The 65,113-nt window shown below is 42.6% G+C and overlaps 1 protein-coding gene across 1 annotated transcript; it reads right to left on the bottom strand.

The window, feature by feature from the left end:
* Positions 1-15,352: 15,352 nt before the first annotated feature.
* LOC134345063 (extracellular calcium-sensing receptor-like) lies at positions 15,353-47,283 on the bottom strand. Its single transcript, XM_063045197.1, has 6 exons — positions 47,141-47,283; positions 39,870-40,161; positions 35,516-36,352; positions 29,545-29,754; positions 19,737-19,860; positions 15,353-16,269 (listed from the first exon to the last, which is right to left on the bottom strand). Exons 1-6 carry the CDS (start codon positions 47,242-47,244, stop codon positions 15,353-15,355), a joined length of 2,484 nt encoding a protein of 827 aa, XP_062901267.1. The 5' UTR covers positions 47,245-47,283.
* Positions 47,284-65,113: the final 17,830 nt, after the last annotated feature.

Here is a 65,113-nt window from a genome sequence, read left to right as displayed (position 1 = left end):
TGTGGGGTTGAAATCGACTGCCAACATTTCAGATTGAAACCCTCTATCAGGATGGAGAGTGGAGAATGGCGATGGATGGCAGCAAGGGGAGGAGGAAGGGTGAGAAAGAATTCTGAGGTGATTGGTGGACTGCGGATGCGTAGAAAATTATAGACAGTTGGTTCCAGGTAGGAATGTTGAGCGAGGATTGAGCTGGGAGACAGTGACAGGTGGATGATAGATGGAGGCAGACAGAGAGAGAAAGAGTTAAAATAAATAAGAGGCAGATGGAGCGAGGTGGGGGAAGGGAGCATGATGATTGGAGGCAGCTGATGGGGAGAGTTAAGCAGTAACACAAAGGGCTGCCAGTGCTGGACTCTGATAAGCAGAGGAGAGAATGTGAAACATTAGGGGAGAGGAGAATGGCAAACGGAACCAGAAACCAATAGGTGAGTGGGGAAGAATATGCAGGTAACATTGTGCACTTTGGATGATTGGAACCAGAATGGGAAGGGGAGGAAGGTGGGTCATGCCAGAAGAACTCAGCAGGTCAGGCAGCATCTATGGACGTTTCCAGATGAGACCCTTCAGCAAGTCTGGAGAAAAAAAAAGATGAGGAGTACAGTTAAAAGGTGCGGGTGGTGGGAGAACACGAGGTGATAAGTGAAACAGAGAGGAGGAGGGGTGAAGTAAAGAGCTGGAATGTTGTTTGGTGAAAGAGATTCAAGACTGGAGAAGGGGGAATCTAATTGGAGAGGACAGAAGGCCATGGAAGAAAGAAAAAAGGGGGAGGAACACCAAAGGAAGGCGATGGACAGGCAAGGAGATAAGGTGATAGAGGGAAATGGTAATGGGGAATAGGGAAGTGGGGGGGTGCATTACCAGAAGTTCGAGAAAGTTATGTTCATGCCATTAGGTTGGAGGTTACCTAGACAGAATATCAGGTGTTGTTCCTCCAACCTGAGTGTGCCCTCATCACAATGGAGGAACAGCACCTTATATTCATCTGGGTAACCTCCAGCCTGATGGCATGAACGTCGATTTCTGGGACTTCTCGTGATGCCCCTCCCACTCCCCATCCCATTTTCCATAGATACTGCCTGGCCTGCTGAGCTCCTCCATTTTGTGTCTGTTGCTTGGATTTCCAGTATCTGCTGATTTTCTCTTGTTTGTGGTGGGTAATGGGGGAATGGGAATTCGGGGAAAGGAAGCAACTCAAGCTATTCTGCAGCTGCTGGGAATCTTGAGAACTATTTACAAAAGTGCTGGAGGAATTCGACAGGCCAATCTGCATCTGTGGATGGAAATGAGCAGTTGCAGTTTCAGGTCCAGTCCCTGATGAAGGGACACCCCGCACCACCTCCCGTAGATACTCTCTGACGTGCTGAGTTCCCCCGACATTTTATGTGCAAAAGGACAAGAGTGGCGGACCTGAGGGAGATAGCAGGGCGGGATTTATTTGTTATGTGCCGGAGGATCAGTTCCTGTTTCTACTCTGCGGCCACTTTATTAGATACACATGTGCACCTGCTCGTTAATGTAAATATCTAATCAGACAATCATGTGGCAGCAACTCAATTCATAAAATCATGCAGACATAGTCAAGAGGTTGAGTTGTGATTCCGACCAAACATCAGAATGGAGAAAAAAATGTGATCTAAGTGAATTTGACGGTGGAACGATTGTTGATGCCAGACGGAATGGTTTGAGTATCTCAGAAACTGCTGATCTCCTGGGATTTTCACACACAACAGTCTCTAGAGCTCACAAAGAGTGGTGCAAAAAAAAAGAAAAAAAATCTACTGAACGGCAGTTCTGTGGGCAGAAATATCTCGTTAATGAAAGAGATCGGATGAGAATGGTCAGACTGGTTCTAGCTGATAGGAAGGCGACAGTAACTCAAGTAAACACGGGTGACAGCAGTGGTGTGCAGAAAATCATCTCTCAATGCACAATACCTCGACCATGAAGTGGATGAACTACAGCAGCAGAGGGTCACAAGCATACACTCGGTGGCCACTGTACGAGATACAGGAGGCACCTGATATGTTGTTCTACCGTTGAACCAGAAATGCGCTTACTTTAATCGGTAAGAGTTCCCATGAAGCGATGCGTTGTTTATTTCCCGTCTTGGTATCCCAAGTGGAAGGTTTGCTTGAGACACGAGATCGTGAATGATATTTTTCTGCACACCTCACTTCAAGTTAGAAGACGATGGCATTTCTTTTGGGATTTCCAGAGATGGGTCTAATTCAATTAACTCTGTCATTTTTGACCACGTAGATATCATCAATCTCTCTAAAGCGGTGCGTCTCTCTCGGTGTACATAACGCGCAGTACCGTTATGTATCTCCTGTTTCCTTGGGCAGTTTACTTTGCTCTCCCGGTTCTGGGAGCAGGAAGCTCGACCTGTAAACTTTTCGGGGAGTTTCACTTGCCTGGGCTGCACGAAGATGGAGATATCATAATTGGAGGTGTATTCCCTGTGTACAACAAGGCTGTGGAGGAAGAACCGTCTTTTAAAACTAGACCTACACCTTCCCGTTGTGTCAGGTGAGGTGTAACGGAATCTGGGGAGTTTATGCTGTTGCTGACTCTTCTGGTTATTTGCAATTCCGAATATGCAATTATCTTCCTGCCATCAAAAATATATTTTGTTTTATAAGCACAAGACACTCTGTGGATGCTGGATATCCAGAACAACACACGCAAAATGTTAGAGGAACTCAGCAGGTCAAGCAGCATCGATCGAAATGAATAAAGGGACTGAGAACCTTCCTCTAGACTGTTCACCCATTTTCTCAAAGCCAGTCTCTTTGATCTAGAATTTACATTAGGATTCATACGCTAGATTTTAAATTATAAACCTTATTATTTAAAGTTATTAATCTTATTCCTAAAACAAATACTTAATCTTATTAAGAAGAAGATGCTAAATTCTCTAGGACCTTAAATTCTAAATGTTACATCATTATGTTTCAATTGGAGAATAAAAATAATTATAATAATTATAAGGATTTTGTAGATACAGTACAGTGAAAATCAGTTTCCGTGATCTGTAAAAAGAGTGTGAATATGAAACAAAGAAAATATGTTGCATACACCCACCAAGTCAGGCATCCACGGAGAGAGGAAAACAAGTTCGATCCTGAAATGATGGCAAAACATTAACCCTCAGACTTCTTTATAGATGCTGCTTGATTTATTTCCATTAACCTTCCTTTTGCCATTCACTCAGCAAAAAAACAATCATTTTTCGACCACATCATAAATCGATTGATTTTTTTCTTTGATTCTCTGCAGATTAGTTATTTTTCTACTCGTGCATGCCTAAGCAACAAGAAAGAATTCCCTACGTTTTTCAGAACTGTGCCAAGCGATTTATTTCAAGCCAAGGCTTTAGCTCAGCTTGTAAAGCATTTCGGCTGGACCTGGATTGGAACCATCACAGGAGACAATGAATACGGGCGATACGGGGTTCAGTCATTTTCTGAGCAAGTAAAGCACGCTGGAGTCTGCATCTCTTTTGCGGAAACGATCCTCAGAACCGACCCCAAGGAAAGGATACTCAAGATTGTTGACACTATAAAAACGTCAGCTGTGAAGGTTATTCTAGCTTTTGCCTCCAAGGGTGATTTCTACCCTTTGCTGAGAGAAATTGTGCATCAGGGGATGACGGGGATCCAATGGATAGCAAGTGAAGCTTGGATTACAGCCGCAAGACCATCCACCAAGGAAAATTTCAAATCTCTCGGGGGCGCTATAGGATTTGCAAGTCACAAAATGAAAATCCCCAAATTTCAAAAGTTTCTTTTTAGCCTACGCCCTCCAAATTCAACTGATAGCTTTATAACCGCTTTTTGGGAAACGTTATTTGGTTGCACTTTTAAGGCAAATACACATGACTCTAAGAGATGCTCAGGGAAAGAGAACTTACAGCAGGTGAATAATACCTTCTTTGACACCAGTGACCTGAGAGTGTCCTATAACGTCTACAAGGCAGTTTATGCTATAGCTCATACACCCCACAGCTTGCTACCTTGTCGGAATAAATTGCTGGGATCCAACCTTTGTACTAATATTTCAAACGTCCAGCCATGGCAGGTAAGAAAATAAACTGATGAATATCTTGATGACAAAAATTGGAAATACCCCTAAAAAAAGTTCTCTGAAACTGCATGAGTGTTTCAATTTTTTTTAAATATGTCCTCAACTTCAAAGCACCGAATGGAGATTCTTGGACCTCACCTGACAGAGAACTAATAGCAGCCCACTTCTTCCTGTACCTAATAAACTGGTCACTGAGTGTATATTCATGGTCTTGTAATGGTGCAGCCCATCCACTTCAAAGTTCAAAATATTGTGTGGTCAGGAATGCTTCTCTGCATACCACTGTTGTAATGCGATTGAATTACTATCACATTCCTATCAGCTTTAACCAGTCTGGCCATTCTCCTCTGACCTCTTTCATTAGCAAGACGTTTTCACCCTCAGAGCTGCCATTCACTGGATGTTTTATTTATTTGTTTGCTTGTTGAATGCACAATTCTTTGTAAACTCTGGAGACTGTTGGCATGAAAATGTCAGGAGATCAGCAGTTTCTGACATACTCAAACCACCCCGTCTGGCACTAGCTATCATTCCCCAGTCAAAGTCATTTAGATCCCATTTCTTCCCTATTCTGATATTTGGTCTGAACCTCTTAACCATCTCTGCATGTTTTTATGCATTGATTGGCTATTACATATTTCATTAATGACCAGGTGTACAGGTGTACTTAATAAAGTGGCCACAGAGTGTATACAGTATTGCATATATCCCTCACTATTATATTTTATCCAAGTCCTCCTTAAATGGATCAATGCCTTCTCCATAAGCCCCACATTCTAACCATTATTGGTTGCCCATCATGAATAACTATATATTTGGCTGTGGAAAATATTGGCAATTAGTGAATTGTGCTAGCAGAAGCTTTTGATCCTGTGAAGCATGTGGAGATGTTCTATATTTAAAGCAGTGTGCCTTTCATTTAAGTATGTCCTCACTTCAACAAGAATGCTCCTTTTAAATTTCTCCAGTAAAATCAACTCTTTAATTACAGGAAACCTATCTAATTCCGCTTCATCAAAAACACCCAAATGTATATAATGTTCCGCGATTTTTCTCTGAATTACGGGCTTTGTTGTAACCTTCATAATTCCTTTTAAGGTCCAGCCTTCTAGCACTCTTGGATACATCACCCTTATTCGCCTTCGCTAAAAACTCCGGGTTTGGCGGTTCCATAAAGTCGTCAATATTCATTGCTGCTGAATACCACCCACAGACCAATCAAACAAAAGAATTGGGTATTTCCCTTTTCCAAATCAGTTTGATAAATAAACAAGCACTTAAGCTCAAAATCGGAACAAATCTAGATGAACCCCCAAATTATGTCACGTGTCCTGCAACAATGAATATAGAATTGAGTCAGGTTTCATAAAAACAAACAAACATTTATTAAACTTTGCTCAAAAATAGCGAATTGTATTTAAACGACTAACTTAACCGGAAGTTAACTGCTATACGGCAACTCTGGAACAGTTCTTAAAAGGTAAAAGCGAAAACAGCTCTTAAAGTGGTAAATTCGAACACAGTTCTTAGAATGGTAAATTCGAAAGTCCAAGAGATTTGTGCAGTCAATTAGGATAGATTTTCCTGAAGTAAAGAATTCCTCAAAGACGTGTCGTTACTGCTGGTCCCAGCCGGAACCTGCCTTGTCTGCAGGATTCACGACGATGGAAATGAATGGCTTAAAAGGAACTGACCTTTTTCCTAACGAGCGAACCTTGCACAAACCTCCTTGCTCTTTTGGCAGGAGTTATCTCAGTTATTTTGGTCACTATCTCTATCTCTTGACCGAAGAATCAATAAGGTCGATCCTTTCCGAAACTGCCGAACGACACCAACTTTACTCGACTCGGCGAATTCCTGAATTTTGGTAAGGTCTTCACTCTGCAGTACTACTTATAATAGAAAGTAGAACTCCACTTTAAAACAAAACTGCGTTATCTGCTGAATACGCAGCAAAAACGGAGTATCTAACACAAAACTAAACTGAAAACCTAACTACCTCACATCAGGAGTCTCTTTTATGTACCGGTTGAGAACAGGTCATCATGTGACCTCACTGGCGGGAAAATTGCGTCATGTGACCTCTGCAAGACCATTACATCATCCTCATAAGACAGTCACAAGACATCCATGAAGTATGATACAATTAAAAATGGAGGCTGATTAGTAAGGGGTGTCAATATTTATGGGAAGAGGGCAGGAGAACAGAGTTGTAAGGGATGATGAATCAGTCATGATTGAATAGCGGACCAAACTTGATGGTCTGGATTGCCTAATTGTTCTGTGTTTTCTGGTCTTATGGACATGCTCTTTTCTTAATACAACCATCAGAGAGGAGGTACAAGAGCCTGAAGACACACACTCAACACCTTAGGAACAGCCTCTTCCTCTCCGCCATCAGATTTATGAGCAGAAAATTAATTAACCTATCAACACTACCTCACTATTTTTGCTCTCTTTTTGCATTATTCATTTAATTTAATGTTTTATATATTTCTTATTGTAAGTTATAGCTTTTTACGTATTGCAGTGCACTGCTGCTGCTATATAACAAATTTCATGAGATATATCAGTGATATTAAACCTGATTCTGATTCTAATTCTGAATTCTGAATTCTGATTCTATATAAAAGCACTCGAATTCTACTCTGGCAATCCCACCACCTCCATTTTTTAGTCAAGCGTCTAAACTTCCATGTAATCCAAAGAAAGGGCTACAACATATAAAATAGCAGAGCATTCACAGCCCTATGGTTTGGGAACTATGAAGATTTACAACTGAGTGAAATGAATTTTGCTCAGATCAGTCCTAAGAGGAGACTCCCCTCATTATGCTTCTTCTTGTTTTAAGTCCTGATAAAATTCTCAAGAACTTTATATTTGGAGTGCTACAGCTTGGAAACAAGCGTCTCACTCTATCTAGTCCATGCCAAACTGTTATTCTGCCTAGTCCCTTTGACTCACACCTGGATCAAACCTTTACATACGTCTCCCATCTATGTACGTACTCAATTTTTTTCTTAAATATTGCAATCAAACCTGCATCCCCCACTTCCACTGGCAGCTCATTCCACATTTCACCACCCCCTGAGTGACGAAGTTCCTGCTCAGGTTCCTTTTAAATATTTCACCTTTCACACTTAACCTATGACTTCTACTCCTTGATGTACGCAACCTCAGTGGAAAAAGCTGGCTTTCGTTTACCCTATCTATACCCCACACAATTATTGTATACCATGCTATGTTGGCACGATTCATGGTATCACTTGCAGGCTGCCCCAGCACATCCTCCGATTGTGTTGGTAATTGACATGAACATAACTCTTTGTAATTTCCGCCATCTCAAATGGGATCCCACCACCAAGCACATCTTTCCTACCCCCATACCCTCACTTCCTGCATTCCTGCACATCGCTGCCTATGCAACTCCCTTGTCTATTCATCCCTCCCCACTGATCTCCCTACTTGGCACTTATCCTTGCAAGCGGACCAAGTGCTACACCTTCTCCCTCACTACCATTAGCCGGTGAAATCGCTTCACCTGGAAAGATTGTTAACAGTCCTAAACAATCCCTCCAGGTGAGGTGACTTCACCTGTGAGTCTGTTGGGGTCATCTATTACATAGAACATAGAACAGTACAGAACATTGCAGGCCCTTCAGCCCACAATGTTGTGCCGACCCTCAAACCCCACCTCCCATATAACCACCCACCTTAAATTCCTCCATATACCTTTCTAGTAGTCTCTTAAACTTCACTAGTGCATCATCCTCCACCACTGACTCAGGCAGTGCATTCCACGCACCAACCACTCTCTGAGTAAAAAACCTTCCTCTAATATCCCCCTTGAACTTCCCACCCCTTACCTTAAAGCCATGTCCTCTTGTATTGAGCAGTGGTGCCCTGGGGAAGAGGCGCTGGCTATCCACTCTATCTATTCCTCTTAATATCTTGTACACCTCTATCATGTCTCCTCTCATCCTCCTTCTCTCCAAAGAGTAAAGCCCTAGCTCCCTTAATCTCTGATCATAATCCATACTCTCTAAACCAGGCAGCATCCTGGTAAATCTCCTCTGTACCCTTTCCAATGCTTCCACATCCTTCCTATAGTGAGGCGACTAGAACTGGACACAGTACTCCAAGTGTGGCCTAACCAGAGTTTTATACAGCTGCATCATTACATCGCGACTCTTAAACTCTATCCCTCGACTTATGAAAGCCAACACCCCATAAGCTTTCTTAACTAGCCTATCTACCTGTGAGGCAATTTTCAGGGATCTGTGGACATGTACTCCCAGATCCCTCTGCTCCTCCACACTACCAAGTATCCTGCCATTTACTCTGTACTCTGCCTTGGAGTTTGTCCTTCCAAAGTGTACCACCTCACAATTCTCTGGGTTGAACTCCATCTGCCACTTCTCAGCCCACTTCTGCATCCTATCAATGTCTCTCTGCAATCTTCGACAATCCTCTACACTATCTACAACACCACCAACCTTTGTGTCATCTGCAAACTTGCCAACCCACCCTTCTACCCCCACATCCAGGTCGTTAATAAAAATCACGGAAAGAAGAGGTCCCAGAACAGATCCTTGTGGGACACCACTAGTCACAACCCTCCAATCTGAATGTACTCCCTCCACAACGACCCTCTGCTTTCTTCGACAGTTTAGTGGAAGTTCACTTCTCTGTTTCAGAATTTCCACTGGACATATGAAGTCAAAAGGTGCCTAGCCACTTAACTTAACATCCATTTCAGTCCTGATGCAAGATCTTAATCTGAAATAAGATCAGTGTTATTGTCACTTCAGATGCTGCCTGACACGCTGAGTTCCTCCAGCAGTTTGCTTTCCGTCACCAGGTTCCAACATCTGAAGTCTGTTGTGTCTGCTTGAATTGTAGGAGATGCTCTGAACTGTTGGGACAGGGAGCTGGATGCTTGAAAGCAGCGGTCCCAACCAGAACATTACCGCATAGTACAGGTCCTTTGTCGCACAATGTTGTGCCTAACTTTAAAGCTAGTCTAAGAATCATCTCACACTTCCCTCTCACTTGCACCCCCCCCCCCCATATTTCCACCATCCATGTGCCTATCTAAAAGGTTCTAAATGCCCCTAATGTATCTGCTTTTACCACAGCCCCTAGTAGGGCATTTCATATACTCACCACTCTCTGTGTAAAATAAACTACCTCTGACATCTCCCCCTATACTCTCCTTCCATCACCTTAAAATTATGCCCCTCATGTTAGCTATTTCTGTACTGGGAAAATGTCTCTGGCTAGTCACTCGACCTATGCCTCATTATCATCTTGTACACCTCTATAAAGTCGCATCTCATCCTCCTTCACTCCAAAGAGAAAAGACTTAGCTCACTCAGCCTATCCTCATAAGACATGTCTTTCCTTCAGATGGAAAGGTGACATTGTAGGAAAATCTTTGTCAAGGTGGTTGTAGGGCAACACGACTTAATGCATTGATAATGAACGTAAGAATGAAAAGGCATTGCACAGTCTATTCTTGTAATTACTTTTATTATGAATAAAATTTATTTTGATACACAAAAATTAGAAGTATTTAAGATGGAGATAGTAACACTAAATCCTAAGAGCATTCTAACTGTATGCATCGCAGTCTGGGATGCAGAGGCCACTGCACAGGATCAACAAAGCTGCAGAAGGTTGCAAACTCAGTCAGTTCTATTATGGGCCCTAGCCTCCCCAACATCAAGGACAGCTTCAAAAGGTGATTCCTCAATCACTAAGGGATCACGTCACCCAGGACATGCCCTCTTCTCATTGCTATCATCAGGCAGGAGCTGCAGGAGTCTGTAGACAAACATTCGTTTTAAGAACATGTCTCCTCTCCACCGTCTGATTTCTGAATGAACAATGAACAAACACATGAACACCACCTCAGTATTTTTGCCCTCTTTTTGCACTATTTATTTCATTTAATTGTTAAATATATATTTCTTATTATAATTTATAGCTTTATGTTTGCTCTGTACTGCTGCCACAAAACAACAAATACCACAGCACATGCCAATGATATTAAAACTGATTCTTATTCTGATTTTCAGTTTTTAGTTAAGCTCAGAGAACAGAGGGTTATGGGGAAATGGAACAGAAAGAAGATCTGAGGCTGGCGGAGATCAGCCATGATCATATTGCATGTGGGTCAGGCCCGAAGGCTTTGTATGCCCTTGTATGAGTTTGTGATGTGCATTTTGTAATTTGTATTGATCTAACTTAGACAACTCACCAGGGAATGAGTGATTTAATTAACCAGTGCTGCCACACAGTCGTGTTTAGATGAGAACTGAGCAAGTATTGCATCTGGGAGACGTGCCCCAGAGGCTTAAGCAAAATCATTATACGGCTGAGATCACCAAGAAAACATTATAATGTCATAACTTACATTTGTACAGTTGTTTACTTTGTTAGTGGTGTTGGGGAGGGATGAGGGATTTGCAAAGCGCAACCAGATCCTGACAGTCGCTCTGTCTGAACCAGTGACCAGACCAAATATATTTTCTGTTGAATTTCTTTAGCCAGAGGGTAGTGAACTTGTAGAATTCATTGCCACAGAGGGCTGTAGAGGTCCAAGTTATTAGTTATGTTTAAAGCGGGGGTTGATAGGTTCTGAATTACTGAGTGTCAAAGGTTACATGGGGAAAGGCAGCAGAATGGGGGTGAGAGGAATAAAAAATCAGCCGTGATAGAACGGTGCAAACTCAGCTGGCTGAATGGCCTATATATGACCCTTTGTCTTTTCATTTATGGTCTTGTTTCAGAACCTGCCTGACATCTGAAGCCTTGTTATTTATGATGATAAATATACAAATGTTTGTGATGAAGTGGAAACTTTGATCAACAGCCAAAGGAATAGACAGGAAGAATGTGGTCTCCTTCTCCAAGCTGAATTAAACACAGCAGAGCAACCACAATAGATAATGAATTGAATTGTCACACAGCAGCTGTGTGACTAGGAGTAGAATTCAGTCATTTGGCTCTTCGAGTCTGTGCTTTCATTCCATCATGTCTGAGTTTTATCCCTCTCAACCCCACTCTCCTGCCTTCTTCCTGTAACCTTTGACACCCTTACTAACCAAGAACATATCAACCTCCACTTTAAATATAGTATATCCAATCACTTGTCCTTCATAGCCATCTGTGGCAAACAAGTGCACAGATTCACCAACCTCTGGCTAAAGAAATTCCTCCTAGTATCTGTTCTCAATGGAAGTCCCTGTATTCTGAGGCTGTGCCCTCTGATCCCGGACTCCTCTTGCTCTTAGAAATATCCTCTGCGCATCCATTCTATCTAGATCATTCAACATTTGATAGGTTTCAATGAGACACCTCCTCATTCTTCAAAACTCCAGTGCATGCAGGCCCACAGCCATCAAACGAAGCTCAAACATTAACCCTTTCATTCCCTGGATCATTTTCATGAGCCTCCTGTGGACCTTGCACATACAGTATTCCCGTAGATAAGGGGCCCAAAATAGTGCCCAATACTCCAAGTACAATCTGACCAATGCCTCATAAAGTCTAAGCAATACACTCTTGCTTTTATATTCTAGTCCCCTCAGAACGTCTTCCTGATCTATTCTGTATGAAGAGCTAAAGAGTGTTGGTGATTTTACGGTGTTCTTCATTTCCAACTTTTTCAGGGTTTGCCAGCAAAAATTGTTCCTTTGTTTCCTTCTTATCAATTCTCTAAATGGTTTTGCCAATCAAAACTGTAAGTGTGAGGGAAAATATCAGAAAAACTTGCAAGTTTATGGTGTCAATTTTCAAAATGCCTTCTGGCCTTCGGGGTGGTTTATCCCTGCAATTTACACTGCACCAACTCCATATGTATTTACCGAATATTGAAAGACCCAGATAGAACGTATGCGGAGAAGATCAAAGGTTCAAACGTTCAAAGGTCCAATTTAACGTCAGAGAAATGTATACAATATACATCCTGAAATGCCTTTTCTTTGCAAACATCCACAAAAACAGAGGAGTGCCCCAAAGAAAGAACGACAGTTAAATGTGAGAACCCCAAATTCCACCCCCCCCAGCTCCCCCCTCCCGCACGTAAGCGGCAGCAAGCAACGGTCCTCCCCCTCCCCCCACCAGCAAAAAAAGGACATCGATGGTTCCAATAGTGGGGGAGACTAAGACCCGTGAACACAGGAGGACATGAGGAGGATTGACTTTAGCCAGAGGGTGGTGAACCTGTGGAATTCATCGCTACAGACAGCTGTGGAAGCCAAGTCACTGGGTATATTTGGAGCAGAGGCGGATAGGGAAGACACTGTCTTTTGCCCAGAGTTGGGGTATTAAGTAGTAGAGGGCATAGGCTTAAAGTGAGGTGGGAAATTTTCATGTGGATCTGAGGGGCAAAAGTGTGGTACATCCTGTATATGGAAGCAGCTGTCAGAGGAAGTGGTTGCCTCAGGCATTAACATTAAAAAGGCACTTGAATAGATACATAGACAGGAAAAGTTCAGAGGGATATGACAAAATCTGTGAAAATGGGACTAGCTTAAATGGGAATCTTGGTCATAATGGATGAGTTGGGCTGAAGGGCCTGTTCCCATGCTGTATGACTCTGTATCTGTGAATAAGACAAAAACACATTTGCAATTGTTATAAATTTAGTAAGTTTCCATCTAGTCTCATGTTCTGGCACTCGTCACACAAACTAAGTGGACCACGCCAACATTCTCACACTACCAAGCAGACACTTGGAAAACAGTGTAGGGATGTGTCTGGTCACGCACTTTGCTAGAAAGAGTAAAGGTGTAGAGTATTTTCTAAACGGGAAGCAAATTCAGAAACCAGGGGTACAAAGAGACTTGGGAGTCCTCATGCAGGTTTTTCTAAAGGTTAACTTGAAGGTTCAGTAGGTGTAAAGGAAAGCAAGTGCAAAGTTAACATTCATTTCAAGAGGGCTAGACTACAAAGCAGGGATGAGGCCATAAAATCTGAGGCTTTATAAGGTTTAGGAGAATGGGGTGGGGGGAATCTCATTGAAACCTACAGGATATTGAAATGCCGAGATACGTTGGAGGTGGAGAGGATGTTTCCTACAGTAGAGAGTCTAGGACCAGGGGCCACAGCCTCAGAATAGAAAGATATCCCTTTAGAACAGAGATAAGTAGGAATTTCTGTAGCCAGATGGTGATGAATCTGATGGTGATGGTGATGATGAAATAGTAGAGCAGACTAGATGGGTTGAATAGCCTAATTCTGCTTCTATGTCTTAAGGTCTAAAATCTGATCCACCCTGTGTCCCAGTGTCCGTTTAGAATATATGTAAACCTCCTGCCATCCTCTTCCTGCCCTTTCTGTCAAGGGGCGAACTCTCACAGAGGAGAGCATACTCTGCTAAAACCCAATTCTGGCCCTCTTGGTTATTCTGTTACCGACTCATCTTTTTGAAACTATTGGCAAATTTGAGAGGGGAGGGAGTTGCAAACCTTCAGAAAGTGCAACATCAGAATTAGAATCAGAATCTGGTTTAATATCGCTGGCATACATTGTGAAATTTTTTGTTATGCTGCAGTGCATCAGGGGTGTATGGGGTGCCCAGGAAGGGATAGCACCTCTGCTGAAGGGGCTTGTTGTGTCCATTCAGGGTCAACTCCCTCACCTTTGGTCCCTGACATTCAGCTCTCTCCTGCGTCTCCAAGTAGCCGTTTGCATGCAGCACCCCAGTACACCGCCTCAGCAGGCAAGCTGAACCAGGTCAGGGTCATCGGCGGCTTCATAACCCTGTGTGATAGGGACATGCCTGTCCTAACATGCAAAGTCAGCTCTGGCACCCTTGGCTGCTGAGATCTACAAAGAGATCCAAGGGCTATGAAGGCAGTACTGCAACGATCTATGGAGAACAAAGGCACAGAAGACATCATGGTCATCCACTGCAACCAAGTAAGACACCATTTTGTGACGCTTGTTCATACCAATAGACCTGGACTTCTGAGGTTGAGAGAGTGGAACAGTTTTTCCACTTTAAAACTCTCCCACACTGGTTTCCTGTCATCATCAGATATGATGGGCTGCCAGCACAGTGAAACAAATAAAATCCCTATAAATTACAATAAGAAATATTGAATTACATAAATAGTGCAAAAGGAGAGCAGAGGAGTAGTGGGTAGTAGTAGTAGTTCATGGGTTAGTACGTTGTCAGTTCAGAAATCAGACGGTGGAGGGGAAGAAGCTGTCCCTAAAACATTGAGTGCATATCTGCAAGTTTCTGTACTTCCTCCCTGATGGTAGCAATGAGAAGAGGGCATGTCCTTCCTGAGGCATCGCCATATTCTTCTGCAGCCCAATTCTACCTCCCATAGTTATACTGTTATCAACAATTTAGCAATTCTTCTTGAAGTCTTTCAGATTGCACCACTGTCTTTACAGCATTCGTCCATTTTGCACTCGTCGCTCTACTTATTGTTGTGGTTATTATTGACATGTGTACTGTTTACTCTGTGACCTTCATACTATTTCATGGTATCACTGCCCATCATCTGAATTTAAACACTCCATTAACAGAAAGGAAATCTCCAGGGAAAGGGAATACAAAAATTATTTTAATATATGATATAAGAATAATCTAATAAATCATCAAATGCACATATCAGATAAAGTCCAGATTAGACAGAATAAATCCTTGGAGATTAGGCTTTTGCTTTCCATTTCACAGGAGCAAAGTACATATTGGGAAAAGATTGGGAAAGTATGAATGTATCGATAGGGTGTCAAAGGATATGGGGGTAGGCAGGACAATGGGATGGAGAGCTGTTTTTTCCTGTGATACAGCTTGGTAGCAGGCTCTTACGGCTCTTAAGTCTGCGCCTCCCAATTACACAAGTGACCAATGAACCCACAAACCAGCACGTCTTTAGAACGTGGGAGGAAACTGGACCACCCAGAGGAAACCTATGCAGTCACAGGGAGAACGTACAGTCTCCTTACAGACAGTGGCCGGTATTGAACCCAGGTCCACGTGCTGTGATAGTGTTCTGCAAACTGCCAAGATATCTGTGCCGCCTGTAGGGAGGAATCTATATCAGCCATAATCAAATGACAGAGCGGACTTGATGGGCAATGTGGCCTAATTCTGTTCCGAGGTCTAATGGTTTTAAGTATCATGGAATCACCTACTGATTCAATACAAGACATTCTACGTCATCCTTGGTTTCAACGTGCAATACGTCAGTTAGTGCAAGACACCTGATTTTAATCAGACAGGGGAAACTTCAAACTAAGTTGATTTTTTGGGAAAGGTTCTGCCTGTAAGATATTGTTTGGTGTTCTGCTCTGGTTTTAGTAGGATGATGTAACATTTGGGAACAAATATGCAGATGAGCAGGCCAAAGCTTGAGGCCAAAATGGCAAATATCTCAACGGCCACGGCATACTTCCCGGGAGAGCTGGTATAGGCCGGTATGAAGGCCAGCCACACTGCACAGAAGATCAGCATGCTGAAGGTGATGAACTTGGCTTCGTTGAAATTATCGGGGAGTTTCCGAGCCAAGAACGCGAGGACAAAGCTGAGACATGACAGAAAGCCAATGTAACCCAGAACACAGCAGAAGGCAGCCACCGAGCCTAAATCACACTCAAAGATAATCTTCTCCTTATAGTACTTGGTCTGCTTCACTGGGAATGGGGCGGCGAAGAGCAGCCACACCAGGCAGGTCACCAGCTGGACTGCTGTACAGAGCAAGACCCCCAGGATTTGCTGCAGGGTCCCGAACCATTTCATCACGTTGCTGCCGGGGAGAGTTGCCTTAAATGCTATCAGCACTACCAGGGTCTTGGCCAGTACGCAGGAGATGCAGAGAACGAAGCTGATGCCGAACAACGTGTGCCTGAGTGTGCAAGACCAGACTGAGGGCTGCCCAATAAAGGTCAACGAGCAGAGGAAACACAGAGCCAGCGAGAAGAGGAGCAAGAAGCTGAGCTCAGAGTTGTTGGCTCGGACGATGGGGGTTTTCCTGTAGTACCAGATCACTCCCACCATGCCCAACGTGCTGGCCTCTCCCAACAGGGACACAGTTGTCAAGGTGATCCCCATGGTACCATCAAATGACAGGAACTCCAGATGTTTTGGGATGCACTCATTCCTCATTGGGTTGGGCCAATCTTCTGGTGCGCACGGAATACAGTTGAGAGAATCTGAGATAATATTTAAAAACATTGTTGAACAGTTTGCAAGTCACAATTAAACAGTACATTAGTTGAATACAATTGGCATTTCATGCAAAATGGAAGGCTATGTGGAAGGGAAGGATTAGATTGACCTTCGAGTAGGTTAAAAGTTTGGCACAAAACCGTGGGCCAAAAGTTCTTACTGTGCTCCACAGTTCTAAGTTCTGTTATTATTTTACCTTATTCTACCCCAGTGCACTGTGTAATGATGTGATTTGTACGAACAGTGTGCAAGACAAGTTTTTCACTGTATCTCAGTAACTGTGACAACAATAATAATAAACCAGCCCAATATGGTAAAGTGTTCAGAGACACAGGGACTGCCGGTCCTTGAACCTAAAGTAACTGACAATCTCAGTGGGTCAGGCAACAGCTGTAGAGGGTCAATGTTTTGTGACAAGACCCTTCATCTGGACTGAAAGTTAGCAGGGAGATAACCAGGTGAGGGGGATAGGCAAGGCAAGAGCTAGCAAGATCTCACCTGGACCCACCAGTTCTTGTTCCACCCCTTCCCCTCACCTCCCTATATTGGCTATCACCCCTCTATCTTTCAGTCCATAAATGAGGGGTCTCAACATGAAAGATTAACTGTCCATTTCCCTCCACAGTTGCTGCCTGACCACTGAGTTTCTGTGACATCTTGTTTGTTTCAGAGCCTATTTCTGATGAGTTATGAACTTGGATAAACAGGTGGCTTAATTCTTGGAAAACACTTAGTATCATCACCATCTTCAGACAGGATAGATATAGCACAACATGAAGCTCCCTCATCCTGAACCAATCTAAGTTGTTTACTCTACATTATTGCAAAGGAATTTGTTCTTTCTGTATTGTGATATTCCTGAGTATTACTCATCTCTCAAACCCACTATTGAGAAAGACCAGGGCATCAGATGAATGGGATTACCACAATCCCCAATGTTGAGGTGCCTAATGCATCAATACAATGTGTACGCAGTACATCTCCCAACACCATTGGTGCCATCTACAGAAGACACTGCTAACCAAAGGCAACATCCATCAACAATGACCTCCATCGTCTACAGCATGCTACCTTCCTGCAGCTGCCAATGGGCATGACCTACAGAAGCCCCACACCAAGTTCAAGAACAGCTACTTCCCTTCAACCATTTGGTTCTTGAACCAACTGGCAAGACACCAATCACTACAGCACTACAGTTTAGCAACACTGATCATTTTACACTAAATGAACTTTTATTTGTCTGAATTATGTTCTTTCTAGTAAAATGTGTATAATTTGTTAGTCTTGTGAATGCTGCTTATATGATGCTATGTCTCTGTGATGCTCCTTCAATTAAATTTTTTCATTGCACCTGTGCACACATGTATTTGTGACAGTAAATTCAATCTTGATTTTGTTTTACTTTTGTTTACCTGATCTGGAAAAATATCTCTGGTCCTTCATCTTCACTGGGTCTAAATCAGTACCCGATGATACTGTGAGAGTCCCTTCACCAGAAGACTGCAGTTATCTGGTGACCAACCAGAAGACCAGAAGACTGATGTTGGTCACCATCTCGTTTGACAGTAATTCAGGATGGGTTCTTGCCAATGAAGCTCTCAATCCACAAACGAACAAAACTAATAACCAGAGGAAACTTCACAGTTGCAGTAGTAGTATCACAAACAGAAGAAAACATGCAGGTGTTGGAAATCCAAAGCAACACACACAAAATGCTGGGGGAACTCAGCAGTCCAGGCAGCATCTATGGAAAAAAATAGTCAGCGTTTCGGGCCAAAACTCCTCATCAGCCCGAAAGCTCAACTGTTTATTCTTGTCCATAGAGGTTGCCTGGACTGCTGAGTTCCTCCAGAATTTTGCATGTTGCTAAGAATCACAAACTCAGAATAGAGGGATGTCCATCTAGAACAGAGATGAGAAGAAAGTTCTTTAGTCAGAGAGTGATGAATATGTGGAATTCGTTGACACAGACAGCTGTTCGGGCCATGTCACTGGGTGCATTTAAGGCAGAGGTTGATAGGGGTTCTTCATTAGTCGGGGGTAAAAGGTTATGGGGAAAAGGCAGGAGAATGAGTTTGAGAGGGAAATGGGTCAGCCATGATGAAATGGCAGAACAGACTCAATTGGCCCAGTGGCCTGATTCTGCTCCTGTATCTTTTGGTCTTATAGTCTAAATGTCACATTGTTTGAAATAAATTAAATTAGGGAGATGTTAAAATAGTAAGCGCAAGAACCAGGATGAATATACAATCAGTAGCCACTTTACTTGGTACACCTGTACACCTGCTCATGGTTACAAACACCTAATCACCCAATCATGTGGCAGCAACTCAATGCATAAAAGCATGCAGACATGGTCAAAAGGTTCAGTTGTTGTTCAGACCAAACAGCAAAATGGGGAAGGAATGTGATCTAAGTGACTTTGACCATGGAATGATTGTTGATACCAGATGGACTGGGATTTTCACGCACAACAGTCCTTACAGTTTTCTGAGAATGGTACAATAAACAAAATAATCTAGTGAGTGGCACTTCTGTGGATGAAAATGCCTTGTTAGTGAGAAGGGTCGGAGGAGAATGGCCAGACTGGTTCAAGCTAACAGGGTGACAATAACTCAGATAATGGCACGTTACAACAGTGGTGTGCAGAAGGGCATCTCTGAACTCACAACACAGCAAACCTTGCAGTGGAAGAGCTACAGCAGAAGACCGCAGACACACACTCAGTGACCACTTTATTAAGTACAAGAGGTACTAAGAGTGTTCAAGCTAATAACTAAGAAAACAGAATTAATCCTTGATCCTGACTTAATTTCCATTTGCACGTTCCACAGTATGCGTGACCCTGTGGGATCAATGGGTCCTTCTATGTTGTAAGATAATCACAAAAGAACAGAACATTATAGCACAGCACAGACCCTTCACCCATGATATTGTGCCAACTTTTTAAACTACTCTAAGATCAATCTATCCCTTCCCTTCTGCATAACCATCCATTTTTCTATCTTCCATATTCCTATCAAGGAGTTTCTTAAATGCCCTTAATGTATCTGCCTCTACCACCAATCCTGACGGGACATTCCATTGTATCCTGCACTCTGTGTAAAGAACTTATCTCTGGCATCCCCCATATATTTTCTTCGAATCACCTTAAAATGATCCCCCCCTTTTTTTCTGCCCTGAGAAAAAAAAAAGTTTCTGGCTATCCATTCAATCTATACCTCTTATCATGAAGGAAAACTGTAAACTTATAGAAATAGAGGCCAACAAAATATTCCTCGTCAGGAGATTGTCCAACTCCCTTTCGAACATCCTTGAATCTGACTTCTATGCAGCATGTTTCAGGTATTAACTTGATGCATAAAAATTGCTTTCCATCTGTCGTCAGCCAATGAATTGGCACCAGGGAGTTATTACTGGGAGAAGCACACCACCAGGAGGCAAATCATACCTGTTTCATTGCTAATTTCACCATCAGCACATGCCAGGCAGTCAAAGCAGCAGACCTGTTCTCCAGTCCGACTTGCTTTCCTTGTTCCCGAGGGACAGCTTCTACTGCAGAATGACTCTGGAACCTGATATATTAACAAAAAGGCAAAAAGTAGAAACTGTCCTGATGAAGGGTCTCAGCCCGAAACGCCGACCCTTTATCCCTCTCCATCGATTCTGCCTGACTTGCTGAGTTCTTCCAACATTACTCTGGATTTCCAGTATCTCCAGAATCTTTTGTCCTTGTAGTAGAAATTGTGTGTGATCTCAGCACAGTTTGCAGTACAAAGCACTGGTTAACTTCCATCAGTCCTAAGGAATGTTACCCTCTTAACTCTACCTCCCTCAGTTATTCCATTATTGACACTACAGTCTTTCTTTTCGTACAACCTCAGTTTGCATTACTAGCTTTTGCACCATTCTGTTCTGTGCTCCGTGCTGTATATATTGATGTATTCATTATGACTCTTCACTCTGTGAGCTTCACATATGAAATCTCACTGCACCCTAGGGCATAAGACAATCTGGATCTGAAGATTTGGGGTATATAGTGCAGTTATTTGGAGTATTGTATGCAACTTGGATCACCTACCTACGGGAAAGATTGAAAGAGTACAGATAAAATTTTACAAAGATGTTCCCAGGTCTTAAGGACCTGAGTCATAGGGAAAGGTTGAATGTGTTTAAAATTTATTTCCTGGAGTGTAGCAGGATGAAGAGAGATTTGCTAGAGGTACTCAAAATTTGAGGAGCATAGAGAGGGTAAATGCAAGCAGGCTTTTTTTTCACTGAGGCTGGGTGAGTCTCAAACTAGAGGTCATGGGTTTTAGGGTGAAAGATGAAATGTTTAAAGGGATCACCTTCACTCAAAGGGTGGTGCAACTGTGGAACGAGCTGACAGTGGAAGTGGTGGGTGCAGGATCGTTTGGATAGGTACATGGATGGTAGGGGTATGGGAGGCTGTGGTCCAGGTGCAGGTTGATAAAACTAGGCTGCATAATAGTTCGGCACAGACTGGATGGAGTGAAGGGCCTGTTTCTGTTCTGGAGTGTTCTATGACTCTATGATTCTATCTCCTCCATTTGTGATGTGCTACAAAAACTGTTAAAATGCTGCCTTATTTTTATTTCTATATTGGAAAGGGTGTGTAGAGGTTCACCATAATGTTACCTGGATTAGAGAAGATTAGCCATAAAGAAAGGTTGGACAAACTTTTCTCTAGAGCTTCGGAGGCTGAGGGGCAACCCAACAGAAGTTTCTAAAGTAATGAAAGGCATAAATAGAGTAGCTAGTTAGAGTTTTTTTCCCCAGGTTCAAAGTATCTAGTACTAGAAGGCATAACTTTAAGGCAAGAGAGAGGAGAATTAAAGGTGGTTTATGGGATACAATTTTTATTGCACTGAGAGTAAGAGATGCCTCGACGTGTTGTCAAGGAAAGTCGTGGAAGCACATACATTTAAGAGGCGTTTAGACAGGCACATGAAGAGGCAGGGAATGGAGGGATACAGACCATGTGTAGGCAGATGGGGCTAGGAACTATGAACAATCTGCTGGGAGAACTCAGAATCAGAGTCAGGCTTATTGGCACCGACATATGCTGATAAAATGTGTTGTTTGCGGCAGCAGTGCAATGCAACACAAAATATATTATAAATTACAATAAGAAATGTATATAATAATTTAAATAAGTAGTGCAAAAATAGTGAGGTAGTGTTTATGGATTTATTGTCCATTCAGAACTAGGATGGCGGAGGGGAAGAAACTTCCCTAAAATATTGAGTGTGTGTCTTTAGGCTCCTGTACACCCTCTCTGATGGTGTATGAGGACAAGATGAGGGCATATACTGGGTGGTGATTGTCCTTAATCATAGATGTTGCCTTCTGTGAGACTAAATGAGAAGCATCAGAGGGAAGAAAGGAATTGCTGCTGTTTTGAAACATTGACAATACCTTTGCTCCTCAAATTCTGATCACCCCACTGAGTTCTTCTAGCAGAAAGTTTGTTGCTCTGGATTCCAGCATCTGTACTCTATAAAGTCTACAAACAGGATGAGTTGAATTGGTATCATTGTCATTCCAGATATCACGAGCCAAAGGGCCTGTGTCTGTCCTGCAATATTCCACGTTCTACATTCTATTTCCTTTTTATGTAACTCTTTCTGAAAAACATGCACACCACTATTTCATGAGCAATACAAGTCTAATTTCAGCATGGTCAGTGCTGGATATATCTTTAGACAAGATATTTGATCTCCACATGCCAACGTTAGAGCCAAAAATGATTGGCTGATACCCTTGTGTAACTGAAATTGTATTATTCACATAATTTGTAAATAACAAGCCTTCACGCTGCATGTCAATTGAAAATTTTTCCGACCATTCTTGTTGTAGATTCTGTTTCCCCTTTATGGTTCCTGTTGTGATTTCTGCTTTCTGGAGGCAGATACACTAGTGAAGTTTAAGAGACTACTAGACAGGTATATGGAGGAATCTAAGGTAGGGGCTTATATGGGAGGTAGGGTTTGAGGGTCGGCACAACATTGTGGGCCGAAGGGCCTGTACTGTGCTGTACTATTCTATGTTCTATGTTCTATGCTTTCAAAGTTCAAGTGAAATTTATTATCAAATTATATATATGTCACCCTACACTACAAAGAAACACAATATATTCAGTAAAAGGTAGCACCCAACAGGGTGGGCAATAACCAATGTGCAATAAAAAAGCAATAAAATGTACAAATACAAAAAGAAAGAGAGAAAAAAGAAATAATAATAATAAATAAATAAGCAATACATACCAAGAACATGAGATGAAGAGTCCTTGAAAGTGAGTCCAGTTCAGTGGAAACAGTTCAGTGATAGGGGAGTGAAGTTAAGCAAAATTATCATTTCTTGTTACAGAGTCTGATGATAGTAACTGTTCCTAAACCTGGTAGTGTGATTCCTAAGGCTCCTGTACCTTCTTCTTGACGGCAGCAGCGAAAAGAGAGCATGTCCTGGGTGGTGGAGGTCCCCGATGATGGATGCTATTTTCCTGTGACAAAGCTCCATGCAGATGTACTCAATAGTTGGGAAGACATTACCCATGATTGGCTGGGCCATATCCACTACTGTTTCTAGACTTTCCATAGAAGGGTATTGGTGTTTCCAGAACAGGCTGCGATGCAACCAGCCAGTATACTCTCCACCACACATCTGTAGAAGTTTGTCCAAGTTTTAGGTGACATGGTAAATTTTTGCAAACTTCTCAGGAAGTAGAGGCATTGCCATGCTTCCTTCGTAATGCCACTTGTGTGCTTAATCCAGGACAGATCCTCTGACATGACAACACTGAGGAATTTAAAGTTGCACATCTTCACCACAACCACAACCAATTCCCCAGTGAGGAATGGCTCATAGATCTCATCAATAATCATCTCCTTGGTATTGCTGACATTAAATGAGAAGTTGTTGTTACTGCACCACTCAGACAGATTTTCAATCTCCCTCCATCACTACCCTTGAGTCGACAGTGTTGTCATCAGCAAATTTAAATCTGGTATTGGAGCTGTGCTTAGCCACAGAGTCATAAATATAGTGGAGGGAGGAGAAGGTGGTGTCACAACGCAGTGCGCACAGCCGTTCCGAATGATATCGATTATATGTAACTAGGGGGGCTGTGCACAATCCAGATTTGATGGAGACAGCCGTGAGAAGCGCCGAAGAACACCTGGAGTAACTTCTGAAATGTCTGTTTCGCTGCCGCTGCTACTGTGCGATCAAGAACCTCCGGAGGGGCAAGACCCAAATCCTCGACTTTGCCTATTGCCTGTTGCCAGGGCTGGGGTCGGAACGCTCGGCAGAGATGGTGCTCGGTGCTTGGTGCCAGAGAGGTGGTCGGAGGCTCGGAGTTTTTCAGACGGACTCGGAGACGAACTGTGGTCGGATGCTTCCAGGATGCTGCATCAGCAAGTTGGCGGCGCTGGAGGTTTACCGTCTGCGTGAGATGACGGGACTTTCAAGAGACTTTGAGACTATTACTGTGTCATGGTCTGTTTTTATCAAATTTCGGTATTGTTTGCACTGTTGTAACTATATGTTATAATTACGTAGTTCTTGTTAGTTCTTGAGTCAGTTTGTCATGTGTTTCCGTGGTATCATTCTGGAAAAACATTGTATCATTTTTTAATGCATGCATTACTAAATGACAATAAAAGGGGACTGCGTGTCCTCATAATCTAATCTAATCTAATATAAAGCAAGTAGAGCAGGGAGCTATGTCTTGTGGTGCACCTGTGCCGATGGAGATTGTGGGGGAGATGGTGTTGCCAATCCAAACTCACTGGGATCTGCAAGTGAAGAAATCGAGGATCCAGTTGCACAAGGAGGTATGAAAGCCAAGGTCTTGAAGTTTATTGATTAGTTTTGAGGGGATGATAGTATTGAATGTGAACTGTAGTCAGTAGAGCGCATTCTGACGTATGCATTTTCACTGTGCAGATGTTCCGGGAGTGAAGAGCCAATGAGATAGCATCTGCTGTTGACCTGTTGTGACGGTAGCAAATGGGATTGGATCTAAGTCACTTCTCAGGCAGGAGTTAATATGCTTCAACAGCAAGCTGTCAAAGCATTTCATTACAGTAGATGTAAGTGCCACTGGAAAATTGTCATTGAAGCAGGTTACCACGTTCTTCTTCGGCACCAGCAAAATTGAAGCCTGCTTGAAGCAGTTGGGTACCCCAGACTATCAAAGTGAGAGGTTAAAGATATTAATGAATTCTCTAGCCAGCTGACCAGCACAACGTTCAGAAGTTCAAAGTGCAAAGTAAACTTATTATCAATGTCAGTATATACAACAATGAGATTTATTTTCTTGCGGGCATACTCAATAAATGTATAGAATAATAACCATAATAGAATCAATGAAAGACCGCCCAACTGAGGCGTTCAGCTGGAGTGCAGAAGACAGCAAACCGAAGAAATACAAAAAAGAAAGAAAGAATAATAATAAATGAATAAGCAATAAATATCAAGACAGGAGATGAAGAGTCCTTGAAAGTGAGTCTATTGGTTGTGGGAACATTTCAAAGATGGGGCAAATGGGACATACAGGACATGCATGGTAAATGGTAGGGCATTGAAGAATGCTGTAGAACAGAGGGATCTAGGAATAATGGTGCATAGTTCCCTGAAGGTGGAATCTCATGTGGATAGGGTAGTGAAGAAAGCTTTTGGTATGCTGGCCTTTATTAATCAGAGCATTGAGTATAGGAGTTGGGATGTAATGTTGAAATTGTATAAGGCATTGGTAAGGCCAAATTTGGAGTATTGTGTACAGTTCTGGTCACTGAATTATAGGAAAGATGTCAATAAAATTGAGAGAGTACAGAGGAGGTTTACTAAAATGTTGCTTGGGTTTCATCTCCTAAATTACAGAGAGAGGTTGAACAAGTTAGGTCTTTATTCTTTGGAGCGTAGAAGGTTGAGGGGAGACTTGATAGAGGTGTTTAAAATTATGAGGGGGATTGATAGAGTTGATGTGGATAGGCTTTTTCCATTGAGAGTGGGGGAGATTCAAGCAAGAGGACATGAGTTGAGAGTTAAAGGGCAAAAGTTTAGGGGTAACATGAGGGGGAACTTCTTTACTCAGAGAGTGGTAGCTGTGTGGAACGAGCTTCCAGCAGAAGTGGTTGAGGCAGGTTCGATGTTGTCTTTTTAAAGTTAAATTGGATAGATATATGGACAGGAAAGGAATGGAGGGTTATGGGCTGAGGGCAGGTCGGTGGGACTAGGTGAGAGTAAGAGTTCGGCATGGACTAGAAGGGCCGAGATGGCCTGTTTCCTTGCTGCAATTGTTATATGGTTGTATGGTTAAATGAAATAAGTGAAGGCATCCCCTTTGGTTTAAGAGCCTGATGGTTACGGGATAGTAACTGTTCCTAAACCTGGTGGATTGAGTCCCGAAGTTCCTAAACCTTCTTCCTGGTGGCAGCAGTGAGAAGAGAGCATGTCCTGGGTGGTGGGGATTCCTGATGATGGATGCTGCTTTCCTGCAACAACACTCCATGTAGATGTGCCCAGTGCCAGGGAGGCTTTGCCCATGATAGACTGAGCCATATCCATTATTTTTGTAGGATTTTCCTTTTTTTTGTCGGTGTTTAATACATGGCCAGGTATCCCGTCGGGCCCAGAAGCTTTCCGTGGGTTTACCCTCATTAAGGATGCTCACATCTTGGCCTGAGAGACAGGGTCATCGCGGCTGTGGGAGTTTGTGACGGTGCCTCCGTGGTCTGATGGTCAAAGCGAGCCTAAAAGGCAGTGAACTGATCTAGGAGTGAAGCCTTGTTGTCACATACAGTATATCACTTGGTTTCACTTTGTAGGGGCTGATGGCATTCGAGTTCTGCCGCAGCCGTTGAGCATCCTTCACTGATCCTGAAGTTTGGTCTTCAAGTTTGGTCCAGTTAATTGCCACTTCTACGGAAATTTCTCTAACTTTCCTCTCTTTATCTGCTGCTCAATAAATAGTATGTCATGTGTCCCAATCTTTTTCCCATTTACTGTTTCCACATAGTTACTTCTGAAATTAATTTGCATAATTACATATATGTGGATCTTGTCGATGAAGAAAATGAATAGAATATAGTCAATTCATTTAATTTCTTTCAGTTAAAATATATTCCCTAACGTCTGAACAAATACCTTGTGCAAATTTATTAGTAGTACTGAGATTAATATATTAATATAACACATCGGACCAGAACATTTTGGCCCAATTAAGCAGCTGCCCCAATCAGCCAAAGTTTGATGGAAATAGTTAAAAAGATATAATAAAGACAATATAGTATAAGACAATATAATAAAGACTATTTAACTGAGAAACAAATTATGTGTACAGAACAAATTAGAACACTACCAATACTACTGCTGGTTGTCCATCATATCCGACAATGACAGGAAACCTGCGTGGGAGAATTTTTAAAGTGGAAAAGCTATTCTACTGGGGCGGTTCTACTCTGTCAGCCTCGGAGGTCCAGGTCCAGGGGTATGAGTATTTGTCACAGCTGGGGTCTTCCCTGGTTGCAATGGATGACAATGACTTCTTCTGTACCTTGTTATGCCCTGCGCTCTTCACACAGCATTGCAGAGCTACCTTCCTGGCTGCTGGATCTCACCTTAGATCTCATTTGCCCAAACTGCTGGGGCTGACTTCACAGACCAAGACCGGGGATGTGACCCGCCAGCTACTCTCACCTGGTTTAGCCTGCCAGACAAAGCAGTGAATCAGGGTGTGGCTGCTGTCGCATACAAGCAGTTACTTGGAGCCACAAGAGAGAGCCGAGTCTCTAACAGGGACCAACAGTGACATTCAAGATAACTACCAATTCTTTGTAGTTGAATTAGGAAAATAGTTTCTTTTTCACTCCCGGCCATTTCTAGTATATCCAAGCCTCAATGCTTGAAACTGCAGATCAGTTCTTAATTGTTGTTCTGCTTATTTCTTACCAACCATCAGTGACAATAACTGCTTTTTGAACACAAGTACACGGATATGACGATATTTAAAATCAGTTTGCTCTTAGCATGGTGTACTGCCTAACAGCCACACAACTGCACGCAACTGACACAAGTAGAAACTTTTCGGCAACAGTCTCCTTTCCCAATTAAGCCACATACTGTCCCAAATAAACAAAGGGAATCCCAGCTATTTTCTCAATTAGTTTTTATTCTTTAAAAGGTTTCCCAAATAAGTGGCTACCTTGATTAACTGACAGCCCAATTAACTGGAATCCACTGTATTAATTTTTTAAGTATTTTAAATATACAGATCAGCACCATGGATAATTTCATTAAATCTGCTCGCAATTATTTCAGTGAAACAATACTGAACAATTCATGTTTAATTAGTGCAATTATAAGATTCCAGGCTGATTTCTTTTACAATGAGAAATTGGTGTGTTTCAAAAACTGTCTAAACATAGAAACATAGAAAACCTACAGAACAATACAGGCCCTTCGGTTCACAAAGCTGTGCCAAACATGTCCCTACCTTAGAAATTACTATGCTTACCCATAGCCCTCTATTTTTCTAAGCTCCATGTAGCCATCCAGGAGTCTCTTAAAAGACCCTGTTGTATCCGCCTCCACCGCTGCCGGCAGCCCATTCCACGCACTCACCACTCTCTGCGTAAAAAACTTACCCCAACATCTCCTCTGTACCTACTTTCAAGCACCTTAAAACTATGCCCTCTCGTGCTAGCTGGGAAAACGCTTCTGACTATCCACACGATCAATGCCTCTCATTATCTCATACACCTCTATCTGCTCACCTCTCATCCTCCGTCGCTCCAAGGAGAAAAGGCCGAGTTCACTCAACCTATTCTCATAAGGCATGCTCCCCAATCCAGGCAACATCCTAGTAAATCTCCTCTGCACCCTTTCTAAGGTTTCCATGTCCTTCCTAACTTGAATAACTCCTCAGAATTTGTATAACCATGGAAGGGGAATTAAAAACTAACAGGCATAAGCTTAAAGTGAGAGCGGAAAGATTGAAATCTACCTGAAGAGGAACGTTTGCACAAGAGGCCAGTGGGTATATGAAACTATCTTCCGGAGGAAGTGCTTGAGACAGGCGCAATAACCAACTTTTACAAGACATTTGGAAAGGGACGTAGATTGGACATAGTTTAGAGAACGAATATGGGCCAATCATATGTAAATGAGACTATTTTAGATGAGCAGTTTTGTCAGCACAGGCCAGTTGGGTCAAAAGGCCTGTTTCCATTCTGTATAGATCAATCTTCCTCTCTATACCAGCAGAACTTAAGTTCTTGTTCAGACCAACCACACAAATTTTTTCAATACAGTTTACATAATAATGTAGTCTAAGTGACTTTGACCGTGGAATGATTATTGGTGCCAAACATGGGTTTGAGTATCTCAAAAACTGTTTATCTCTTGGGATTTTCACTCACAACAGTCCCTAGAGTTTACAGAAACAAAAAAAAATCCAGTGAACAGCAGTTCTGTGGGCAAAACTGATGAGAGAGGTCAGAGGAGGATGGCCAGACCAACTCAAGCTGACAAAAAAGTGACAGTAACTCTGATAAGCAATCCTTACAACAATGGTGTGCAGAAGCGTGCCATGGTAACATTGTGGTTAGCTTGACACTTTTACAGTGCAAGGGACTGGAGTTCAGAGTTCAAACCCAGCATCCTCTGTAAGAAGTTTGTATGCCCTCCCTGTCGAATATGTATGTTTTCTCCGGATGCTTTGCTTTCCTCCCATAGTCCAAAGACTAGTAGGTTAATTGGTCATTGTAAATTGTCCCATGATTAGGCTTGGGTTTAATTGGTGGGTTGCTGGGCGGCAAGGCTCAAAGGGCCACAAAGGCCTATACCTGCTGGATCTCTAAATAGTAAACAAAAGAGCATCACTGAACCTTGAGGTGAATGGATATAGCAGCAGAAGACCACAGGCTTACACCTAATAAAGTGGCGACTGAGTGTAGATGACACAGGATTGGAACAGACCCTCTGACCTACAATGTTGTGCCAAACTAATTAAACTAGTCATTAAATGCCCACAAATTCTAATCCTTTCTGCTCAATGCTAATCCTTTCTGTCCCTCCATTCTCTGCACATTCATGTCCCTATTAAGCACCTCTATCATATCTGTCTCCACCACCACCCCAGGCAGTCTGTTTCTGTCTCTGTGTAACAACTCCTGCCCATCACTTTTCTTCTGAACTTACTCCCTGTCGCCTTAAGAAGAATTAGAGTGGTTTACCTCAGTCTTTCCACTGGTCCAAACGATAGCCTTTTCATCCAGCTCGAGATCATGGCCTGATGCTGAAGCTGCACCATAACGTCCCACGTGCACAAACTTGACTGATCCATCTTCCATCCTCTGCCAGTTCACAATGTCATACGTTGCCACTATATCGCCGTTCTCGTCAAAATAAATCTCTTCTCCCCCTTTACTGGTGTATCTCAGTCCCTTCAGGTAATTTAAGAGCTTAGCAAAGGGTTAGAGTTAGGTTAGATGGACAATGTCTTCACAGAACCAACTGATAAACCATAAAGTAACAGTTCCACCAATACCTTCCCCTCTCCCCACCTTCATATTCTGGCATCTTTCCCCTCCCTTTCCAGTCCTGTTGAAGAGTCTCGAGCTGAAACGTTGACTATTTATTCCTCTCCATAGATGCAGCTTAACCTGCTGAGTTCCTCCAGACTTTGTGTGTGTTTTCCCACTTATTCAGTTTTGTCAATTCATCATCTCAAATCCTATCAGTTCTACAGTCATTCACAGAACTACAGGGAACTCACAGTTAGACAAAGTGATCTACTTTGGTGCTGATGCACAAGAAATCCCTCCCTTCCACCTCATGCTGGTAAGCTTCCTCCTTTTGTCTTCACCTGTTTATCCAGCTTTCCTTATATTAACCTACAGTATATTCATTCACACCTACATTCTTGCTAGCTCCATATTACTATGAATAAGACCAGAAGACTAGAAGAAAGAGTAGAATTAGGCCACTCGGCCCATCAAGTCAGCTCCATCATGCAATCATGGCTGATTTATTATCCTTCTCAACCACATTCTCCTAACTTCTCCCCATAATCCTTGACGTCCTGGCTAACCAAGAATCTATTAACCTCTGTTTTAAATATACACAATGAATTGCACAGATTCGCCAGCCTCTAGCTAAAGAAATTTCTTCTCATCAAAGTCACAATCAAAGTAAATTTATTATCAAAATACATATCTGTCACGTTATACTACCCTGAGATTCATTTTCTTGCATCCTTACTCAGTAATTCCATTATAGAATAATAACCATAATAGAATCAGTGGAAGACAACACCAACTTGTGTTCAACCAGTGTACAAAAGACACAAACTGTGCAAATACAAAAATAATGAAGTATTAATGATAAATAAATGAGTAATAAGTATCAAGAATATGAGATGGAAAGTCCTTGTTCTAAATGGAAGTCCCTCTACTCTGAGGCAGTGCCCTGTGGTCCTATGCTCACCAACGACAGGAAACATGCTCTCCACATCCACTCTATCAAGACCTTTCAATATTCAGTAGGTTTCAATGAGATGCCCCCTCATTCTTCTAAGCTCCAGTGATTACAGCTCTCAAACACTCTTCACACGTTAACCTTTTCATTCCCAGAATCTTTCTCATGAACCTCCACTGGAGTTTCTCCAATGCCTTTTCTTCAACAAAGACACCAAAACTGCTCAGAATACTCCAAGTGCAGTATGATCAGATTCTTATTAACCCTCAGCATCAAATCCTTGCTCTTATATTCTAGACTTATGAGACGAATGCTAGCATTGCAATTTCCTTCCTTACCACTAACTCAACCTGCAAGTTAATCTTTAGGAAGTTCTACACAAGAGCTCCCAAGTCCCTTTGGACCTCTATATTTTTTTTTAATTTTCTTCCCTGTTCAGAAAATAGTCTATGCATTTATTTCTTCCACTAAAGTGCATGAACAGATATTTCCCTACACTATATTCCATTTCTCACTTCTTTACCATTCTCCCAATCCGTCCGAGTCCTTCCGCAGATTCCCCGATTCCTCAACACTACCAGCCCCTCCACCTACCATTGCCTTGTCTGTAAACTTGGCCACATTGCCATCAATTCCATCATCGAAATTTTGATATACAACATGAACAGAAGTGGTCCAAACACAAACCCCTGCGGCACACCGTAGTCACCAGCAGCTAACCAGAAAAGGCCCTTTTTATTCCCATTCTTTGCCTCCTGACAGTCAGCCAATCCTCTATCCATACTAGCATCTTTCCTGTAATACCATGAGTTCTTATCTTGTTAAGCAGCCTCATATGTGGCACCTTGTCAAATGCCCTCTTAAAGTCCAAGTAAACAATATCCACTTACTTCTTTTGTATACCCTGCCTGCTATTTCTTCAAAGAATTCTAACAGATTTGTCAAGTAAGATTTCCCCTTCAGGAAGCCATGTTGACTTGGGTCTATTTTGTCACGTGCCTCCAAGTACCCCAAAATCTCATTCTTAACAAAGGACTCCATTATCATCCCAACTACTGAAGTCAGGGCAATTGGCCTATAACTTCCTTAGGGATTGCTCCCTGCATGACTCCCTTATCCATTCGTCCCTCCCCACTGATCATCCTCCTGGCATTTACCTTGCAAACGGAAGAAGTGCTACACCTCCTCCCTCACTACCAGTCCTTCCAGATGAGGCAACACATCACCTTTGAGTCTTTTGGTATCCAGAGCTCCCAGTGCGGCCTCCTGTATATTGGTGAGACCCGACGTAGATTGGGAGGCCGCTTCACCAGGCACCAACACTCCATCCGCATGAGAAAGTGGGACCTCCCAGTGGTCACCCATTTTGTTTCCACTTCAGAGGCTTGGAGGGAGGCAAATGTTGTCCCCTTGTTCAAAAAAGGTAGTAGGGATAGTCCGGGTAATTATAGACCAGTGAGCCTTACGTCTGTGGTGGGAAAACTGTTGGAAAAGATTCTTAGAAATAGGATCTATGGACATTTAGAGAATCATGGTCTGATCAGGGACAGTCAGCATGGCTTTGTGAAGGGCAGATCGTGTCTATCAAGCCTGATAGAGTTCTTTGAGGAGGTGACCAGGCATATAGATGACGGTAGTGCAGTGGATGTGATCTACATGGATTTTAGTAAGGCATTTGACAAGGTTCCACACGGTAGGCTTATTCAGAAAGTCAGAAGGCATGGGATCCAGGGAAGTTTGGCCAGGTGGATTCAGAATTGGCTTGTCTGCAGAAAGAAAAGGGTCGTGGTGGAGGGAGTACATTTGGATTGGAGGGTTGTGACTAGTGGTGTCCCACAAGGATCTGTTCTGGGACCTCTACTTTTCGTGATTTTTATTAACGACCTGGATGTGGGGGTAGAAGGGTGGGTTGGCAAGTTTGCAGATGACACAAAGGTTGGTGGTGTTGTGGATAGTGTAGAGGATTGTCGAAGATTGCAGAGAGACAGTGATAGGATGCAGAAGTGGGCTGAGAAGTGGCAGATGGAGTTCACCTGGAGAAGTGTGAGGTGGTACACTTTGGAAGGACAAACTCCAAGGCAGAGTACAAAGTAAATGGCTGGATACTTGGTAGTGTGGAGGAGCAGAGGGATCTGGGGGTACATGTCCACAGATCCCTGAAAGTTGCCTCACAGGTAGACAGCATAGTTAAGAAAGCTTATAACCAATTTCCCCCGGGATCAATAAAGTATGACTATGACTGTGACTATGGGTGTTAGCCTTCATAAGTCGAGGGAGAGAGTTTAAGAGTCGCAAGGTAATGATGCAGCTCTATAAAACTCTGGTTAGGCCGCACTTGGAGTACCGTGTCCAATTCTGGTCGCCTCACTATAGGAAGGATGTGGAAGCAACGGAAAGGGTACAGAGGAGATTTACCAGGATGCTGCCTGGTTTAGAGAGTATGCATTATGTTCAGAGATTAAGGGAGCTAAGGCTTTACTCTTTAGAGAGGACGAGGATGAGAGGAGACACGATAGAGGTATACAAGATATTAAGAGGGATAGATAGAGTGGATAGCCAGTGCCTCTTCTCCAGGGCACCACTGCTCAATACAAGAGGACATGGCTTTAAGGTAAGGGGTGGGAAGTTGAAGGAGGATAGTAGAGGAAGGTTTTTTACTCAGAGAGTGGTTGATGCCTGGAACGCACTGCCTGAGTCAGTGGTGGAGGCAGATACACTAGTGAAATTTAAGAGGCTACTAGACAGGTATATGGTGGAATTTAAATTGGGGGGTTATATGGGAGGCAGGGTTTGAGGGTTGGCACAACATTGTGGGCCTGTACTGTGCTGTACTATTCTATCTTCTATGTTCTATATTCCCATTCCCATTCCAATATGTCTGTCCATGGCCTCCTCCACTGTCATAGTGAGGCCATGCTTAAGCTGGAGGAAAAACACCTTATATTCCACTTGGATAGCCTCCAAACTGATGGCATGAACATTGATTTCTTGAACTTCTAGTAATGCCCCCACCACCCTCTCTCCTTCACCATTTTCCATCGCCTTTTCCCTCTCTTAATTTATCTCCTTGCCCGCCCATTGAATCCATCTGGTTTTCCTCGACCCCCCCCGCCCCCATTTCTTTCTTCTATGGCCTTCTGTCTCTTTTACCAATTTACTTTCCAGCTCTTAACTTCATCCCCTCTCCCTTAAGGTTTCACCTATCACCTTGTGTTTGTCTCTCCCCTCCCTCCAGCTTTTAAATCTACTCCTCAGCTTTTTTTCACCAGTCCTGTCGAAGAGTTTCAACCCAAAACGCCGACTGCACTCTTTTCCCAGATGCTGCCTGGCCTGCTGAGTTCCTCCAGCATTTTGTGTGTGTTGCTCAGATTTCCAGCGTCTGCAGATTTTCTCTTGTTTGTGAGAGGTAAGGAGAAATATTCTCAGCAAAAGGGAGTAGTGAATCTGTGGAATGCTCTGCCACATACTGCAGTGGAGGCCAAGTCTGTGGGTACATGTAAGGATATGGTGAAATGACAGGAGTACGGGCTTAAGTGGATCCGGGATCAGCCATAATGGAATGGCAGATCAGACTCGATGGGCTGAAAGGCCTAATTCTGCTCCTATGTCTTATGGTCTTATATTCTTATTCTACAAATTCCCTCTCTGGAGATGTGGCACCAACCTGATTTTCCCATCTACCTGCATATTGAAATCCCCTAAGACTATCATAACGTTGTCCCTATTAAATAGTTTTCTATTTCCTTATGAAATTTATATGCTGCATCCTGGCTACTGTTCAGGGACTATATATGACTTCCATCAGGGTCTTTTTACCCTTGCAGATGCTTAACTCTACCCACAAGGGTTCTACATCTCCCAATCCTATGTCATCTTTTTCTGAGGATTTGATTTCATTTTTTACCAACGAAGTGACCCCACCCCCTCTGCTCATCTGCCTGTCCTTTCGATACAAGGTGTATCCTTGGATACGAAGCTCCCAGCTATAATCTTCTTTTATCCACGACTCAGTGATGCCTACAACTTCATACCTGCCAATCTCAAACTGCACAACAGGATCACCTGCCTTATTCCGTATCCTCCATGCATTCAAATATAACACCTTCAGTCCTGCGTTCATCACCCTTTTCAAATAAGAAGCTGCAATATGTAAAGAACTCAGCCTCAAGAAGGCGACACCTTTCTTCAAAGATCCACACCATCTTGGCCATGTCATATTCTCAGTTACCATCGGGCAGGAGATAAAAAAAATTACCACATGATTACATTCCAGAACATCTACTTCCCTTCAACCATTTGGTTCTTGAAGCAACTAGCCAAACCATAATCATAACAGTTTTGCAATATGACCACGTTGCATTAAAATGGACGTCCTTGTTCAAATTGTGTCCTTTCTCATAAATTTGTGTATAATTTAAGTCTTTCTTGTGAATGCCGCTTACACGATGCTATGTTCCTGTGATGCTGCTGCAATCAAGTTCTATGTACTTGTGCATTGGGCAATAAAGTCGACTTTAACACCATACTGTTATTAGAGGGAATTCTCTGGGGTGACACAGTATGCTGCAGGTAGTAACAGCTTGAAGATCAACAAGCTAAATTCTGGCCTTCCGATTTCCAACCTGACTTGTTCCTTTGTCTCGTCATTCTCTCTGCCCTTTGTCAACATGGACCAAGTACTGTCAGCACACTTCAAAAATTATTTTTTAAGCCCCTCTGATGTCTTACCTGCCATGGTTGAAGATTGAAGATGTCTGCGTAGGTCCGATTGTCAAACAGGCCTCCATTATTTCTGTTTGTCTGAAATTTGTGAAGGGCGTGAGCAATTGCATACACTGCCTTATACACATTGTATGAAATCCTTAATTCTGATACATCAGAATATATATTGTAGGTGCTGTTTAATTCTTCCAGCCCCGTGCATTTCTTTAGAGATGACTTTTCTTCCCCCTGCCCCTTGTGCTTAACTGAGCTGTTAAGTGAACACCTGAATATTGTCTCCCACAACTCATTCACAAAGATATTGTTTGGAGTTTTGAATGGATGGGCCTCAAGCAGGAAATTCCTCAGACCCGGAATCTCAGCTCTGCGAATTGCGAACCCTATTGTCCCGGAGAGAGAGGCGAGATTCTCTCTGGCTGCTATCAATGCAGAGGTGACCCAGGCCTCGCTCGCTATCCATTGTTTTCCAGTGATATTTTGTCTCACGATTTCTTGGATTAAAGGATACACGTCTCCCTCAATGGCAAACATGACGATGACCCTGGCGGTCGATGCTTTAATCGTCTCTGCAATTTGAAGGATCTTTTGCCTGGTGTACATTTTTGGAATTATCTCAGCAAAGGCGATGCACACCCCCAGCCTTCTGACTTCATCACTGAATGCTTGAATGCCATTGCGGCCGTAGTCATCGTCACCGGCCACCGAACCCACCCATGTCCAGCCAAACCGGTGCACCAGCCGGGCCATACCTTGGGCCTGGTAAGTGTCACTCGGTATCGTGCGGAAAAAGGCCGGGAACTCGTGCTTGTCGCCGAGGCAGGTGCAGGATGAGAAGTAGCTAACCTGGTGGAAACACATGTCAAAACATCAAGTACCTCTTCATGTATCAAGAAGATTGAAAGAACACAGAGAAAATTTAGAAGGATGATATCAGGATTTGAGGACCTGAGTTACAGGGAAAGTTTGATCAGGTTAAGACTTCATCCCTTAGAGCGTAGGAAAATGAGAGGTGGTTTATTAAATTTTGAGGGTCACAGACAGGGTAAATACAAGCTGGGTCTTTCCACTGATGTTGGGTGAGACTAGAACTAGAGGTCATAGGTTAAGGGTGAAAGGTAAAATGTTTAAGGGAAACCTGAGGGGGATCTTTGTCACTCAGAAGTGGTGTGGGTGAGGAACAAGTTGCCAGAGGAAGTGGTGGATGCAGATTAAATTTGAACATTTAAGAAAACTTTGCACAGGTACATGGATAGGAGGGGTATAGAGAGCTGTAGTCTTGGTGCAGGTCATTGGTACTAGGCAGATCAATAGTCCTGCATGGACTAGAGGGGCCGAAGGGCCTGCTGTGCAGTAGTGCTCTATGTATTATAGCACAATTAAAGCAGATATGCCACTTTAATATGGTGTTGAAATATTGAATATTTAATATAAAATCACTGTACTGGTGAAATGAGATGGATGGAGTTTTGACCCAAAATTTCGACAATTTCTTTCCCTCCACCAATGTCAGAATCAGGTTTATTACCTCTGAACGTATGTTGTAAAACTTAGTTTTTGTTGCAAGACAAAAAAATTTTTTATAAGTTACAGAATTCAAAAAAAGAATAGTGAGGTAGTTTTCATGAACCATTCAGAAATCTGATGGTGGAAGGGAAGAAACTGTTCCTAACACATTGAGTGTGTGTCTTCCGGGTCCTGTACCTCCTTCTCGATGGTCATAATGAGGAGAAGGCAGATCATGAATGATGAGGGTCCTTATGATGGATGCCACCTTCTTGAGCCACCTCCCTTTGTAGATGCTGACTTCCTCCAGCATCCAAACAAAGCAGGGCTGCTTGATCAACCACTCATGTACCACCCGAAACAAGCATTCACTCTACCATTAGCCTGCAGTGCCCGCAGTGTGTATCATCCTTATTCTGGCCCAACCTGTCTATGCTGACAACAGTGCCTACCCAGCTAGACCCAACATCCTATGTTTGTCTCATATCCCTCCAAGCCCCGCTCAGGTACCTATCTACGCACGTTTTAAATGATGCTATTGTACCTGACTCAACCACTTCCTCTAGCAGCTCATTCCAAATAGTTACTGCACTTGTGTAAAAATGTGGCCTCTCAGGTCTCTTTTAAATCTTTCCCCTTTCAGCCTAAATCTATACCTCTTGGTTTTTGAGAAGTTTTTTAATCTACCTTCATTCATTCAGGTGCCTTGCCGTTTGGAATGGGCAATCATGTCTCTCCATCCATCACGGTCCCTGACCTTCTGAATTGTAGTTGTTGCCTCCCCTGTTTCTAACCACGATGTTATTCCATCGATCATTTTCATTCTCTGTCTGCCTCTGCTTCTTTTTCCTTCCGGCTCTCCAGTTGTAACTAAATGTTCTAATGTCTTGCTTTGCATGATGTGTCCAAAGAATTTTGATTGCTGTTTTCTGATTTTTTTAAGTAATGTATGTTTTGTTTTCATTCTCTGTAGAACTTCTTCGTTGGTTATCCTGTCCATATATGATATGCATCACATTCTTCTGAGGAACCACATCTCTGCTATGTTGGTTCTTTTTTTCCATTGCATTTGTGATGGTCCATGACTCGCAGCCGTACATCAATATAGGAAGAATGTAGCAGCCGAGAGTTCTAAGGCAGATGTCAATTGCAATTTCTTGTTCGTTAGGGTGTCTTTCATTTCTGTAAATTCTGTTCTTGCCATTGTTATTCTTGCTTTTATGTCTGTTTCGCATTTGCCACCGGATGTTACCATGATCCAAGGTACTTGAAGTTGTGAACTTGTTTCAGGATTTCATTTCCCATTATGATCCTACAGCTTGGGATATCAGGTTTCTTTGATATTACCATTACTTCAGTTTTCTTTTTGTTTAAGGTTAGGCCAAGTCTTTCGCTCTCTGTGTTGATGGTAGATACTAGTTTCTGTAAATTTACTTCACTGTTTGCTATCAGTACAGTATCATCCGCGTAGCAGAGGTTGTTGATATTGTATCCTCCTATACTTATTCCAGGTAGGTCTTGTATGGTTCTCATGTTGTTTTCACTGTACAGGGAGAACAGGTCTGGTGATAGAACACAACCCGGTCTGACTTCTCACTTTATTGGCTGATATTCACAAATCTCGTTGTCTATCCGTCTGGCTGCACCTCGTTGTCAGTAGAGATTCCTGATTATTCTTAGATCTTTTCCGTCGATATTAATATCTCTAAGCATTTTCATGATGACTTTCTTTTGTCACATGTATCAAGGTATTATCTTTTAAAGACAGTACCTTGATACATGTGACAATAATAATCCAATCCACCAAAGTTGTTCACCTGAATAAGTTCCACATTTGCCCAACAATAATGAGTGCACATTAAAAGTAATTGCTCACTAGCTCATCTCCTTCCTCAGAAGGCTAAAGAAATTTGGTGTCTCCTTTGATCCTCACCAGTTTTTATTGATGCACAATAGAAAATGTCCCATCTACAAAGTTTGTAGATGCATCACAGCTTGGTATGGCAACTGCTCTGCCTGTGACAGCAGGAGGGCTGTGGACACAGTTCAGCACATCACCGGAACCAGCCAACCTTCGAAGCACACCATCACACCACCTTAGTAAAGTAGCCAACACACCCTGAGCTTTCTCTCTTGACTCTCTCCCATTGGGTAGATGATAGGGAAACACGAAAACATGTATCATCAGGCACATGGCCAGCTTTGACCCTGTTATTTAAGAATATTTGATGATCCCCCAGTGTGATAAGTTGGACTCTTGACCTCACAATCTATTTTGTCATGGCCTTCTTGTCTTCCTGCACTGCACTTTCTCTGTAACTAATGCTTTGTAACACACTGTTATGATGAAATAATCTCTGTGAACAATGTGCAAGACAAGATTTTTACTGTAGCTCAGTATGTGACAAGAACAAACCAACCCACCAATTTCATTTACTAGAATCAGTTGCATTTACCAGAACCTGCTGAACGGATCCTGACCCGGATCTGGGCTGTACCCTCCAAATATCCGGACCTGCCTCTCGGTTTTTTTGCACTACCTTACTTCCCATTTTTCTATTTTCTATTTATGATTTATAATTTAAATTTTTAATATTTACTAATTTTAACAATTTTTAATATTTAATATTTGTAATCCAGGGAGTGGGAAGTGCAGAATCAAAATATCGCTGTGATGATTGTACTTTCTAATACCAATTGTTTGGCGACAATAACGTATAAAGTATATGTGACTACACATTAAAAGTAGTTGCTTTACAACATCCTGACCAAATTCTTTTATTCGTTCTAAGATTGCCCGTGTACAAAAATTCTCACACACACACACACACACACACACACACAACACGAAACTTACCATTGGGACTTTGAAAGGTGACACTATGTTTGCCACCACCAGTGACTGGGTGGACCCGGAGTCACCAACAATCACAGGGATGGATGAGGTCCCCTTGCAGTTGTAATTGGAGACGTCTTCATTTGGTCCACTAGCTAACATTAATGCTGCCCTCATAGAGTGCACGGGAGTGGTGCATGTGTCATAAATATTGTAGCCCAGTGTAATGTTTGGTAGGAGCAATGGGTCTTCATTTATTTCTTGTAATGTGAAGAGCATTGTCTGTAACCAGCGAAATGACCTTGAATTGAAACTAAAGAGTAGAAGTGAAACAATCACAAGCAAAAGAAATTGATGTTCTTCAACTTACAGTAATGCCCCCTGCTCCTTCACCATTCCCCATTCCCATTTTCCTCTCTCACTTTCCCTGCCCATCACCTCCCTCTGGTGCTCCCCCAACTTCCCTTTCTTCCATGGCTTTCTGTCCTTTCCTGTCAGATTCCCCCTTCTCCAACCCTTCATCTCTTTCACCAATCAAATTTCCCAGCTCCCCCTCCCAGTTTCACCTATCACCTACTACCTTGTATTTCTTTATCCCCTCCCCTCCCCCCCCCCACCTTCTTACTCCAACTTCTCATCTTTTTTTCTCCAGTCCTGATGAAGTATCTCGGCCCGCAACATTGACTCCCTGCCATAGATGCTGCCTGACCTGCCGAGTTCCTCCAGCATTTTGTGTCTGTTGAGTAGATGATGATTTGGCTTGGCAGCTTTATGTCGGAAGATTTGAGCACTTTGAATAAATCGATACAGTTTATTAACAGCATACAGTGAAAAGCTTGTTTTACATAGAACATTGAACATTATAGCACAGGATAAGCCCTTTGGCCCACAACGTTGTGCCAACCATTTAACCGGCTCTAAGATTAATCTAACTCTTCTGCCCTATATAACATTCTATTTTCCTACCATCCATATGCCTATCTAAGAGTTTTTTAAATGTCCCAAATGTAACTGCCTTTACCACCACTACCTGCAGCCCATTCCACACATCCAACACACTATGTAAAAAAAACTTACCCCTGACATCCAACATTACCTTTAATTTTTTTAACAGCTGCACAGAGCAGCTATTGCTCTGAGCAGCAAGTTTTTACATGGCCTGAAAATTTCACAGCACTTTATGTTAACAAGTGTAAATGTTGATTTTGTTTGAAAGGTTTATATCAGAAAATTGGAGCATTTTGTGTTAACATTGTGTTAACGAAAATTCCAGCTGCATGGCAACAAAGGTTACCTGCATGGGAGCATTTCAGTTGCACACCCTGCACACCTGCGTAGAACAACACTGACACCCACCCTACACTTTCTGCCAATCACCTTAAAATTTGACATCCACCTTAAAATTATGTCCTCTTGTATTAGCCATTTCTGCATTAGATAAAACTCACTGGTTATTCATAAGACCACAAGATATAGGGACACTTGGCCCATCTAGTCTGTTCTGCCATTTCATCATGGCTGATCCAATTTTCCAATTTTCCAATCTGCTGCCTTCTTCCTGTATCCACTCATGCTCTGTCCAATCAAGAATCTATCAATCTTTGCCTTAAATGTACATAAAGACTTGGCCTCCACAGCTGCCTGTGGAAGAGAATTCCACAGATTCACCACTCTCCGGCTAAAGGAACTCCTCGTCAGCCTCTATTCTGAGGCTGTGCCCTCTGGTCTTAGTCTCTCCCACCACAGGAAGCAGCTTCTGCACATTCACTCTATCAAGGCTTTTCAGCATTTGATAGGTTTCAATTAGGTCACCCCTTATTCTTCTGATTCCAGTGAATACAGGCCCAGAGGCATCAAATGCTCTTCATATGGCAAGCTATTCAATCCTGGAATCAATTTTGTGAACCTCCTTCGAACCCCCTCTAGTTTCAGAACATCCTTCCTAAGATAAGGGGCCTAAAACTGCTCAAAATACTCGAAGTGAGACCTCACCAGTGTTTCAAAGTCTCAACACTACACCTGTGATATCCATTTGATCTATGCCTCGTTCTCATCTTGTCCACCTCTATCATGTCGCATTGCATCCTCCTACACTTCAAAGGGAAAAGCTCTAGCCGACTCAAACTTTTTTTTTAGGCATCCGTTAGTTTCGTGAGAGCATGGGTTTGCACCTTGGAAGGTTTCCAGAGTGCAAGCCTGGGTAAGATTGTATGGAAGACCAGCAGTTGCCCATGCTGGAAGTCTCCCCTCTCCACGCCACCGATGTTGTCCAAGGGAAAGGCATTAGGACCCATACAGCTTGGCACCGGTGTCATAGCAGTGCAATGTGTGGTTAGGTGCCTTGCTCAAGGACACAACACGCTGCCTCAGCTGAGGCTCGAACTAGCGACCTTCAGATCACTAGACCGATGCCTTAACCACTTGGCCACGCACCAACATACAAAATGCTCGATGATCTTTGTCATCTATACAGATAATTTCATTACAACAGAGTGTTGAGGTACAGTAGTAAAAGGGAAATACCATAACAAGATGTAGAATAAAGTGTTACATTTACAGAGAAAGTGCAGTGCAGGCAAACAATAAAGTGAAAAGCCAAGATGTTGTAGATTGTGAGGTCAAGAGTCCATCTCATCGTACAAGAGTCTTTTCAAGATTCAACATTCAAGATTGGTTACTGTCATTCAACACTACTTAAGAGTAAAGGAGAACGAAATAGCTGTAACTCCAATCCGATGCAGCATAAATATACACAATAAGTATAAAGAACACAATAATTATAAATATAAAAGAAATCCTATAAAACAAGAAACTGCTTGTGTGTGGCCGTACGTACATAAGTTTATATATACAGAGTGATTGTATGTACATAAAGTGACGCTAGGTGCAGGTGTATCTGTTCATAAGGTGTCTCTGACAGGAAATGATAAACCGAAAAAAGCGACCTGGCAAAAAGAACTGTTATACCAGGTAGCAGCAGGGCATATGAAAACACAGTGCATGTATGAGGTGTGGAATATAAGCACAAAATGACAGGAGTAATGATGTGCATAAAGCTGGGGGGGCAGTGGGATTGGTTAGTGGGGGAGATGTTGATCGGCCTGGTGGCTTGGGGGCAGTAACTGTTTTGGAGTCTAGTGATGCTGTTGTGGATGCTGTGTAGTCTGTTCCCTGAGAGGAGTGGGACGAACAGTCCATGAGCAGTACAGTGTCATCAAGGACTACAGATTGGCCAACTGGATCATAGAGTCCGAGTCAACTCTTTCAAAGGGCAGTCTCATTGGTCCCTCATGTGCAACATATTCCTGACACATTTTCTCAAGATTATCAAATTAAGTTCTACAATAGTGCACTATAATTGATTTAACGTGGAAATAGATGATAAAACTTCAGAGACACAAGTGACTGCAGATGCTGGAATCTGAAACAATGCACAAAATATCTGGGGGAACACAACAGGTCAGGCAGCATCTGTGGAGGGAAATAGAGCCTTCATCTGGACTGAATGATACCACTGTTTTTCAGTGCAAGTAAAGGGTCTCAACCCAAAACATCAACTATCCATTTCTGTTGTCGCGTACCCCATGACGGGTTAAAGAACCAGCAGAAATGGAAAACACTTTGGAGTCCAGTATTGCATCTAAGTATGTCCTTATACCATCAGGGATGCAACCTTTAAACTGTTCAATCAATATCAACTCTTTCAGGTTGTCAATATCCTCACTTGCCCCTTTCGAGGTACACCAGTGATCAAAGTACATCTGCATCTCACAGGCAAACTCTAAATACGTGTGGTCCCAAGGCTTCCTCAAATTTCGGAACCTTTGCCTGAATACCTCCAGAACCAACTCATAAACTTTAAGTACAGCACCTTTCACTACATCATAATCATTTGCGTCTGGCAACAGACAACGCTAAATACACTCGTTGGGCCTTCCCCTTATTCACACTTTGTAACAGAATAGCCCACTGATCTCTCGGTCAGTTCCAATTCATGGCCACTTTTTCAAAATGTACGAAATACCTATCGACTTCTGTTTCCCCAAATGGAGGTACCAACTTAATTTTGCGGCTAACATTAAACGGTACAACTGGCTCCCTGCTACGGCTTGGCACTGGAACTCCTTGCCGCACCATCTCCCTCTCAAACTCTCTCCATTTGTCTGCCTCTATAGCCTCATGGATCCTCGGCTTTTCTGCTTCATCAGCCTCGAGCTGTTTTAATTGCAATTGCAACTGAACCTCAGCCTCAGTAAGTACCTTACCTCCAGCGAATAACTCAAACGCCTCCTCATCAAACGTTCCCTTAGCTATATAATGCTGAGCTATTACCGTCTGCTTCCGAGCTTTCCTCATTTTAGTGGTCACCTTCAGTCTTAACTTTTGAGCGATTGCCAACAGCACATTCCTCGTAGCATCATCCAGTGCTTCAGGGGTTGGTTCCAACAGAAACCTCTCAGCACTAACGTCCATTTCTGCTGTTTCTCCACACAACCAAATCAAAAGGGATTTTCCCCAATCAATTCAAACAACCCCCCACCCCAACCAATTTATTCATATCTCGGATGCAGGCCCCAATTTTGTCACATACCCCGTGACGGGTTCAAGAACCAGCAGAGATGGAAAACACTTTGGAGTCCAGTATTGCTATTAACTAGTGGTATTTATTAGTAACTACGCAATACAGTAATATAAAATCAGATATATAAAACAGGTTAGCAATGATTAGATATGTATAAGTGTGGAAATATATGAAAACCAAGCTTCTTCAAGTCTAGGGGTAAATAGATAGTCTTACGATGATAAGTAAAGTTCTGTTCAGTGTGTGGTATTGAGTTGAGTAGGGATGGAGAGAGAGAGATTTGAGTCTTCAGGTGAGCTGACACCATCGATCTTCCCGTTATTCTCTGAAATCCTTTAGAAGTCACTGACTGTGACCACAACAAAGGGGACCATTCTTCTGTGGTGGAATTATCAACCCAGGCGAGGGTCGGACACACGAATAACTGCCCCGCCCCCGGTCACATCCTTTTCACACTGCGAGAGCCACTGATCAATCCTCCAAAACGGTACCACAGCATAAAAGCCAGGACCATCAGGCTCCGGGACAGTTTCTTCCACCAGGCCATCAGACTGATTAATTCATGCTGATACAATTGTATTTCTATGTAATCTTGACTGTCCTGTTGAACATACTACTTATTATAATTTACTATAAATTGCACATCGCACATTTAGATGGAGACATAATGGAAAGATTTTTACTCTTCATGTATATGAAGGATGTATGTAATAAAGTCAATTCAATTCAATTAGTTGTGGAGTCAATTCAGTGTTGTGGTGAGTGAAATTATCCACACTGATTCAGGAGCCTGATGGTTGAAGGGTAGTAACTGTTCCTGAACCTGGTGGTGTGGGACCAAAGGCTCCTGTACCTCCTGCCTGATGACAGCAGCAACAAGAGATCATGGCTTGGACAGTGGAGGTCCTTGGTGACCGATGCTGTTTTATTATGTCAGTGCTCTTTGTAGATATAGTCAATGGTGGTCAGTTATCTCAGGTAATAATACATCTTTCTCCCAAAATTAAATGTCCAAGCCTCAGCATTGAGTTCATTTCAAATTGTGAGCTTTTTATCAGCTTTCTGGTTCATCCACACTTAATTTATATAGACCTATTGCCTACTTTTGCCTTGTACTGCCATCACTTGTCCCCATGTAGTCTTCTCACAGAGCTCCTCCATTGCTCTTTCCTCCCATTCATATTTCCTTTATCTCCTTAAATTTCTTTATCGCTGACCATTTTCATTTCTAATGAAAGGATATCACACTGAAACAATTGTTTCCCCTCTCCATGGATGTTATCTGATGTGCTGAACATTTACAGCATTTTCCAGGCTCCCAGCTCGTCCCTGTCACTAATTTCTGACATTATCCACATTGGACAAGCTTTTCTACTGACTTGCTTCAGAGAATTTAATTTCCCAAATTTCACTTATATGCAAAAACTCTTGTTCTAGCCTCTTCATCAGGTGGGCTCTTAACCTCAGAATCTACCTCATCGTAACCTTGCACCTTAATGCCTGTCTGCATTGCACTTCCTCTGCATCTGTAACACTTTATTCTACATTGGTTATTGTTTTCTCCTGTACTACCTCAACGCACTGTGTAGATGGTATGCAAAACCAAGTTGTTCACTGACCCTTGGTAACATGTGGCAAAAATAAACCAGTTTACCAGTCTAATTTACCAATTTACCATTGTTATTAAGTGGTTACTTTTAGCAGACACAGAGAATTCTGTTGTACTTTCTATTAACTTAATAGGTGAATGATTTTAATGCCACCTAGAAATATTTACTCACATTATTTGATCAAATAGTTTCTAGAATATAGAACGTTACAGCACAATACAGGCCCTTCAACCCACAATATTGTGCCAACCTTTTAACCTAATCCAAGATCAATCTAACGCTTCCCTTCTTCATAACCCGTTTTTTTCATCTGCGTGGCTATCTAAGAGTCTCTTAAATGTCTCCTATGTCTCTTCTCTGCACTTAAACCACTCCTGACAGCATATTCAACACAACCACCACTCACTCTGTGAACAAAACTACCTTTGACATGACCTCTATATTTTCCTCCAATCAACTTAGGGTTATGCCCTCTCATATTAGCGATTTCCACCCTGGGAAAAAGATGCTGGTTAAAAGATAAGAGATTAATATTTATCATCTCATACAACTTTTTCAAGTCACCTCTCATCCTTCTTCACTCCACAGAGCCCAGGCTCATTCAACCTCTCTCGATAAGACGTGGTAGCATCATGGTAAATCTCCTTTGCGCGCTCTCTAAAGCTTCCACGTCCTTCCTATAATGAGGTGACCAAAACTGAACAGAGTATTAAAAGTGAGATCTAACATGGTTTTATAGCTGTAAGCAGTTCTGTGCACCACCTTTTCAAAAGCCTTCCGAAAATCCAAGTAAACAACACCCACTGGCTCTCCTTTGTCCTCTAAGAATTTCTCGTGGCTTTTGAACCCAATCCCCGAGCTAACGAATGCCAGAAGACAAAACACCTTCTTTTCACTCGTACAACTTGTGCAGCAACTTTGGAGGATTTATAGATGTGCACCTCACAATATCTCTGTTCCTCCACACTGCTAAGAATCCTGTCCCCAACCATGTACCCTGCCTTCGAGTTCAACCTTCCAAAAGTGAATCACTCCACACTTTCCTGGACTGAGTGATTGACAGTGTGAGCAAACAGCGCCGGTCACAGCTCCTGACTTACCCATCACAGAAGGGTGGCTCTGGTTCAGACCTGAAGGAGACGCTGGGTTGGATTAATCTAAAATGAATCGGAAATAAGCCACTCAGGACAACATCTCCCTCCATGGAAATGCGGGAAAGATCAAACTTCCCTCGGCGCCTGCACGTTCGCTCGTCTGATTCAGCAGTGTGGTACAATGAAAGAAAGAAACTCAAAGGCAGAAGGAAATACATTGTCGTCCCCATATAACAGTTATGATTCTGTCCAATTCCTTCCCCTTTTATAGCCCCTCGGCAGACTAGATCATGTCAAGTGAAAAGATGGATGATTAGTCATTACAAGTAAATGGGACTGAATAGCTCAGTGCGGGTTTAATCACAGAAGCCTCCATTACACATGAGAATAGATAATAATTGGGGAGGTAACATCAATATCATTTACATCTCAATGGTTAAAGACATTTGGGAGCATGCATTAACACTAGGTTTTCGAGTCTTATTAAATAAAACTTAAGACTACACCACAAGAACCCCTTCTCACCTTCCCCACAAGTCACAAGCATTGACTCTATAAGACACAACAGTTTAATCAGGCCACTTGGCCATCAAGTCCGCTCCACCTTTTGATCATAGCTGTTCTATTGCTCCCTCTCAACCACATTCTCCTGCCTTTCCCCCGTAACCTTTGATGTCCTTACTAATCAAGAAGCTATCACCCTTTGCTTTAAATAGCCCCAATGACTTGGCCTCCACAGCCATCTGTGGCACTAAATTCCACAGATTCTCCAGCCTCTGGAGAGAGAAATTTCATTTCGTTTCAATTCTAAAGGGACATGCTTGTATTCTGAGACTATGCCCTTCGGTCCGAGATTCTCCTACTAATGGAAACAACCTCTCCACGTCCACTCTAACCAGGCCTTTCAATATTCATTAGATTTCAATGAGAAGCCTCCTCATTCTTCGAAACTCTGGAAAGTATAGGTCCACAGTCATCAAATGCTCCTCATGTGTTAGCCCTTTCATCACAGATGTCATTCTCATGAATCTTCTTTGGGCCTTCTCCAGTGCCAGCACGTCCTTCCTTAGCTATGGGGCACAAAATTGCTCACAATACTCCAAATGTGCTCTGAACAATGCCTTACGAAGTCTCAGCATTATATGCTTGATTTTATATTCTAGTCCGCTTGAACGCAATCATTGCATTTGCCTTCCGTACCAACAACTCAACCTGCAAGTTAGCCTCTAGGGAATCATGCACAAGGACTCCCAAATTCTTTTTTCACCTCTGATTTCAAAATTTTCTCCCCATTTAGAAAATATTCTCCACCTTTATTACTTCTACTAAAGTTCATGACTATATACGTACTTCCCTACACTGTATTCCCTCTGCCACCCTTTTGCCTATTCTCCTAATCTGTCCAAGCCATTCTGAAGACTCCCTACTTTCTCAGCACTATTTTCCCCTCCACCTCTCTCTGTATCATCTGCAAACTTGGCCACAATGGCATCAATTGCATCATCCAAATCATGTACATATGCAACCCTCTCACCTGACTCATATACCTACTCGCCTTGTTGGCTAACTCTACTAATACCCAATTGACTCAGCTGTGAGAAGGCCACTTTACAAAAGCAAAATATGTCTATAGAAGGTTGGGATGTCCTAATTAGGGAATGTTGATTGTAGTGAATGCTGTGTAAATACTGCCCATACACAATTATTGGTCACTAAGAAATGACAGATCGTACCCCAGTACAAAATCGCAAAGAAAATATATTTACCAATTTTCAACTTTATAGAACAATTAATAGGAAAAGAAAGAAAATTAATAAAAGGGCCCATTACAGTCAACCATTGTGAATGTGCACATAAACGTTGGAGCTTGTTTCTGTAGTAGCTGAGTGTATCGCTTTACTCACAGCACTGAATTCCCATCACCAACCACAGGTAGAACTTCTCTTCTTTGAATTCCTCACCTTGCAAAGCACTCCTTGCATTAGGGTCTCCCTTTTAGATGGGATCTTCCCTGGTGCTCTTCTCTCTATACCATCTGCCAATAGACCCCAAACCAGACTACTGTCCTTCAGAAATCTCATCCCACCCAGCTCTCTAGAATCTTCTCTGACATCCCACTAAGCAGAAAGTTACAACACATTCACAGTCCTGAATGGCTGACACAACATTCCTAAGTTGGACAACGTGGCTCCTTATTGTTAGCTGAAGACAAAATACTCTTATTAGCAGTGCACAGTACTTTTACAGAAAACTGCAGTAGAAATCTTTCCCAGGGCATTATATGTATAATATGGAAAGTAGGAGTCCCAAAACAGACCTACGGAACACCACTAGTCACTAGCAGCAAACCAGAAAAGTCCCTCTTTATTCCCACTCTTTGCCTCCAGCCAGTCAGCCAATCTTCAATCCATGCTGGTATTATTCCTGTAATACCATGGGCTTTTATCTTGTTAAGCAGCCTCATGTGCAACATCTTGTCAAAGCCCTTCTGAATACCTGAGTAAACAGTACCCACTGACTCTCCATTGTCTATCCTGCCTGTTATTTCCTCAAAGAATTCCAACAGGTTTGTCAGGCAAGATTTCCCTTTAAGGAAACCATGCTGACTTTAACCTATTCTATTATATTTCCCTTTAAGGAAACCATGCTGGCTTTAACCTATTCTATTATGGGTCTCCAAGTACCCGAAACTTCACCTTAATAATGGACTCCAACGTCTTCCCAACCACTGAAGTCAGGCTAAATGGCCCATAGTTCCCTTTCTTCTGCTTGCTTTCCATCATAGATATGGGAGTGACATTTATGATTTCCCAGTCCTCTGGAGCCATTCCTGACTCTAATAATTAATGAAAGATCATCACCAATGTCTCCACAATCTCTTCAACTAGTTCTTTAAGAACACTGGCGCGTAGTCCATCTGGTCCAAGTGTCTTGTCCACCTTCAGTCACTCCCCAATCCTTCCACAGTAACACCAATAACATTGATCACCCAGAGAAATCAAAGGGTTTAGTCAATGGAACAAAGACAAGAGAGGCCAAACTTCATATGCATCCAAATGATTTTCCTAACCCAAGATGATTGTAGGATGAAAGGTTTGAATCTGGTTGGAATGGCAAAGATGATAAAATTGATGAGTTCTTCACGGGTACAGGAAGCAGCACCAATGAAGTCATCATTTTAATGGAGAATAGTTGGGTAGCGGTACCAGAGAAGGCTTGAATCTGCTTAAGTGTAAACAATAAAGTAATGGCCAACTGAAGTGTCCAAGGAGACAAAGAAATGGTGGGATAGTTAGAGAGAAAGGCACTATTACATATGCGCAGAGCAAGAACGACAGCAGAGTAGTATGATTAAAGGTTTTTACTGTGTTTGTGAAGGTACACTCTGGGCAACTTACGGTGCCGAATCGATGCACCAGGCCCACTGAGTTGAAACACGTGACAACTCCAAAACACACGCCATCAAAAGAGAGCCCTTCGGGTAAGGAGAGCCCAATCAATGCAAGGTACAATCAATCAGCCACATGCGCACTCAAAAGCCCACGCGAAAAAGAACCCTCCACACTTTGGAGGCCCAAATCAGTTAACTGCACAATCGATCGGCCGTGTGTGCACCAGTGAAGTTTCCCCAATCGATCCATTACAGTTCAGTAACTGCTTTTGCAAATACAGGTAACAGTCCACCATGGCTACCCAGATCTTAAACACGAGATCTTGCAGATGCTGGAAATCAAAACCAAGACACACAAAATGCTGGAGGAACTCAGTAAGGCAGGCAACATCTATGGACAGGAATAAGCAGTGTGGACTTTTCTGTCCTGATGAAGGGTCTCAGCCTGAAACGTCAACTGTTTATTCATTTCCATAGATGCTGCCTGACCTGCTGACTTCCTCCAGCATCTTGTGTGTGTTGTCCAGATCTGTTGCTAGCTTCTCTTGGGAAGGCAGAATCAAGGGTAATAACTCAAAATTACAGTCCCATTACTTTGGGCTGAGCTCAGGAAATATCATTATGCAACGGGGAATGGATGCTGGAATCTCACACCACCCCACAAGCAGATTGTTGGGTCTGGAATAATTAAATGTTGTAAAACAGATTTCAAAACAACCCACAACCATTCACTTACTCCTCCACAGACACATGTCTGCAGCCATTTGTACCGTCTGCACGACCCACTGCAGCAACTCATAACTGCTACCCCGGGATGACAATGCGCTTACTTACATATTTGAGTTTCTTTCTTTCAATGTACCACCCTGCTGGAACAGACAAAAAGATGTGCAGATGCTGAGGGAAGTTTGATCTTTCCAGCAATTTCATGGAGGGCGATATTTTCCTGAATAGCTTCTTTCTTATTCATTGTAGATTAATTCAACCCGATGTCACCTTCAGGTGTGAATCTGAGCCAACGTTCTGTGATGGATAAGTCGGAAGCTGGGAGTGCTGCTATTTACTCACACTATCAAGAGTTCAATGCAGAAAAGTGGGAAGTGATTCACTCTGGAAAGTTGAACTTGAAGGGAGAATACAGAGTTAATGGCAGGATTCTTGGCAGTGTGGAAGAACAGAAGAATCTTCAGGTCCACATCCATAGACCTCTCAACATCACCACACAAGGTAATAGGGGTGTTAAGAAGGCATGTGCTGTATTGGTCTTCATCAGTCAGGGACTGGGTTTGGGAGGTACGAGCTAATTTTGCTGCTCCACACTTGGAGTGTGGTGTTCAGTTCTGGTCACTTCATTATAGGAAGGATGTGGAAGCTATGGAGAGGATACAGGGGAGATTAACCAGGATGCAGCCTGGATTAAAGATAAGACCATAAGACACAGGAGCAATTAGGCCATTCAGCCCACCGAATCTGCTCTGCAATTCCATCATGGCTGATCCCAGATCCCACTCAACCCCATACACCTGCCTTCTCGCCATATCTGATCAGGAAATGATCAACTTCCACCTTAAATATATGGATGGACTTGGCCTTCACTGCAGTCTGTGGCAGAGCAATCCATAGATTCACTACCCTCTGGCTAAAAAAAAATTCCTCCTTATCCCTGTTCTAAAAGGTCACCCTTTAATTTTAAGGCTGTGCCCTTTGGTTCTGGATACCCCCACCACAGGAAACATCCTCTCCACATCCACCCTATCTAGTCCTTTCAACATTTGGTAGGTTTCAGTGAGACACCCCTGCATTCTTCTACATTCCAGTGAGTGCAGGCCCAAAGCTGCCAAACGCTCCTCATATGTTAACGCCTTCATTCCCGGAATCATCCTTCTGAACCTCCCCTGGACTCTCTCCAATGACGACACATCCTTTCTGAAGTTTGGGGCTCAAAACTGTTGACAATACTCCAAGTGCAGCCTGCTTGGTGTCTTATAAAGCCTCAGTATAATCTCCTTGCTTTTATATTCTGTTCCCCTTGAAATAAATGCTAACATTGTATTTGCCTTCTTTACCACAAACTCAACCTGTAAATTAACCTTCTGGGAGTCTTACACGAGGACTCCTAAGTCCCTCCGCACCTCTGATGTTTGAACCATCTCCCCATTTAGATAATAGTCCGCACTATTGTTCCTTCTACCAAAATGTATTATGAGACAAAGTGAGTGATCCTGGGTGATCATGCCTTATGGACAAGGGTTCAGTGAGCTAGGTCTTTTCTCTTTGGAGTGAAGGGGGATGACAGGTGACTTGATAGAGATGTACTAGCTGATGGGGCATAGATCGAGTGGACAGCCAGTAGCTTTATTCCTGGGTGAAGGTGGCTACTACAAGAGGACATTTAATTTGATTGGGAAAGAATTTAGGGGGAATATAAGAGATATATTTTTTTTACATAGAAAGTGGTGGGAGTGCACCCAGAGCTGGTGGTAGAGGTAAATAGATTGGGGAGATTTAAGAGATTCTCAAATAGACGGATGGATGAAAGAAAAATGGAGGGATTTGTGTGAGACAAGGGTTAGATTGATCATAGACTAAAAGGTCAAAACAACATCATGGGCTGAAGGGACTCTGCTGTTCTATGTTCCATGTTGAAACCCTGGAAATCTCTCCCTAACAGCACTGTGGATGTAGCCACACCAGGGGATTGCAGCAATTCAAGAAAGCACCTTCTGAAGGGACAATTTGGGATGGACAATTAAATGCTGCCTCAGTCTCTGAAGGCGACACCCTTGAATTAATTAAAAAACTATTTTTGGTGGGTAAAAGATGAGGAAAAAAATGACAAGTATAAAAGCAAGGATCTAATGTTGAGGCTACATAAAGCTTTGGTCAGACTGCATTTGGAGCATTGTGAGCATTATGAGCCACTTATCGAAGACAGAATGTGCTGACATTGGAGAGGATCCAGAGAAGAGTCACGAAAATGATCCTAGGAATGAAAGGGTTAACATACAAGGAGCGTTTGATGCTCAGGGCCTGCACTCACTAGAGGTTAGAAGAATAGGGGTGGGGGGGGGCATGGAGGAGGAATATCATTGAAATCTACCAAATATTGAAAAGTAGATAGAGTGGACATTGAGAGGATGTTCATATAGCAAGGAGACTGGAGTTAAGGTTAGCCAACATGTGGAGAGTTTTGTATCCATGACCAGCTAATTACAGGACAGAATTCAACCTTCATTCAACTAAACCAACAGCAATCTGTACAGAAATAAAAACAGAAAATGCCGCAAATTCTCAGCTGGTCAGACTGATCAATGAGACCTCCCCCCTTCATTCTTCTAAACACTATCGAATACAGGCCCAGAACCATCAAACACTCCTCATATGTTAACCCTTTCATTCCCAGAATAGTTATCATGAACCTCCTCTGGATCCTTTCTAATGCCAGCACCTTCTCTTAGATAAGGGGTCCAAAAGTGCTTATAATACTCAAAGTGTAGTCTGCCCAATGAGTTATAAAGCCTTAGCGTCATATCTTTGTTCTTATAGTCTTATTCTCTCGAAATGAATGCTAACATTGCATTTGCCTTCTTTGCCACTGACTCAACCTGCAAGTTAACCTTTCAGGAATCCTGCATGAGGACCCTCAAGTCATTTTACAGCTCTGATTTTTGAATTTTCCTCCTATTTAGAAAATAGTCTATGGCTTTAATCTTTTTATTAAAGTGCATAATCTTACACTTCCCTACACTATATTCCATCTGTCATTTCTTTGCACATTCTCCCAATCTGTCCAAGCCATTCTGTAGACTCCCTGCTTCCTCAACACTACCTGCCCCTGCACTTATCTTCGTATTATCACAAACTTATCCACAAAGCCATCAATTCCATCATCCAAATCACTGACAAATAACATGAAATGAAGTGGTCCCAATACTGACCCCTACAGCACTCCACTAGTCACTGGCAGACAACCACAATAGGGCCCCTTAATTTCAACTCTTTGCCTCCTCCAAATCAGCCAATTCTTTATCCATGTTAGTATCTTTCCTATAAATCTGTGGGTTCTTATCTTGCTAGGACACAAGTTAGGGCAGGTGACGGAAGTGTATGTAGGGGAACACTTTGGTTCCAGTGATCATAACACCATTAGTTTCAACTTGATCATGGATAAAGATAGACCTTGTCCTCGGGTTGAGGTTCTAAGCTGGAAAAAGGCCAAATTTGAAGAAATGAGAAAGGATCTAAAAAGCATGGATTGGGACAGGTTGTTCAATGGCAAGGATGTGATTGGTAAGTGGGAGGCCTTCAAAGGAGAAATTTTGAGAGTGCAGAGTTTGTATGTTCATTTCAGGATTAAAGGCAGAGTGAATAAGAATAAGGAACCTTGGTTCTCAAGGGATATTGCAACTCTGATAAAGAAGAAGAGAAGAGAGATGTATGACATGTATAGGAAACAAGGAGCAAATGAGGTGCTTGAGGAGTATAAGAACTGCAAAAAAATACTTAGGTAAGAAATCAGGAGGGCTAAAAGAAGACATGAGGTTGCTTTGGCAGTCAAGGTGAAGGATATTCCAAAGAGCTTCTACAGATATATTAAGAGCAAAAGGATAGTAAGGGATAAAATTGGTCCTCTTGAAGATTAGAGTGGTCGGCTATGTATGGAACCAAAAGAAATGGGGGAGATCTTAAATGGGTTTTTTGCGTCTGTATTTACTAAGGAAACTGGCATGGAGTCAGTGGAAACAAGGCAAACAAGTAGCGAGGTCATGGAACTTATACAGATTGAGGAGGAGGAGGTGCTTGCTATCTTAAGGCAAATCAGAGTAAATAAATCCCCAGGACCTGACAGGGTTTTCCCTCGGACCTTGAAGGAGACTAGTGTTGAAATTGCAAGGGGCCTGGCAGAAATAATTAAAATGTCGCTGTCTACGGGTGAAGTGCCGGAGGATTGGAGAGTGGCTCATGTTGTTCCGTTTTTTAAAAAAGGATCGAAAAGTAATCTGGGAAATTATAGGCCGGTAAGTTTGACATTGGTAGTAGGTAAATTATTGGAAGGAGTACTGAGAGATAGGATCTACAAGTATTTGGATAGACAGGGACTTATTAGGGAGAGTCAACATGGCTTTGTGCATAGTAGTTCATGTTTAAACAATCTATCAGAGTTTTGCAAGGAGGTTACCAGGAAGGTGGATGAAGGGAAGGCAGTGGTTGTTGTCTACATGGACTTCAGTAAGGCCTTTGACAAGGTCCCGCATGGGAGGTTAGTTAGGAAAATTCAGTTGCTAGGTATATATGGAGCGGTAGTAAATTGGATTAGACGTTGGCTCGATGGAAGAAGCCAAAGAGTGGTAGTGGAGGATTGCTTCTCTGAGCGGAGGCCTGTGAATTGTGGTGTGCCACAGGGATCAGTGCTGGGTCCATTGTTATTTGTCATCTATGTCAAGGATCTAGGTGATAATGTGGTAAATTGGATCAGCAAATTTGCTGATGACACAAAGATTGGAGATGTAGTGGACAGTGAGAAAGGTTTTCAAAGCTTGCAGAGGGATTTGGACCAGCTGGAAACATGGGCTGAAAAATGGCAGATGGAGTTCAATACAGACAAGTGTGAGGTATTGTACTTTGGAAGGACAAACCAAGGTAGAACAGAAAGGGTAAATGGTAAGGCACTGAGGAGTACAGTAGAACAGAGGTATCTGGGAATACAGATACAAAATTCCCTAAAAGTGGCATCACAGGTAGATAGGGTCAAAAAGAGAGCATTTGGTACATTGGCCTTTCTAAATCGAAGTATTGAATATAAAAGTTGGAATGTTATGGTGAGGTTGTATAAGGCATTGGTGAGGCCAAATTTGGAGTATTTTGTGCAGTTTTGGTCACCAAACTACAGGAAGGATATTAATAAGGTTGAAAGAGTGCAGAGAAGGTTTACAAGGATGTTGCCGGGACTTGAGAAACTGAGTTACAGAGGAAGGTTGAATAGGTTAGGACTTTATTCCCTGGAGCATAGAAGAATGAGGGGAGATTCGATAGAGGTATATAAAATTATGATGGGTATAGATAGAGTGAATGCAAGCAGGCTTTTTCCACTGAGGCTAGGGGAGAAAAAAAACTGGAGGACATGAGTTAGGGGTGAAGGGGGAAAAGTTTAAAGGGAACATTAGGGGGGGCTCCTTCACACAGAGAGTGGTGGGAGTGTGGAATGAGCTGCCAGATGAAGTGGTAAATATGGGCTCACGTTTAACATTTAAGAAAAATTTGGACAGATACATGGATGAGAGGTGTATGGAGGGATATGGTCCAGGTGCAGGTCAGTGGGACTAGGCAGAAAAATGGTTCAGCACAGCCAAGAAGGGCCAAAAGGTCTGTTTCTGTGCTGTAATGTTCTATGGCTCTGTGGTTCTAAGCAGCCTCAAGGGTTGCACCTTGTCAAGCACTTTCTGAAAATCCAACTAAACAACATCCAACAGCTCTCCTTCATCTATCTTGCCTGTTATTTCCTCAAAGAATTCAAACAGATTTGTCAGGCAAGATTTTCCCTAAAGAACCCATGCTGACTTTAGTCTATTTTATCATACACTTCCAAGTAAGCTGGCACCTCATCCTTAATAATGGACTTCAAAATCTTCCCAATCATTGAGGTCAGGCTAACTAGCCTATAATTTCCATCCTTCAGCCTCCTTCCCCTCTTAAAAAGTGCAATTTTCCAGACTTCCCCAACCATTCCAGGATCTAGCGATTCTTGAAAGATCATTACTAATGCCTCCACAATCTCTTCATCTACCTGTTTCAGAATTGTGGGGTATAGTCCCTCTGGTCCAGCTGACTTATTTATCTTCAGATTTTCAGCTTCCAAGCACCTTCTCCCTTGTAATAGCAACTGCACTCATTTCTGCCCCTTGACACTCTTGAATTCCTGGCATACTGCAAGTGACTTCCACTGTGAAGACTGACACAAAATACTTATTAAGTTTGTCCAATATTTCTTTCTCCCCATTGCTACCTCTGTACTATCATTTTCCAGTGGTCCAAAATCCACTCTCACATCTCTTTATATATCAGAAAAAATCTTTTGGTATCCTCTTTGATATTATTGGCTAGCTTATCTTCATACGGCATCTTTACTCTCCTTATGGTTTTTTTTAGTTGCCTTCCATTGTTTTTTAAAAGCTTCTCAATCCTCTAAACTCCCACTAATTTTTGCTATGTTATATGCACTCTCATTTTCTTTTATGCTGTCTCTGGCTCCCCTTGTCACTCATCCTCCTTTTAAAATATTTCTTCATTTTTAGGATACATCTATCCTGCACCTTCCAAATTGCCCCTAGAAACTTCAACCATTGCTGTTCTGCCGTCATCCCTGCTAGTGTCCCCTTTCAATGCACTTTGACCAGCTCCTCTCTCATGCTTCTGTAATTCCCTTTACTCCACTGTAACACTGATACACCTGCTCCCTCTCAAACTACAGGGTGAATTCTATCATATTATGATAATGACCTCATAAATGTTTCTTTACCTTAAGCTCCATAATCAAAGCTAGGTCATTACACAACACCCGTTGCAAGATGCCTAAGTGGGCTCAACCACAAACCCACTAAAAAGTCATCGCATGGGCATCCTACAGATTGGGATCCAGCACCAATCTGATTTTCCCAATTGACCTGCAGATTGATATCCACCATGAATCTCACAACATTGTTCTTATTACATGTCTTCTCTATCTCCTGGTGTAATTTATATCCCACACCCTGACTACTGTTTGGGGGCCTGCATATAAATCCCATCAGAGTTATTTTACCCTTAACTCTACCCACAAGGATTCTACATCTTCCAATCCTGTGACATCACTTTCTAAGGATTTGCTTACTAGCTGGAGTTTAAAAGAATGCGGGGGCGGGGATCTCATTGAAACCTATCAAATATTGAACGGCTGAGATAGAGTGGAATTGGAGAAGGTATTTCCTTTAGTGGAGTAGTTTAGGACCAGAGGGCCAGAGGGCACAACCTCAGAATACAAAGACGTCCCTTTAGAGCAGAGATGAGGGGAAATTTTCTAACCAGAGTGTGGTGAATCTGTGTAATTTGTTGCAACAGATGGCTGTTGAGGCCAAGTCATTGAGTATATTTAAAGCAGAGGTTCTTGATTAGTAAGGGTATCCAAGGTTACGGGCAGAAGGCAGAAGAATGGGTTTGAGAGGGATAATAAATCAACCATGATCTCAGGGATATTTTTAATCAACTTCTGTGGTGATATCAAGTGTAATGACGTGTCAGAATGTGATTGGAGAAAGTTCTGAGCATGCGCAGAAATGTTAGAATGATCTGGAACATGGCTTGGTAAAAACACCGTTTGGTTTCGTTGCAGTAAATAAAAGTTCTAATTCTTCCGGAATATGATTCTTTATTGTTAAGCCACGGTACGTATAAATATAAAGAACACAACAAACTTCAGCTTGACATTTAACACAGTCATCCCTCGGAGGCTGGCAGGTACACTGCCCTCATTGGGACTGAACATCTCTCTGCAACTGAATTTTGGACTTCTTAATGGAAGAACCTCAGGCAGACCGAGTTGGCAGCAACATCTCAAGCTCCTTTGTCCTGAACACTGGTGCGTTCAGCTCGCTTCTGTTCACAATGCTAACTCATAACTGCACTGTCAGATCCATTTCAAACCATTTTATTAGACCTGTTGATGATACAACGGTGGTTGGCCTCATCAGCAATAATGATAAGTCAGCATACAGGGGGGAGGTAGAGAGGCTTGTCAAACAACAATATGAGTCTCAATGTGGACAAGACAAAAGAGATGATTGTGGACTTTAGGAAGGCACAGGTCGACCACACTCTATTGCACATCCATCGTTCTGCCCTGAGGAGAGTGAAGAGCACAGAGTTCCTTGGTGTGCACATAATGGATGATCTAACCGGGACTCACAACACCTCCTCATTAGCCAAGAAGGTACAGCAGTGTCTACACTTGCACAGGAGATTGAGCTATGGAAGGTTCCCTGTCCCCATTCTAATAACTTTCTACAGGAGCACCATCAAGAGTGCCCTGTCTGGTTGCATCATTTTGTGCTACGGAAGTTGTAAGGCTTCCATAAGCAAGATGCTACGGAGGACAATAAACTCCACCAAAAGGATCACCACCTCTCCACCAGTTATGATATTTACTGGGAGTGTTGTAGATTAAAAGCTCGAAGTATTGTTGAGGATCCCACAATCTCTTTGATCCACTATCATCAGGAAGGGAACACAGAAGCTCCAGGACTAGGACTGCCAGACTGGGTAACAGCTTCTTCCCTCAGACTGAGAGACTAATCAATACCCTGTCACCACCGAGGTCTCGTCACCAAGGCAATGAGATGTTTACTGTACTATCTACTGTTTACTGTTTACTATTTGCCTGTGCTGTGTAATACACACATTTTGAAATATAATTTTTGTTTTATGTGCATATATGATATGTGTTTTGTGGGTGCACCAAGGCCAGAGGAACAGTGCTTCATTTGGTTGTATAAATGTGGTGAGGACAGGGGAGATTTGAGTCAGGAGAGCTCAGAAATGTTGCAGAAAAAGGATGGCACAGGGAGTAAGGTGGGGAACCAACAACAAGAGTGTCTCAGGAAGGGATGGCACATACAAACACTAGTGTTTGTTTCCAGTTAGAGAAGAATGAGAGGGATCTTGTAGAAATATATAAAATTATGGAAAAAGTAGATAAGATAGAGGCAGGAAAACTGTTTCCACCGGTAAGTGAGAATAGAATTCGGGGACATGTCTCAAGATTTGGGGGAATATATTAAGGACAGCAGTGAGGAGGAACTGCTTTTTTCCAGAGAGTGGCCAACCTGTGGAATTCTCTTCCCAGGGAAGCGACAGAAGCTACCTCGTTAAATATATTTAAGACACGCAGCTAGACATATTTTTTGCAAAGCAGGGAATTCAAGGTTATAGGGAAAAGGCAGGTAGGTGGAGTAGAGTCCATGGCCAGATCAGCCATGATTTTATTGAATGGCAGAGGAGATGCACCAGACTTCAATTAGAGTGATAAATGGTGAATAAATTAAAGAAGATTAATGAATTGATAGTACAGGTAGAAAAAGGTGGCTGAGAAAGTGGATAAAGGATTGTTGGCAGAGTGTAAGAAGTGTTTTGATGAACACCTACAAGAGAAAATCTGCAGATGCTGGAAATCCGAGCAACACACATAAAATGCTGGAAGAACTCAGCAGGCCAGGCAGCATCTATGGGAAAGAGAATAGTCAACACTTCAGGCTGAAACCTTCAGCAGGACACCTGTATCCCTTAGGTACGGAAAGCGATAAATCAGAATTAGATTCATTATCACCAACATAATCAATTATCACTGACTTCAGTCAATAAGATTTAAAAAGTGCAGAGAAAACTTGCAAGAATGTTCCTGGGACTTAGGGACCTGAGTTACAGGGAAAGGCTGATTAGGTTAGGACTTTATTCCATTGAGCATAGGAGAATGAGGGGAGATTTGATAGAAGTATATAAAATTATGAGAGGTAGGGTAGATGCATTGGAGTACTGCGGCAGACACAACAGGAGCAGGTCCTCCTGAGATGTTCAACAGGGAACCTAGCCTCTTTAAAAGAGAGGTACCGCCTAGCAGAGCAGTTGTCGGAGTAGTCTAAGACACCATAGGAAGGCTTTAGCTCAAGCAGGGCTTCGGCGAGAGCAGGCAGAGTCTCGGCAAGTTCATTCCTTATTTCTTACTGAACTCTAGAGAGAATAGGGGGTATGTCTATAGAGGCAGTGTTCTGTTCTGGGTGTCAGATGTGGGATTTCCAGGAGACTCCCAGCCTCCCCGATGGCCACACCTGCCCCAGGTGCATTGAGATGCAGCTCCTTAGAGACCGTGTTAGGGAACTGGAGCTGCAGCTCGATGACCTTCGGCTTTTTAGGGAAAGTGAAGCAGTGATAGACAGGAGCTACAGAGAGGAAGTCACCCCAAGGCTACAGAGACAGATAAACAGGTGACTGTCAGGAGAGAGAAGGGGGAACATCAGATAGTGGAGAGCACATCTGTGGCCGTTCCCCTCAACAATAAGTGCTCCATTTTGAGTACTGTTGTGGGTGGGGGCTGTAATGGGGGAATGAGCAGCAGCCGTGCATCCGGCACTGCCTTGTGGCTCAGAAGGGTAGGGAACTGAAGAGGATATAGGGGACTCTACAGTCAGGGAGACAGACAGATGATTCTGCGGATGCAAAAAGGCAACACAGATGGTAGTTTGCCTCCCAGATGCCAGGGTCCAAGATGTTTCTGGATGTGTCCTGAAAAGGGAGGGTGAGCAACCATAAGTGGGGGTACATATTAGTACCAATGACATAGGAAGAAAAAGGGAGGCGGTCCTGAAAAAAAGAATACAGGGAGTTGAGAAGGAAGCTGACAAGCAAGACCTCATGGGTAGTAACCTTAGGATTTCTGCCTGCTCCACATGACAGTGAGGTTGGGAATAGAATGAGGTTGCAGATAAACACATGGCTGAGGAATTGGAGTAGGGGGCAGGGATTCCGATTTCTGGATAATTGGAACAACTTCTGGGGTAGGTGGAACCTGTACAAAAGGCACGGGTTGCACTTGAATCCGAAGGGAACCAATATTCTTGCGGGCAGATTTACTGGAGCTATTGGGAGTGGTTTAAACTAATATGGCATGGGGATGGGAACCAGGATGATCGAGCTGAGGGTGAGCCAGCAGACTTACAAGTAGATGATGGATGTAATATGAATATAAGGAAAGACAAGCCAATAATTGGGTACAAATGCTAACAGAGCTAAGAGTTAAATTGTACCGCAGAGGCAAAATTCAAAAGGGCGAAGAATGCAGGACTGAAAGTACCATATTTAAATGTGCATAGCATTCAGAATAAGTTGGACAAACGTGTGGCACATTGAGAGACAGGTCGGTATGATGTTGTGGGCATCACTGAGTCATGGCTGAAAGAAGGCTATAGTTGGAAGCTTAAAGTGTTACACGCTCAAGGAAATCGGTTTTTTGGTGAGAATGCTGTAATGGTCTTTTGGAGGTCACCTGATGTGATTTTCCCGCCGTTGTGAGGTCACGTGACGACACGTGGGGCGGTGACTATATAAGGGTCGACAGGTGATGCAGTGGGATTTTGAGTTTGTAGATTTCCAGGTGGGACGTGTTGTGCCTCCGTTTCTGTTGCGTTTGTTTTTGTGACGCAGTTTCATTTTTAAAACGGTTGTGTGTTCTGTTGAAAGATTCCATATTACTTGGACTGGAAATTTGTGGCTGGAAGTGCTAATCTACTCAATTCCGACAGTTTTGAAGGGAGAGTGAAGAATTCGTCGAAGTGAAGGATGGAGAGAAGTCAGCACCGGTTTGGCAGTTTAATAAAGGATCGGCCTTATTGAGTCTTCATTGAAGAGAAGCTGCATTGAGATAACTCTTGCAATAGCGCAATGAGTTCATGCACAAAGGCTCTCTCTCTCTCTAAACAATTTAAGGTCAGTTGATTTAAACTGTTTATTTTCGGTATCGGGAATCCTGTGGACAGAACCGGCAGTAAAGGTGCGTCGGTGAAGAATTCGTTCTCCACAGAAGTCTCTCCCCACTGAATGTGTGAAACTGTTGGACTTTTGAAGTTATCGCTTTAGGAACTATATCTGACTATCGCTTTAGAACTGTTTTCGCATTTAACGCTTTAAGAACCAGAGCCGAGTGGAGTTGATGAACGGCTGTGTACCTGTTTAACCTCCGGTCAAAGTTTTCCTTTGTTTTTTTTCCCTTATCGTTTATAAGTGTTTAATAAATGTTCGGTTGTTTTTATAAAACCTGTCTCGATTAATATTCGTTGTTGCCGGTTACGTAACAAACGTCAAAAGATATACGTCGTATCAAAAGGGCAGGCTGGTATGCCGAGGTGGTGGTATGGTTCTACTGGTACGAGATGGAGTTTTATCTCTAGAAAGAGGTGACATAGGGTCAGAGAATGTTGAATCTTTGTAGGTGGAGTTAAGAAATTGAAAGTGTAAAAAAAAAATCATTATGGGGATCATATATAGGCCTCCAAATAGTAGCCAAGATGTGGAGTTGAGATTGCAAAGGGAGCTGAAAAAGGCATGTAATAAGGGTAATGACGCAATTGTAATGAGGGATCTCAATATGCAAGGGGATTGGGAAAATCAGGTTGGTCTTGAATTGCAAGAGACGGAATTTGTTAAGTGCTTATGAGATGGGTTTTTAGAGCAGCTTGTGCTTGAGCCTACTTGGGGAAAGGCTATCTTTGATTGGGTTTTGTGTAATAACTCAGATCTCATTTGGGAGCTTAATATAAAGGGGTAGGCAACTGTGGATGACAAAGGAAATTGAGGACTGCATAAAAGCTGAGGAAAGGGCATGTAAGATAACAAAAGTGAGTGGGAAGTTGGATGGTTGGGAAGTTTTTAAAATCCAACAAAAGACAACTTAAAAATCTATAAGAAGGGGAAAGATGATTTATGAGGGCAGACTAGCCAATAATATAAAACAAGTCAAGATTTATACTGCTATGCTCTGAGGTATTTTATTTTAGTAATTTTCTGTAAAAGCAATGTTTCCTGTTGGAAAGAGTATTTTGGCTTCAGCTAAAGATAAGGAACCATGTTGTCAAACTTAGGAATGTTTTATCAGCTAATCAGGATTGTAGGATGTGAGAGAAGTTTCTAGAGAGCTGGGGGAAAGAGTTTTCTGAGGGACAGTAGTCTAGCTTGAGGTCTTTTGGCCGAAAGTGGGGAAAGAAGAGCACAAGGGAAGTTGACTCAAGGATCCCACCTGAAGAGAAGACAGAAATGCAAGGAGTGCTTTGTGAGGCAGAGGATTCCTAGAAGGGAAGTGCGACCTATGGTTGGTGATGACAATTCAGTGCTGTGAGTAAAAAGGTACACCCCCAACTACTCCAAAATTAGCTCCAACGTTTATGTTACATTGAACTTGTTTAACTGTAATGGGCTCTTTTTCTGAGTAACTGGTTGATAAAGCTGAAATTGGTAAATACTCCTGTACTATTTTATGCGGTGTATGATCTGTTATTGCTTGGCAACAGATAATTGTGTACGGGCTGTATTTACACAGTATTAGTTCAATTTGAGATTCCTTTAATCAGAATTCACAATGTTCCTGAATGATTGAACCCCAAATCATATACTGACCCTAGACTCGTATTGCTTATGGAATGTGGCCTCACTGCTGTGTGGCATGGCTGTAAACAGAACTAGCTAATAAGCCTAGCTGGTATACGAGCCCTGGTGAGAAAAATACATTTTTGCCCGTTCATCCAGGCTTGTGAATGCTGTTCAAGGATTGATTAAGCGGTTTCTGTGTTTGAATTGAAATAGAGTTGAATTGACTTTATTTCTTACATCTTTCACATACGTGACGAGTAATAATCTTTACATTACGTCTCCAACTAAATGCGCAATTGATAGTAATTTGTAATAAATAGTATGTACAACAGGACCATCAATATAACATAGAAATACAGCATGATGGCCTGGTGGAAGAAGCTGTCACAGAGCCTATTGGTCCTGGCTTTTATGCTGTAGTAATG

The sequence above is a fragment of the Mobula hypostoma genome, chromosome 4 (assembly GCF_963921235.1).
Source record: "Mobula hypostoma chromosome 4, sMobHyp1.1, whole genome shotgun sequence".
Classification (NCBI taxonomy): domain Eukaryota; kingdom Metazoa; phylum Chordata; class Chondrichthyes; order Myliobatiformes; family Myliobatidae; genus Mobula; species Mobula hypostoma.
Note: the sequence above shows the minus strand (reverse complement) of the source record. Positions and strands in the feature narration are given on the sequence as shown.

What these genes read in the sequence shown, in the direction of transcription:
- LOC134345063 (XM_063045197.1), bottom strand. Translation starts at nt 47,244, where the DNA reads ATGGAGGGAGATGTTGTCCTGAGTGGCTTATTTCCGATTCATTTTAGA. An exon ending in GAGCCACCCTTCTGTGATGG is followed by an intron (nt 40,162 to 47,140) that starts GTAAGTCAGGAG and finishes TCTACTCTTTAG; the next exon opens with TTTCAATTCAAGGTCATTTC. An exon ending in GGACCAGTGGAAAGACTGAG is followed by an intron (nt 19,861 to 29,544) that starts GTAAACCACTCT and finishes TTAATATATCAG; the next exon opens with GTTCCAGAGTCATTCTGCAG.